Source organism: Durio zibethinus, chromosome 3 (genome assembly GCF_047325235.1).
Source record: "Durio zibethinus cultivar Kanyao isolate XHJ-2024 chromosome 3, ASM4732523v1, whole genome shotgun sequence".
Classification (NCBI taxonomy): Eukaryota; Viridiplantae; Streptophyta; class Magnoliopsida; order Malvales; family Malvaceae; genus Durio; species Durio zibethinus.
The window spans coordinates 7,449,994-7,513,525 of NC_143164.1; the positions used below are offsets into that span (position 1 = coordinate 7,449,994).

General features: G+C 32.5%; 3 protein-coding genes and 3 pseudogenes across 5 annotated transcripts; 3 read left to right on the top strand and 3 right to left on the bottom strand.

Moving 5' to 3' along the window:
• Positions 1-15,681: 15,681 nt before the first annotated feature.
• Positions 15,682-25,190, bottom strand: LOC111298287 (L-ascorbate peroxidase S, chloroplastic/mitochondrial-like; annotated as a pseudogene). The gene is made up of 11 exons (XR_016340908.1): positions 24,955-25,190; positions 24,723-24,869; positions 24,211-24,331; positions 24,025-24,125; positions 23,851-23,938; positions 23,100-23,165; positions 22,928-23,015; positions 21,621-21,847; positions 21,452-21,544; positions 16,220-16,307; positions 15,682-16,073 (listed from the first exon to the last, which is right to left on the bottom strand). The product of XR_016340908.1 is annotated as an L-ascorbate peroxidase S, chloroplastic/mitochondrial-like (transcript).
• A 6,596-nt stretch (positions 25,191-31,786) lies between these two features.
• On the top strand, positions 31,787-38,143 carry LOC111298298 (aldehyde dehydrogenase family 3 member H1-like). The gene is made up of 10 exons (XM_022893075.2): positions 31,787-32,049; positions 33,944-34,012; positions 34,116-34,212; positions 34,304-34,510; positions 35,680-35,795; positions 35,875-35,979; positions 36,056-36,228; positions 36,320-36,410; positions 36,873-37,025; positions 37,762-38,143. The coding sequence occupies exons 1-10, from the start codon at positions 31,825-31,827 to the stop codon at positions 37,993-37,995; spliced, it is 1,470 nt and encodes a 489-aa protein (XP_022748810.1). The 5' UTR covers positions 31,787-31,824; the 3' UTR covers positions 37,996-38,143.
• Positions 38,144-38,190: 47 nt separating this feature from the next.
• Positions 38,191-39,863, bottom strand: LOC111298309 (uncharacterized; annotated as a pseudogene).
• Positions 39,864-42,515: 2,652 nt separating this feature from the next.
• Positions 42,516-45,378, top strand: LOC111301749 (aspartic proteinase Asp1-like). The gene is made up of 8 exons (XM_022897676.2): positions 42,516-43,164; positions 43,508-43,625; positions 43,733-43,962; positions 44,168-44,401; positions 44,495-44,633; positions 44,718-44,909; positions 44,997-45,069; positions 45,165-45,378. The coding sequence occupies exons 1-8, from the start codon at positions 42,956-42,958 to the stop codon at positions 45,260-45,262; spliced, it is 1,293 nt and encodes a 430-aa protein (XP_022753411.1). The 5' UTR covers positions 42,516-42,955; the 3' UTR covers positions 45,263-45,378.
• A 1,873-nt stretch (positions 45,379-47,251) lies between these two features.
• LOC111298331 (aspartic proteinase Asp1-like) lies at positions 47,252-50,108 on the top strand (annotated as a pseudogene). The gene is made up of 9 exons (XR_016340909.1): positions 47,252-47,687; positions 48,076-48,193; positions 48,267-48,498; positions 48,655-48,882; positions 48,976-49,114; positions 49,173-49,389; positions 49,476-49,549; positions 49,665-49,752; positions 49,812-50,108. The product of XR_016340909.1 is annotated as an aspartic proteinase Asp1-like (transcript).
• Positions 50,109-50,648: 540 nt separating this feature from the next.
• Positions 50,649-60,606, bottom strand: LOC111298320 (protein CELLULOSE SYNTHASE INTERACTIVE 3-like). The gene is given in 10 exon segments (XM_022893085.2): positions 50,649-51,369; positions 51,555-51,671; positions 52,240-52,277; positions 52,280-52,693; positions 52,866-55,329; positions 56,081-56,946; positions 56,949-58,244; positions 58,247-59,130; positions 59,353-59,451; positions 59,897-60,606. Coding segments are annotated over 9 exon segments (6,306 nt in total). The 5' UTR covers positions 59,415-59,451; positions 59,897-60,606; the 3' UTR covers positions 50,649-51,204.
• Positions 60,607-63,532: the final 2,926 nt, after the last annotated feature.

Consider the following 63,532-nt stretch of genomic DNA (forward strand, 5'->3'; position numbering starts at 1 on the left):
TATAATTGGTTAAATTATTATAATATTTCTTATATCATAATTACATAAATATCTTTGTAAATGTTTTATAAGAAGTTGATCTATGATATTTTATTTCAAAATTACTATAATACATTTATTAAATTACATATTAAATTTTAACATATTATATAATTAATAATGAATTAAATTACTAAAATATCCTTGTCATTGCTTTAAAGAATTTGACAAGTAGCATTTTATTAAAAATAATCAAAACTAAATAATCAAGTAAGCAAATAATTATAATTTCTATTAAAATAAAAAAATTAAATAATTTATCTTTAAAATAACGATTAATAGCACTAATAATTTATATGCTTTGACCCAAATTTTACTTCGATCTCTAAATTTTAAAAAATTTTAATTGAATCTGTAATTGTTTAAAATTATTTTATTTTAGTCATTCCGTCTATAAAATTGTCTAAATTTATGGCAAATGTCAACAGACACCGTATGATAACATTAGTTAATATCTTATATGGTAAATAAGATGTCAAAATAGAATTCTCTCAAAGTTTAAAAACTAAAGACAAAATTATCTCAAAATTTTATATATTTTGCACATATCTTATAATACTTCATACCATAATTATAAAAATACACCTTCTCTTAAATTAATTATTATACTCTTATATCTAATTATAAAAATACATTATGTCTTATAATTATTTATTATAATACATGTATATCATATTTATGAAAACATTTATTCTCTTAGACTCCTTTGTTTTGCAAAAAATGATTTTCAAAAAATGATTTTTGAAAAATGTTTATATTTTTTAAATTAAAAAATATTTATATTGTTTAGATGACTTAATAAAAAATATTTTTCATTTGTTTGTTTTCTAAAAAAATTTTTCAAATAATATTAATATAACTATTAAAATATTAAATTTTATATATGATTAAAATATATTAAAATTATTAATATTAAAAAATAATTATATTTTAATAATATATAATATTAAAATATTATGTTAATATAAAAAATACTTAAAATAAAATTGTTTATTTTCTTTATAATATTAATTAATATATTATAATATTATTTATTAATAACATTTATTAATATATTATATTAATAGTATATTATTTATAATATATTATTATAATATTATTAATTAAGTTAATAATATTTATTATTATATTATCTATTAATATAATATTATTTATTAATATATTATATTAATAGTATATGATTTATTAATATATTATAAAATTATATATTAATATATGATTTATTAATAAAATATTATTTATTTATATAATATTAATATATTAGTATAATATTTATTAATAATATTATTTATTATTATATTATATTAATAGTATATTATTTGTTTATATAATATTATTTATTAATATATTATAACATAATATTATTTATTAATATAATATTATTTATAAGTAAAATTATACTCAAAAGTATTGATAAATAATTTTACACATGGATAGTACTTTTTCAAAAAATATCTTTCTCTTTTCTAATTCGTAAGAGAATGTCAATAAAAAGTGCATTATTTTTTATTAACCAGTAAGTCATTTTTCATTAACCAACTAATTTTTTGTTAAATAAATACATGAAAATGCAAAAATCATTTTTCAAAAGTCATTTTCTGTGAACCAAATGAAGCGTTATTATTAATTAAAATTACTATAATAAATTATGAAAATACCTTTCTCACATACTTAATAAAATTACTATAATACTCATTCTACCATAATTACAAAAATATTTTTATAAATGTTTAATAAGAAGTTGACACACATTTTAAAATCAATAACATATATTAAGACAATCTCGTTGATAATTACTATAATAACCTCTTATTTAATTGATATGATGTTGAAATGTATCCAAATTTATTATAATATCTTTCTATTATACTTTTATGAGTACTTTATAACATGTGATATTAAATAAATAATACCGCTATTAAATTACTTATTAAATATTAAGTAACATATATTAAAATAATTCCCATAAAAATTATTATAATGCCCTTTATTTATTTGATATGATTTTAACATATATCCAAATTTAGTTTAATGGCTTTCTACCATAAACACGAAATTACTATTTTTTATAATTAATCAAAATTATTATAATAACATCTCACTATAATTACAAAAATATCTTTTCTATTATATTTGGTCAAAATTATTATAATATCCTTATGCTATACAAGAGAATGCACTTCATACTATAATTGGTTAAATTATTATAATATTTCTTATATCATAATTACATAAATATCTTTGTAAATGTTTTATAAGAAGTTGATCTATGATATTTTATTTCAAAATTACTATAATACATTTATTAAATTACATATTAAATTTTAACATATTATATAATTAATAATGAATTAAATTACTAAAATATCCTTGTCATTGCTTTAAAGAATTTGACAAGTAGCATTTTATTAAAAATAATCAAAACTAAATAATCAAGTAAGCAAATAATTATAATTTCTATTAAAATAAAAAAATTAAATAATTTATTTTTTAAAATAACGATTAATAGCACTAATAATTTCTATGCTTTGACCCAAATTTTACTTCGATCTCTAAACTTTAAAAAAATTTAATTGAATCGTAATTGTTTAAAATTATTTTATTTTAGTCATTCCGTCTATAAAATTGTCTAAATTTATGGCAAATGTCAACTGACACCGTATGATAACATTAGTTAATATCTTATATGGTAAATAAGATGTCAAAATAGAATTCTCTCAAAGTTTAAAAACTAAAGACAAAATTATCTCAAAATTTTATATATTTTGCACATATCTTATAGAAATATTAAATTTAAAATTATATTTGCTTTTTTTTGTTGTAATACAACTTAATAGATAGAATTTTTGTTTTAAATAAAAATAGATATTCAAAACTTAAAATTAAATTAAAATTTTTGAATTCCTTTTGAAAAAATTTAATACATTTAAAAAACAAAAAAAATTTATTAAAATTATTATTTTACTCATAAATCATAATAAAACATATTATTTTCTATCAAAAAATTTTATTTTAAAATATTAAATATCTTTTATTTTTCCTTTTTTAATATATTTTATAAAATACATTTTATAAAAAAGAAAAAAATATTTTAAATTATGTTTTTTATTTTATATGAATATAAAATTTTTATACTTTTGAATAAATTGATAAATTTATTTTTGAAAATGATCAAAAAATTTATATTTTAGCATGATATATAGTTTTTATTTAATTTATTAAATTGATGTAAAAATGTTTACTTAATTTTTAAAATGATATGTAATTTTAACAAAATTATTTTTTAATTTTCAACTAAATTTTGATTTTTTAAAAATCAATTTTCTATTAAAAATATTATATTATTGATAAATCATATGATAATAAAAATTAAAAAATATTTTAAATTATAATGTTTTATAAAATTTATTTGAAATATATAAAAATTAAATTTTTCTTGAATTATTTTTATCTTTTCCTTTATTTATTTTTTATAAAATATATTTAAAAAAGAAAAAGAAATGATATTTAATATTTTTAAAATATATTTTATGGATAGAAAATAATAGTTTTATTATGATTTATGAGTAAAATAATTTTTTTAATAGAAAATAATTTTTTCGTTTTTAAAATGATATTGAATTTGAACAAAAAAGAATTTGAATTTTTAACTTAATTTTAATTTTTAAAATACTATTTTTTATTTAAAATAAAAATATAACTAACAAATTATATTACAATAAAAAATATAAAAATATAATTTTAAGTTTAATATTTTATAAAATATATATGAAATTTATAAAATTTTCAGATAATTTTGTCTGTAGTTACTAAATTTTGTAAGAATTCTATTTTGATCTTTCATCTGTTATGTCAATGCTAAATGATGTTATCATGTGATATCAACTGATATTTATAGTTAATTTAGACAGTTTCGTAAAAAAAAATCAAAATAAAATAAGTTTTTGTAAATAAGAATGCAATTAAAATTTTTAAAATTTAGAGATTAAAATAAAATTTAAATCAAAATTTCAAAAATTACACATTATATTAACTCTTAAAATAAAAAATATTTAATTCGAAAGACATATCTTCATAAAAGTCAGGCTCCCAGTTCAACGTTAAGCCAAGAAGGCGCCAGAGTCTTGAACATATTCTTTTGGAGCTAGATATTTGGGTTTTAAAAGTGTTTTTAAAGATCTAGTAAGATAAGGGGAGGAGTTTGAGAAAGCTGTATAAGGCTTTACAAGAGGTAGAACTGTTTGTTGGGTTTTCTTTTCTTCTGGAATATAATCTACTTCATATAAGAACTTAAGCTTAGAAAAAGAGGACTTTTTAAGTACAGGAGATGGAGGAGAGGACAAACTAAAAGAAGATCTGGAGGAAGAAGGTTGAGAATTAGAGTTGCTAAGAGTGGATAGATCCATGAAAATAAGACTCTCTTTTGACTTTTCTTTTTTCAATTTCAATAATCAAAACTTTAGAAACATGACTTTCTTCTCACTATCTTGGCAAACTGCAAGCTCTGATACCATTTCTATACACAGCGGCAGGTAGTACGGCCAAGGCTCTGACAACTAACACGACTTCAGTTTCGGGCTCTCCGAGTGGTAGACTCTTGACAATACTATTGGTACTATGACAATAGCATGTAGATCGATCAAACTTGACAAGATAATACCAACCATAAGCTTTCCATAGATCAGACATATAACCAAGGTATTCTAGCCGGTGTTCAAGACTCTGACGCCTTCTTGGCTTAACGTCGAACTGAGAGCCTGACTTTTATGGAGATATGTCTTTCACTATAGTAACTTACTATTAGTATGATCTTGGGGTAGTATGACTTTTCTTTGGCTGAAGAAAAGGGATCAATGATCTGTTTAATAGATTAACAAGAGTTTCTGATGCAGAGGATCCATAATAATATGGCAACTGCAGAGCATACTCAATTTGTATCACTACAAACTTTGAATAGTTTGAAGAGAAGTATGAAGCTAAAAGATGTAACTATGGAAAAAGGAAGATGGAATCACCAAAAGAGAAGAGAGGTTTTTAGCTAAAACGTCATTTTGTATCTGTCTTGTGGATGTATACCTAGTTGTCAAAATCCTGCTTTGAGATCAAACTTTGAGAAGACTTTTGCATTTGCTAAATTTACGAACAAAGTTTTTCTGTCTGAAAAAGGGAACTTATCATCTGCAAGAAAAATATTAAGAGGCTTGTAATTGATTACCAATCTGAGTTTTTCACGAACTTGTTCTAAACGTTTGTTGACATAAAACGCTTCACACGCCTATGGAGAGGAGGTTGGTTCAATTAATCCTTGAGCCTGGAGAAGGGAGCATTCTTGGATTGCTTGCTTGAAATGATCTGGGTTTATGCCTGAATGACTAGCTTTTGTAGGATTGGCATTTTCATCTTTTTTGAAGGAAAAAAAAATGAAAAATTCAGGGTTTTGCCAAAGTGGGTGATCATATTTCTGGAGAAAATCTGAGTGAGTTTCTGCACATGAAAAGTGAATGAACTTGTGTTTGAAATCTTGAAAAACATCTGGTTGAAGGGTAAGGGTGAAGAGGTTAGGAAGGTTTTTCCAAGGTCTAAAATAACTTTCAAACTTGATACCGTTTTCACTAAGCTTTAAACCTGGTATACTGGTAATGATATTAAAACCAATAACAAGGTCTTTCTGGGGAAGTGGAGATCCTAAAATCTTTTGAGTTATGTGACATCCTGGAAAGATTTGAAGGCTAACAGGGTTGCTGACAAAGTCTATAGAAAATACATTTTCATCAGCGATTTTGAAGAAGGTTTTTTGTTTGGTCCAAAAATGTTTCGGTAAGACAAGAAGGTTTGCTATGGTTTGGGCTGCACCAGTATCAAAGAAAGCTGTGACTATTATAAGAAGGGAATGTTTGTGAGGGAAGATATGTACTAGAGCTAAGGGTAATTTTGGAGGTTGAAGGGTTTGGATTTTTTAGAGTTCTTGAACTGACATATACTTATAACATTGATCATCTATGAAATCATCGAAATATTCTTAGTAGTCTGAATCTGCATACTCATCATCATCAAACTGCTTAATCATAAACAGGGATCTTTCATTCTGCTCATCATCAAGGGAAAAAATTGATTCAAGATCATCATCTGAGAGATTGATACCTAAAATAGGAGTAATATCTTGGATCATCTTGACTGACTTTTTGTCTGACTTTAGGTAATTCTTTGAGAAATGTCTTAGCTTTTCACAGAGAAAACATTTTGAGCTTTTGATCTTTGGGTCTTTCTTCTTTCTTGCAAATTTGAATATTTGAAATCTTCTGAGTTTATTAGCATATCTGAAGAACTTATTGTGTCTAGGTCTGGAGATTATGGGAGGTCTAGAAGGTCTGAATCTTCTGAAATGCTTCTTTTTCTTGTTGTTGCAAAAACATGTGGGATCTTTGGAAGAACATTTGATTTGAAGTCCTGAGGAGGAATAAGAACAGGGCTTTTCTAGCTTTTTAGAGTTGTGCACCAAAGTTTTAATGTATTTATGCTCTTTACAAATCTTATCAAGGACTTTCAGCATCATCTTGTAGATGTCTCCAAGGGTCATAGATTTAACATCAAGGGATCTAAAGTTCAATTGGGTCCTTGTTTACTGGGCAAGTTTTTCTAGAACAGAATTAAAAAATGCTTGTTTTAAGTTGACATCATCGAATCCACCAAGTATATAGAAATACTGGAAAAATTGTTGATAGTGTCTATCAAGGTCTTTTGGATGAAGAGAACAACATTTGAGTCTGAAGAATTGCTCTCTAATCTTTTCTAATTTGTGAGTTTCTTATCCATAAAAGATTGCTACAAATTGAGAGACAGCGTCTGTGATTGTTGGGCATTGAAGAAACTGGAGTTGTCTGTATTCACCAATGTTGTCCCAAAAATTTTTTAGAGTTTCAACTAGTTTGGAAACAAATCTGATTCAAATTGTGTTCATCGTAACATTAGGATGAGAATTTAATTCAACGAGTCCCCATTCAAGAGCACTTTGTTACTCTTCAGATCTCAAAAAAATTTCCTCACCAGTGGTCAGAACAAGGATACACTCACATTCACTTTGGTGCTATCAGAATCGCCTTAACCTTCCATGGTAGAAATGGAATTCCTGTCTGTACCAAAATAGCCTTATTGGACACCAGATTTAAAGATTACAAGCATACAGTCCTTAGCATCATCGAGACGACACTCAATGCAGGAACTATCTTCTTCACAGTCTTCCCAAATTATAATATGTCTCTTCATGATCCAACCCTGTTAGATGCTTTAAAAGTTCAAGTCCAGATCGTAGGCACAGAAATGAAAGGCCTCCAGGCAACCCTTCACTACCAGATGGCTTATAGAGTTCAAGATCATGCCATTAACTTACCTATTTCCCACTCCAGTGATGCAGTTTTTGTAAAAATGGAAACAGTAGACAGAACTCCTAAACCTGTTCATATTCCAAAGCAGATTTTCAATGAAGAACTTACCACCCTTCTCCCAAAGATGTAGACGACAAGTTATCAAAAGATTTGAAAGCAAGATAAACCAATTGAACACTTTGATCCAACCTACAAGATAAATCATGATGGTACTGTCATAATTGAATTTGATCACAGCAAAGGAAAGGATGTTCCTCCTCCAACAATCTTTCCAACCCAATTTATGATGCAAAGATGTCATGCTGATCTCCTTGATGTTCCAGTTACACACTTTCAGTCCAATGGAAATACCGTGTATGCATATAGATCTCCAGAAGGACATTGTTATTGGGACATAAATTGTCAATGCCAAGAATGCCAGATAGATGCAGATAAAGCTTCTTGGATGATGATGATGATGATATTCCAAAGAAGCAAAAGAAAAAAAATCTTTCCAGCAAAAGCTCAAAGAAAGATATGAAAATAGAGATTCTGAAGTTGATCTCCTTGGTGAACCCTCAGGAAAGTTTGACTATTATGTCATCTATCCTAAGAAAGACAAACCACCTTCTCAAACCTACTCAAATCAACCCACACAAAAATCAGATTCCACCCAAAATTCCATCAAACCATTACCCACACCTTTACCACAAATCTCCATGATGCAACCAACCTACCCAAGCTTAAATTTCCCTCATTTTGAAGAATTTCATAAAGACCAATACCAACACATTCCAAAAATTCCCACTCCCACTGACAAAGATGAATATGGAAACCAAAAAAGTGTTTCTCGTGCTGAAGCAGTTTTAAACTGACAGACTGAAAATTCTCTCCAGCAGAGTTCATACTTGCACAGAATCGAACATAAGTTGGACCAAGTCAGTCAACACTTTGATCAGAGCCTTGTCAATCTCCAAAATATTATTCTTGAAATTCAGTCAAGGATCATCACACTTAATCAAGAACTTAGATATATGGCTGAAACCAACACTGAAATCACTTATGCTTTCACTGAACGAGAGAAAGAAATGAAGAGCCTAAAGATTCAACTTGCAGACCTTCAAAATCAGTTTCGTCATAAACAACAACAACAACAACCAGCTTCCAGTTACAACATCTTCACACCATATCACACTGGTATGCATGATACTTCTTACCAAGCCTATACTCCTCCTCCATTTCAACCATACAATCGTCCAACCTCACCTCCAAAACTTTTTTTCATACTTTTTCAATACAAACCTCCCCCCACATCTATCCTAACATCCTTACAACCAATACAATATTTCACTCTTCTCTCAGACCAACCAGACCAACCCCTTTTCGGTACAACTGAAAAATAGATTCACAGATTTCGAAAAAAAATAATCAGTTGATCCAAAACCCAAAAGAGTAGCAGAACAACCACTTTTTCAACCTTCAAAACCAAAACCAAGCTCAAGTTCCACACTTCAAAACCCTACACCACAACCAACCCAAAAACCTGTAAAACTTATGATTTCTCCTACACAAACCCTTCAAGAAATACTTCACCGGATGGCACAAGACAATCTTTCTCAATCTCTATTAAAGATATTTTTTCCTCTACCTCTGAGACTAAATCTCACATGGACACTGTCAAATCAGATGAATCAATTGAAACAGATGATATTGATGACTCAGATGAAATGATGCTCCCTCAGATTTTTATGACAAAACCAATAGTTGAAGTTTTCGATGATACTCCAGAAGTTCATAACCCTGATGTAATGGATGCTGAACAACACCCTCCTCCACAACAATCACATGCTCCTTCTTTAACATCAAAATTCTCAATTTTTACCATTGATGATGTTTCTCCTTCAAAATGGCCCTCAAGATTTCAAGAATTCTTAGCATGGGGACTCGTTGAATTAAATTATCATCCCAATGTTACGATGAACACAGTTTTAATTAGATTTATTTTCAGACTAGTTGGAACTCTAAAAAATTTTTGAGACAACATTGGTGAATACAGATAACTCTAGTTTCTTCAATGCCCAACAATCACAGACGCTGTCTCCCAATTTACAGTAATCTTTTGTGAATAAAAAACTCACAGATTAGAAAAGATCAGAGAGCAATTCTTCAAACTCAAATGTTATTCTCTCTATCCAAAAGACCTTGATAGATACTATCAATAAATCTTCCAATATTTCTACATGCTTGGTGGATTCGATGATGTCAACTTAAAGCAAGCATTTCTTAATTCTGTTCCAAAAGAACTTACCCAGCAAACAAGGACCCAGTTGAACCTCAGATCCTTTGATGTTAAATCTATGACCCTTGAAAACATCTATAAGATGATGCTGAAAGCCCTTGATAAGATTTGTAAAGAGCACAAATACATCAAAACCTTGGTGCACAACTTCAAAAAGCTAGAAAAGCCATGTTCTTATTCCTCCTCAGGACTTCAAATCAAATGTTCTTCCAAAGATCCCATATGTTTTTGCAACAACAAGAAAAAGAAACATTTCAGAAGATTCAGACCTTTCAAACCTCTCATAATCTTCAGACCCAGACACAAGAAGTTCTTTAGATCTGTTGATAAACCCAGAAGATTTCAAAGATTCAAATTTACAAGAAAAAAGAAAGACCCAAAGATCAAAAGCTCAAAATATTTTCTCTGTGGAAAACCAAGATATTTCTTAAAGAATTGCCCAAAGTCAAACAAAAAGTCAGTCAAGATGATCCAAAATATTGCTACTATTTCAAGTATCAATCTCTCAAATGATGATCTTGAATCAATTTTTTCCCTTGATGATGAACAAAATGAAAGATCCCTGTTTATGATTAAGCAGTTTAATGATGATGAGTATGCAGATTCAGACTACTTAGAATACTCAGATGATTTCACAGATGATTAATGTTATGAGTATATATGAGTTCAAGAACTTCAAAAAATCTAAACCCTTTAACCTTCAAAATTACCCTTAGCTCCAGTACAGATCTTCCCTCACAAACATTCTCTTCCTATAACAGTCACAGCTTTCTTTGATACTGATACAACCCAAACCATAATAAATCCTCTTGTCTTACCCAAACATTTTTAGACCAAACAGAAAACTTTCTTCAAACATTTTTAGACCAAACAGAAAACCTTCTTCAAAACCGCTGATGAAAATGTATTTTCTATAGACTTTGTTAGCAACCCTATTACCCTTCAAATCTTTCTAGGATGTCACATAACTCAAAAGATTTTAGGATCTTCACTTCTCCAGAAAGACCTTGTTATTGGTTTTGATATCATTACTAGTATACCAAGTTTAAAGCTTAGTGGAAACGGTATCAAGTTTGAAAGTTATTTTAGACCTTGGAAAAACCTTCCCAACCTCTTCACCCTAACCCTTTCCTCAGATGTTTTTCAAGATTTCAAACACAAGTTCATTCATTTTTCATGTGCAGAAACTCACTCAGATTTCCTCCAGAAATGTGATCATCGACTTTGGTAAAACCCTGAATTTTTCATTTCCCTTCCTTTCAAAAAAAATGAAAATGCCAATCCTACAAAAGCTAGTCATTCAGGCATGAACCCATATCATTTCAAGCAAGCAATCCAAGAATGCTCCCTTCTCCAGGCTCAAGGATTAATTGAACCAACCTCCTTTCCATGGGTGTGTGAAACGTTTTATGTCAACAAACGTTCACAACAAGTTCGTGGAAAATTAATATTGGTAATCAATTACAAGCCTCTTAACATTTTCCTTGCAGATGATAAGTTTCCTCTTCCAGACAGAAAAACTTTGTTTGCAAATTTAGCAAATGCAAAAGTCTTCTCAAAGTTTGATCTCAAAATAAGATTTTGGCAACTAGGTATATATCCACAGGACAGATACAAAATGACGTTTTGTATTCTTCAACACCATTTCCAGTGGACCGTAATACCTTTTGAATTAAAAGTTGCTCCTTCACTGTTCTAAAAAGCTATGACCAAGATATTTGCTCCAATTCTTGATAATGCCTTGATTTACATTGATGACATCTTACTATTCTCTCTTGATGACACCTCTCATGCACAGTTATTGGATAAGTTCCAGCGTATTGTTCAACAGTATGGGATAATGCTTTCAGAGAAAAAAATGATCATTGGTGCTACAAAAATTGATTTCTTAGGCATGCATCTTAAAGATGGTCAGTACATTACTCAACCTCATATTGCTCAGTCACTTGCAGATTTTTCTGATGCAAATCTCTCAAAAAAGTAGACCAGTAATTTCTTGACATAGTCAATTACATGAATAAATTTCTCCCAGATATTGCCCAGCTTACATATCCACTCAGACAGATGCTCAAAAAAGAACCACCCATGTGGTCTCAAGTCCAGACAAATGCAGTACAAGCCTTGAAGATAAAAGTAAAGTCACTTTCCACTTTAAAGATTCCATCAGATGGTAAAAGAATATTACAGACTGATGCTAGTGAATAGTTCTGGTCAACAATCCTTTTAGAAGAAAAAGATGGAACCAGACAAATCTGTGGTTACAAAAATAAAAAATTTAAAGATTCGAAACTCCATTATCACTCTACACTAAAAGAGATTTTAGCTGCAAAGTATGGTATCCAAAGATTTGAATTTTACCTCATTGGATTTCATTTTCTCGTGGAATTAGATATGTCAGCCTTTGATCAGATGCTCAATTTCAAAAAGAAAAAATGCCAAATGCACAGTTACTCAGGCTATCACAGTGGTTCTCACAGTATTCCTTCACCACCGCACATATAAAAAGCAAAGACAACCTCATCCTAGACATGTTCACAAGACCTCCTTCGAAACCTCCTTCAAACACCTTGCAGGTTATTCTAGTCTTTTGCATGATGTCTTCTTTACTTTTACCCTCTTTTGACCCTGTTCCTCAAAAGGTCACCGATCTTTTTCTCTTCTCTTATCTTTACACCCCAAAATACAAACCTTTTATTTAGATCCAGATTTTCAACCAGTTTTTCCAGTTCATAACCTACCTTCTGAAATCCAGCAGATCATTACCAAAAAGACACTTGAAAGACATGCTCATAATCTCATCTACAAAATGCAGGTTATCCTCATCAAAAAATGAGGTGATCATAGTCTCAAACCCATTGGTTTTCATCCTTAGTTCTTTTTTCTACACCTGTTCCAGATCTCTCATACCTTAAGTTTATTCAAAGAAGCCTTAGTTCTTTTATGGTATTTATGCCAACTCTACACTATTGCCATTGAGTTTAACTCTTTTGAACTCAACTTTGCCACAATCACTTTTGCTAATAATGACTTCTTTTATGAAGCTGATATTCATTTAGGAACCTTTTTACAGTGGTTTAAACCCCTCCATACTTGGTATTCTCTCACCAAACACTTTCCCTCACACTACCATGTTATCTTCTTCTTTCACCGACCTTGTGACCTTTCTAAAAATTATGCTTTCTTTCAACCCCGTTCAGACATTTATGTGTGTAATCCATACTCTTTGTACAAATCTATCTTTCTCTATGCTCATGAGTACAAGCTCCTGTTAAAAAGACTCTGTAAAATCAACAACCTCTCAATCCCTGCAGAACTTTCTCCTTTCAAGAAAGAACCATGGTGGTGGTACCCTCCAAAATACATCTAAGAATTACACATTCACCTGGCATATTGGATTCCTGAACCACCTTATGACACTTGGTGGAGTGATTTATCACAACGACTTGTTAATTTTGATATTCACTGTCCTTCAGAATTAGCAGAACTTTCAACAAATCCTTACTGGCAGAATGATGAAGATCTTTCTAGACTTCGAGCAAGATTTGAACATAGAGTTTACAATCACTTATTTTAATGTTGTCATTCTACTCCTAATGATTTTGAACAAGAACTATTCATGTGGGTAGATGATTTTCTCGTTCTCTAGTACCTTGAAGATTTTCCAGAATGATGACACTCATGGTGCTACAAGACAGAAGATTCTTAGTTCCAGTCCAATATTGTATAATTACGTGTGCTAATTTCAGTTTTCTCCAGAAGACTCCACAGAAGTTGATAATGATGCTTTCACATCAAGACAACCTTATGTCAAGTCTTCATCAACTTTATGTCTTATTCAAGTCATAATGAGTCACTGTACTTTAGTATGAGTCACAGTGCTTAGTCACCGTACCTTAAGTGATGAGTCACTATACCATAATAATGAACCTTTGTACCATAGTAATGAGTCATTGTACCTTAGTTATGACTCATCGTCCTTTAGCCTTATCCTAAGCCACTTGTAAAGTTGCTTTGTCCTAATCTTGTCCTATTAGGCTACTAGTCCTTTACTTTTTCCTTATATAAATAGCATGATACTTTTCTAGGAAGTAATCATACACAACTTCTCAACAACATCCCTTGTAACAAAACCTTCCTTTATAAAATATGTTTGGCTAAAAACCTCTATTCTCTTTTGGTGATTCCATCTTCCTTTTTCCATAGTTACATCTTTTAGCTTCATACTTCTCTTCAAACTATTCAAAGTTTGCAGTGATACAAGTTGAGTATGCTCTGCAGTTGCCATATTATTATGGATCCTCTGCATCAGAAACTCTTGTAATCTGTTAAACAGATCATTGATCCCTTTCCCTCAGCCAAAGAAAAGTCATACCGCCCCAAGATCATACTAATAGTAAGTTACTATAGTGAAAGACATATCTCCATAAAAGTCAGGCCCTCAGTTCGACGTTAAGCCAAGAAGGCGCTAGAGTCTTGAACATCGGCTAGAATACCTTGGTTATATGTCTGATCTATGGAAAGCTTATGGTTGGTATTATCTTATCAAGTTTGATCGATCTACACGTTGTTGTCATAGTACCAGATAATATTGTTAGGACTCTACCACCCGGAGAGCCCGGAACTGAAGCCGTGTCAGTTGCCAGAGCCTTGACCGTACTACCTGTCGTTGTGTATAAAAATGGTATCATAGCGGCATATGAGTTTTCTTTTAATGCTTGGGCAAATTTATTTCGGTTGGAAATCATCCACAATCTCAATTGTCTTTGTTCGCTGAACAAAAAAGATTGTCCAAATTTTTTTGGGCTAAAAATGTGAGGCAATAGGCCCATTCAATGAAAATATTGATGTCCATTTCCGGATTTTGTGTTTAAGGTTAAAACCATTCATTATTGCAGTTTTATCACAAGGAATGTTAAAAAAATCATAGTTTTTTAGTCATAACACATCATCCTTTACTTGAAATCTTGACAACAATCACTGTTAATTTAATTTTGAGAAATGAAAGTAATCATTTAATCATATTCCAAGCAAAAAAAAAAAAAAAATGGCAACAGATTAAATTGATAAATGGAGCTGCAATCAAGAGAGACGGTTTTATATTCTTTCAGATCCAACGTCTGGTCTATCTACTACTTCACTTTGACATACAGGGCGTGAATTATCTGGTGTAGTTTGTAGCTAATTTTCTGAGTCTTTAATCCTCCATTACAACCAAAAAAATTTTAATTTTGAGAAAGATTAGAAATCTAATATGAGCCTTAGTTGGTCATATGCTATCGGTATCGTTTCATGTCAAAATGTTGGGTTGTTTTAGAAAATCTTTGAATGGGAATCCGCAAGGTTTCTATTTCTTTTGTGGATAAATTAAAGCAATTGGTCAAACATATGACATCTCATTTAGTTTTGTCAGGATTCTTAATCCTACTTCATTAAGATGGACGACCAGGATCCATTGTGTTACAGATTTCTCTATTTCTTTGCATGAAAGCTTATTGAGCTTGACTTAAATTCTATAAAACCTACTCTCATACTCGGAAGATTCAATCCGAGAATTTTAAAAGAACTTGAAAGCGGCCCAATAGACATATTTTTCCTTTTGGATTTTACGCATATCATCTTTGCCAATTGCCATTAACGCATATGTTCAGTATTGAAATATTCAATAGCCAAGTACTCATAAAATTCAGTTGAAATTTCTTTCCAGAGGAAAAGACCACAGGTGGCCCATGTTTCAAGGACCAATTTCAATATGTAACAAGTAATAAGTAAATGAAATCAATCTTAGTTCCCAGCCGTGGTATAATACCAGAGTGTTAAACTCTTAGTTTTTATAATCAAAGTTCAAATTTCCAACCTTTCAAATACCAAAAACAAGTAATAACTAAAGGAAGCCTAAGTATATATCCTACGGCTTGAAAAAATTCTTAGCTGATATAAACACTGATTAAGCGCTGATGCAACATGAGACACCATATATTCTCATAGTCTGATTCAAATTCACTACTATTAACCATAAGATCAATGACGAAAACAAAAAGTTGTGTTCTACTTCTATAATGAGAGCTCAAACACTGAGTTAATCAATAATTACCAAGAAAAGATGTCAAAATGGCCAAGGCACCAATAATAATCATGATATTTAGAAAATAGTTGGTTCGTAGAGGCTTATCAGGGATTCCACCAAGTGCTTCGTATTCTGCTCGAATCTTCTGCTTCATAGACTCTGAGAGCTCTCTATGCAATCCAAAATGCTCATTGAATTTTTATTCTTTCCTCTTCATTTAGACTTCCAAGTTTATGATGTGAGCTTGTATTATTGTAAGACACGGCAAAATAAAAAAAATAAAAAAAAAAGAACTTGCTTTTTTTTACTCCTGCAATAAATCATGGAAAACAGACAAGATGAACAATTTGTGCATTTCCTTCAGATGATTCTTTCATGCAAAAAAAAAAAAAATGCAATGACTTTTAGAAATCAGTATTTATAAAGAAAATGAAATGAGTTATTCATGGTTGCTACCTTTCCAGTCAAGTGATTGGCAGCCACAAAATTCTCTGGTGCAGCTTATGTAGAACCATCATCTAACACAATTCCCTGATCATCAAATCTGGCAAATCATATTCAGGTCCTTAAAGCAACTCTCTCACATCATTCTTATAATCTAACTTAATAAAAGAAAATCTTTCTTTTCAAGGTTATAAAAGAAACATAAAAGTTGCATGTCTGTCTATACACCTATGTAAGTCTAAACCTACATCAGAAACCGAAAGACAAAAGCAACTTGATGGAACTAAAACTTAAAATTGATACTAGCCGAACCACAAATTTAAAGTCTTGTAAGTAACATAAACATGAGCAATTTAGAATATTTCAACAACATTGGAATTTGCACAGAAAAGACCCCATCATTTTTCTTTTGCTTATGCTAAGGTCTCATTTATCCATCTAGAGATGAGACAAATTCTTCTTCGTGGAACATAACATTCATGAAAAACTTAGGTGAGGTACATTTAACAAGCAAACCTATGAGAATCTTCTCCAAATGTCAAAAGAAAACAACACCATCTTAATAAAAAGAAAAATGGGGTTAAAGCTTAAAAGTAACAGAAGTGTAGCAATTTTTACTAATTAAATTTTGTGGAAAAACTAAGAAATAAAACTATGTGAAAAACTAAAAGTAAAACTGAATGTATATTGAAAAACTGCTCATAAGAATTATACAAGCACCTTAAGTTTATATACAACTAACTAGTGGCTAAACTAAGAAACTAAATCTTTCTAAAAGTGATCCTATAATTAAGGGATTCTCTATTCTAATTTTCTGTCTTTACTTCTAAGGATAAAAATACTTAATTCTAAAGATACAAATATAAATATATAGATTACAACCAACTGCAAATAAAAGTTTTCCCACACTCCCCTCAAGTTGATGAATAGGTGTTTTCCATTCCCAGCTTGGAAATAATTTCTTGAAATGTTACACTGCTGAGACCTTTAGTCAACACATCTACAAGTAGACCATTGGTTGATACATATGGTGTACAAATCAACCCACTATCTAGTGTCTCCTTTATGAAATGCCGGTCTACTTTAATGTGCTTTGTTCTGTCATGTTGCACAGGATTGTGTGCAATGCTTATTGCAAACTTGTTATCACAGTAGAGACTCATTGGTCCATCCCACTTGATTTTCAAGTCTTCTAGAATAATCTTTGACCATAATAGTTCACAAATTCCTTGAGCCATTGCTCTGAATTCTACTTTAGCACTTGATCTTACCCTCACATTCTATTTTTTACTCCTTCAAGTCACAAGATTACCGCCTAAGAAAGTGTAGTAGCCTGAGGTGGATCTTCTATCCGTTACTAAACCTGCATAATCTGCATCTGTATATGCATCTAGAACCAGCCCTAAATTTCTTTTGAATAAGATACCTCTCCCAGGATTGGCCTTCAAATAGTGCAATACACAGTAGACAACTTGTAGGTACACTTCTTTAGGACTATGCATAAATTGACTTATCACACTCACAACATATGTTGTATCAAGTCTAGTATGTCAGAGATAAATGAGTTTTCCAACTAATCTCTGGTACATCTCTCCATCTACAGCAACATCTTTATTAGCTTCTCCAAGTTTATGATTAAGATCTATAAGGGTATTTACAAGTTTACATGTGAGTTTTCTAGTTTCCTTCAAAAGATCCATCATATATTTCTATTGTGAGATTCAAATACCATGCCGTGAGCGAGTTACTTCAATTCTTAGGAAGTACTTCAATCTCTCTAGCTCTTTTATCTCAAATTCTCTAGCCAAACACTGTTTTAGAAATTCTCTCTCTTTTTCATCATTTTCTATTACAATTATATCATCAACATACACTAATAGAACTGTGACTCTCCTTGAATCAAAGTGCTTGATAAACAATATAGAATCTCCTTAGCTCTGTTTATATCCCATTGCTAGCATCACTTTGGCAAATCTCCCGAACCAAGCCCTAGGAGACTGTTTAAGGCCATATAAAGCCTTTTTTCGCTTGCATACCTTGTTTACTTCTAGGTGACCTCTAAATCCTGACAAAACCTTCATATATATTTCTCTTTCCAAATCACCATGTAGAAAAGCATTCTTTACATCAAATTGTTGAAGCTTCCAATTGTAATTTGCAGCCAATGATAACAAAATCCTAATTGTATTCATATTGGCAATTGGAGCAAAAGTTTCTTGATAATCCACTCCATAAGTTTGAGTATAACCCTTAGCCACTAATCTGGCTTTATACCTTTCAACAGTACCATCCGCCTTATATTTTACAGTGAAAACCCATTTACATCCAACTAGATTTTTTCTTTTAGGCAACTCTACCAATTCCCATGTCTTATTTTTCTCTAAGGCCCCCATTTCAATTTTCATGACTTGCCTCAATTTCTCGTTGGATAATGTGTCGCATACTGTAGTTGGAATAAAAATAGTGTTTAGGTTCACAAGGAAAGTTTTGTGGGATAGTGAAAAATTTTCAAATGAAACAAAATTAAAGATTGGGTATAGTGGATGCCTAAAACATTCTCAGGTTCCTTTCCTAATGGCAATAGGCAAATCATAATCACTAGTTATAGTTTTAGGAGATTGATGCTCATTTTGAGAAACAGAGTCAAAGACTATAGTTACCTCATTTCTAGAGTTAAGATCAAGTTCTTGGACTTACACTACTTCAGGATTTGAAACTTTCCTTCTTGAGTACACTTATAATTCCTTCATAGAATCAAGAACAATATTATCCTTTGTCACATCATCTATGTTTGGAATGGGTTAAAACTCAAATTCAGTAATTGACTTTGACTCACAAAAAACAGGTTCAGACTCAAAGGAATTAATGGGTGAAATTGTTTAAAAGGAGGACAAATCAAGCAAAAAGAAGTCTTTATCCTTATCTTCCACAAATGAAGTCTCCCCCTGAAGATAAGGTTGAGTAAAAAATGGTTTACTTTCTTCAAAAGTGACATCTGCAGACACAATTTTTTTATAGGAGAATAATAGCACTTATACCCTTTATGAGTTGATGAATACCTTACAAAAATGCACCTAATTGCTTTAAGATCCAACTTCCCCCTATTATGACTGTGAACATAAACAAATGATGTACAACCAAATATCCTATTTGTGAGGTTGTTTGTGATATTAAAGTTGGTATAGAATTGTGAGAGTAGTTTCATAGGAGTTTAAATCTTAAAACCTTTGAAAGTAACCTATTTATAATGTATGTGACAGTGAGAACAACTTCCATCCAATAGGATTTGGGTATATTTGGTTGAAAAAGTAAAGCACAAGTTGTGGCTAGTAAATAGTTGGTTTTCCTCTCTGCCACTCCATATCCTAGGTGTGAGGTTGTTTGTGGTATTAAAGTTGGGATAGAATTGTAAGAGTAATTCCATAGGAGTTTTAAATCTCAAAACACTTGAAGGTAACCTATTTATAATTTATGTGGCAATGAAAACAACTTCCATCCAGTAGGATCTGGGTAAAGTAAAGCTTGGGTTGTGGCTAGTAAATGGTTGTTTTTCCTCTCTGCCACTACATTCTGCTGTGGAGTATTAACACAAGATGACTCATGGATAATCCCTTCCTTTTGAAAATAGGTAGATAAACTCTAATTGAAATAGTCTCTTGCATTATTAAACCTAAATCTCTTGATTTTCACTCCAAATTGATTTTGGATCATGTTTTGGAAGTTTAAAAACACACTGTTCACGTCTAATTTAGATTTAAATAAAAATATCCAAGAGACCCAAGTACAATCATCTATGAAAGTAACAAACCACCTTGCACAAAAAATATTATGAATTGTAAAAGACCCCATATGTCACTATGAATCAAGTAAAAAGGAGTAGAACTTCTTTTATTGCTAACTGGAAAAGACACACGTCTATGCTTTGCAAGTTCACAAACATCACAATGAAAATTTTTGGCATTTAATCCTTTGAAAAAAGAAGGAAACATGTTTTTCAAAATTCCAAAAGAAGGATGTCTAAGACGAAAATGATAAAGCCAAATTTTGTCTTTATTGGAAGATTTTTCAAAAAGAAATGACAAAGGTAAACTATTCTTGATATTACTTACGTTGTTTGATGTCTCAAGATAGAATAGTCCATCTTTCTCCTTATCTAGTCCAATCTTTTTCTCCAAACTCTGGTCCAGAAATTCACAATAGGAAGGATAAAAAGTTATTTTGCAGCTCATATCTCTAGTAAGTTTTTGCATAGATATCAGATTAGTAGATAATCTAAGAACATGAAGAACATTTTTAAGAACAAACGATGGATTAATTTGAACATCTCCTAATCTTGCCAATGTAGTAAGTGAACCATCTGCAACAACAATTTTCTTATTACTAGGACACAGGGTATAAGCACTAAACTTTTGTAAGGAATGTGTCATAAAGTCTGTGGTTCCTAAGTCAATGACCCAAGAACTCATAATAAGCTTAACAAAGGCATCTAATCCATGAGAACCAGAAACTTCACCTAAACTAGAGACCTTACCCAAAGTACATACCCTAGTAGGCTTTTCAAAAGTTTTCAATAAACTTCTTAGTTTCTCAATCTCTTCTCTATCCAACTCTCTCTGTTCCGAGACTTCAGTAATACTCCGGTGGTTTTACCAGTTGTCACTTTCTCAAATCGGATAATAGTGGCAAATTCTGCTAACTCTAGTATGGTTATCTTTCTCAAGACTGAAACGAGTCTTGATAATAAAGGTTTAACCAAAAATGATTCTAAGCAATAAAGGCCAAAGAAGGAAAAAATAAGACTGAAAGATTTAACAAGATTTGGCTATGAAAGACTGAAATAGAATTCAACAATGAAGGCTAAAAAAATTTTCTTCCCGAGAAGAGCCTAAAGATCTAATACCATGCGAAAAAACTAAGAAATAAAATTGTGTGAAAAACTAAGAGTAAAACTGAATGTATATTGAAAAACTGCTTATAAAGAATTATACAAGCACCTTAGGTGTTTATACGACTAACTAGTGGGTAAACTAGGAAACTAAATCTTCCTAAAATTGATCCCATGATCGAGGGATTGACTATCCTAATTTTTTGTCCTTAATTCTAGGGATACAAATACTTAATTTTAGAGATATAAATATAAATATACAGATTACAATATTACAACCAGCTGTAAATAAGTGTTTTCCCACAAACTTTTCTTATTCAAGAAAGCAATAAAAATGCAACCATCCATCATAAACAAACCTCTGGAGGGTCAAATTTGGGCCCAAGATTGCTAGGTTTGGCATGGGCTTCAGCAAAATCCTTGAAGAATGTCTCTTGATCTTCAGCATATACCTGCAAATAGAGTAACCCTTAGCCAAAACTGATATTATATTTGCTAACTGGCTTAAATTGAACTCAATTTATTTACCTTGAAAGAGGGATCTTCAAAAAGAACAGCATCAGTTGGCAACACAAGCAGATCTTCCTCCCTTTCCGCTTTGATGTCTTGTATGGATAAGAGAATTAGACACTTTTACATCTCCTCTTACTCGAGAAGAGAAACTGATTTCAATTTCAAACCTTGAAGTATGAATTGTCAAACTTCAACCATTGCACTGTCCAGGACTGCCCTCCTGGTGCTCCTGGCCCATCTTTCTGTCATTCAAGAAGGAAAATCCAATTTAAATCCTTAGATGCGGTTATTGGTAAAACTATAGCTACTAGAACCACCAACATTCATGTTCCACTTAAGGAAAAAGATCTTTCTAGTGATTATGAAGGCATTAACATATGATACCACTGGCAAAGTCAGCAACCACAGTTGCTCATTAAAAATTCAACAAAACATTAAGAAAGACACTTGACAACAAATTGTATTCAGGAAGACAATCAATTTGCTTCATGACTATAGAAATTATTTGTAATTCTCTGATAGTGTGACTCAAGCTAGCATGTCGCATCTTGAGGTGATACCGTAGAAGTAAAATGGGATAAATATATGAGGATATGCCCAAATTCATTTTGTTTGGTGCACCTTCAGCCACTGAATTTTTCATTCTTCTGAGGATTCAGTGTAACGATCAGCTTTGAAAGTAAGTTCAAATTTCTTTCTCCTGGCTCACCTTTAGAAAGTCCATTAATGGATAGTAAGCTAAAACTTCCAGCTAAATTTTTTAGAGGAAAGAACTGTCATGCTAGAACCATATAGTTCAGCGTGAGAAACAACCAAGATAGCATTAATAGAAGTTGTTGATATTGGACACACTAACCTAATACTGGTCCACTGGAAACAGGACAGCTTAAACCCAAAAGGGACAAGTTGATTTTTACTTCTTGATTTTGCTTTTCTCATGAAATATTGCCCTCACGTATTTGTTACTGATCACATGTATTGACAGGTTTCCAATCAAGAACTTCAAGAGGTTGACAGGCTGGGTAAGCAGTTCTCAGCCAAGGTTCAGTTTCGACAAAGTATTTGGAGGTCATCCCCAGGTATTTATCCCATTGAGACCAAGTGCATTCAGGATATGGGGACTGCTTCTCTGAGGAACAGTAATTTGCTAAACAGATGGCACTTTGTATCTTCTGTAGTAAGTATAACAGACTACAATGCTAAGCATTTGCTTGCTCCATTATCTATGGCATCAATTAAGAATTGAATATGACAGATAATGAACTTAAGTTATCAGATAAACAGAATTTTCCTATTCATATCAAAACTAGCTGCTTAAATACCATATACTTCGTTTCCCATTTACCCCAACTGCTATGTTCTGGTCTGGACCTCCCAAGTGTGTGTGCACCAGATAATGCAACTATTTCCCTGCATAAAAAAAAGGCAGATGATTACTATCCTCGTGTGCCATGCTAAATACAATTACCAAGGATATTTTACAATTAATTTTACCTTATCATTTAATCCCATTCGGTAGAAAACCTCTCGTAGATGATCACAAGCGAAGGGGTCCAGCAGCTAAGCAACAGAGAAATGCTATAAAAGTTAGTGGTCTCTAATCATAAATAGAAGCCAATGTATCAATACCTATGAGGTAAAAGGAGGCAAAACAACCTAAAACTATGAAGTTTGCCAATGTAAGGTATCTAATAATCAACAACTGACACTTAGCTACATACTTCAGAACTTCAAAATGTTGACAAAGATAGAAATTAAAGCTCATCACTTACAAAAGTTTGCAACATAAAATTGTATTAATACTATTCTAGGTTCATAAGTGATCAATTGCTGGCGGCTAAAACATGGTCAACCGTTTAAGTTTAAGAACCTAGTATTACTCTTATGAAAATCCTAAAGATCTAAATATTCTTATTTAATCTATAGTGATGCCACATTGCCACTTGAGGTATTTGCTATATGTTGTTGATTATAGAACACCTATTGGTACCAATTTTTTGGTCAGATAAAGACAAATTATCTGTTATCCGTGACACACTTCACAACAATGCAATGACCCACCTAGAAATCCAGAATTAGATGGACTAACACGACATGTTCGATTCATGGTACAACCATTCAAAAAGTAGGAGCCCACAGACATCCATGAAATAGGTGCCTCAAGTTTCTAGTTACATTTCTTAATTTAGGAAACCATATGCACCATGATCTCCCCCCACAATTTACATTGACATGGTTCACTTACCAGGTAGCCTGCCCTCTTCAGGACACTCATTAGGACCAGAGACATCCACCCTTCCATATTTCATGGGAATTTTGGGTCCCCCAGCCTCCTGAAATTTCAACTTGATTCTCATTACAAAAATTAAACAGTCAATTAATGCAAAAATACTCATTGAAGTGCAACAGCAAGGATGACCTCAATAGCAGTGGCACTAGCCAACTGGAACAAATCAGCATAAGTTACACCAGAGTACTTGTCCTTGATAGGCTTTATAAGATTCAATGCGTTCACAAGACCTGAAACGCAAGATTATGAGACAACAGTGCTACCAAGTACCAACTGAGCTAATTACATGTTATAAGAATAAAATAAAAATTTTACCAGCGTTGGCTGCATGTTTCAACTCGACTTCAAACCTAAGACTTCCATCCGCTCCACCCCTTCGCAGCCATTCCTCGATGTTCTTGTTCTAGGTACCAGCATCGTGCAATCCTAGAGGAACCTGTTGTGCATATAGCAAATATTTTTTCAATTCATGAAAGACTGCTTTCGCTGGTTTGGTCGGAATAAAATAGGAAGAGAAAAGGAAAATAGTTGAATTGAGCCCTTTATTCCCCTCAAAATCCAATACTTCTTTTTTAACAAACTAAAGGGAAACACTCATTTAACACAAATTAAGCATTTTATTTGCAATTATACAGTAAACTAAAACAAAGTTCAATTTACACTCTTAATACTGCCTAAACTGATACTTCATTTCTGCAAATACGAAATGAATTATCACTATCATCAAATATTTCTTCAGAATAAACCAGGATATTATTCGTTTATGCTAAAAATTCAAAGAACATAACCACACTTATTGAACAAGAAACAAAGTGAAGGATTAATACCAGAATTGGATGGCAGAACTTAGATTTGAGAAGCTCCTTGATATCTTCTCTAGCACTCTTCAACTGATCAGGATCCGAGGATGCGCATTTCGGACTTGCTACAGTACTGAATCCTCCGCTACTCGACACATTAACTGCCGATTTCGTCTATTTATCATTAAAACAAAATTAATTCAAAAAAATAGAAAATATTTATTATACGAAAAAGAGAACATAAAAGAAAAGGAAGAACCTGATAGCTAGAGAAAGGAGAAGAGAGAGGACAAAAAGCGAGGGATTTGAGAGAAGAATAGAAAGAAAGGAGAGACGGAGAAGAGAAGGAAGAGGAAGAGGAGCGGAGAGAAAGTCGAGCTCTGACTGAGTAGGAGGAGGAAGCAAAGATTCGAGAATAGGCGGTGGTGCCTAGAGACGAAGCCATTGGCTTTGGCTGCGATAGAGATTGCTAAGCCAAAGGAAAGGAGATAGTTAAGGGTGTAAATGACATAATAACGTTAATAAATTATTTAAATTTTGATTTAATTATTATTAAATTAAATTTAAATTTAAATAATTTAATTTATTGATATAATCGAATTTATATATTTTTATATTTAATTTGAATAATTTATAAATATAATTAAATTTTTATATTTTAATATATTTTAATAATTTTTTATAAAATATTTTAAATTTTAATTTTAATTTGAGTATAAATAATAAAAATTTTATCGAATATAAAAATTAAATTTATTTTTATATGTGAATTAAATTTAATTAAATAAATTTTAATAATTTAATTTTTATTTAAATCGAATTTAAATTTAAAAAATAAATTTGATTAAATTTATATCAAAATTTAAATCTTAAATTAAAAATTAAACTCAAATTTAAATTTAAATTCGATCTATTATACTTTTTAACATAAGATGTCTGCCATTTGACTCGCTCGCTGTCTCCAATTGTTTTGGATCAAGAAGTGGCCTTTCGGGCCAATGGCAAACGCACGCCTTTGTTTGATTTTGATTTCGATTTTGCTTTTGGCATCATTTAATTGATAGTAGCAAAACTGCATTCGACAAAACATTTTTCTTTTATCTTTTGCCCATTATATGGTTAGTGGTGTTTGGAGGGATTTATTCATTATTGTATATATACACTTAAATATGAATTTATATCACTGGATTAGTAAATTAAAATTGGATTATTAATTTTTCTATATATCATTGGATTTATTAGGTTACCAAATGTGCATTAATTAATTATATTAATTATTTAATTATAGTGTAATGATAATTTTATAAAATTATTTCTAAAATTTAAAAAAAATTTTATCAATGTATAAGATTGTTAGTGCCAGACGAGAAAATAAATTAAAAATTTTATGATTTATTAATAAAATATTAACCTTTTAGATTCGTGATCAAATTCAAATGTTACGGTTTTAGATGTAAGGCCGTAAGCGTTACGTTCGACTCTGTATAGGAAAAGAATGGGTTTCCGTTGATTTCGAACGCCAAAATTTACTATGTAAAGGCCAGGCCCATTTCTAAGCAACTGAATTAATAGACATAAAGCCCATGGTTTAAGGGAATAACAGGGAATCGAGGTGCCAGTGGCAAGGGGGAGAAGATGAGCATCTTAGCAGTATGTTTTTCCGTAAAAATAATAATAATAATAATAAAGTTTAGCAAAAATTTAGCTTTAAAAAGATTTGAATCTTGACCAATTCAAGAGTTAAATATCATCTGCACGATAAATATATATTTCTATACTTATAAGAGTTTGACAAAGATACATTCAAATACTTTTCTCTAAAGTTTTTTCTGAAAGCTCAAGATTATTTTTTACCGTATTGGAATACTGTTTTTCAAATAAAACCTTAATCCGATACCATTTTTCTTACCTTTTGTTTCCTTCATTTCCAACTTTCATGCAAAATCTGAATAAGGTGTCAACAGTACTTTTTCGTTTTAACAATTAGCAATGGTAAATTGAGGCGACAATTTGATTTAGGATCGTGCTCGTGAGTGGTGACACAACATCAGCATTTCTGCTAAGTTGGGCCTGAAAATATGAAATGAATGGACTGAGCTTAGTATGGTGGCATGCAAAATAATAATAATAATAATAACAAAATCAGAAAACAAAACAAACATTTTCATGTGTGGATGCTTTACTATAAATATGAAGTTAGTTGGGATTCCTTAGCACAATTGGAGAAAATCATTTTCATGCTGATAAATCAAATGGGGATAAAAGTCAAAAGTTACATCAAATTGGAAGGTCAAATGAATTATTGGACTAGAAGGATAAAAAAACGAGTAAATGACTAAAAATTGACACGTTGAACTAATAGCTAATTGGTTATAAGCCTACTGTTACTATTATTATCTAGTAGTTTATGTATATCAAATAGTGATAATTTATGTATTCATATCATATTTTATATAAAAATTATGTATCATTATTTATGTTGATTTAAAAAATAAAAAATAAATTTTTATTTTTATTAAACATATATATGATTATTGTTAAAAATTTTAAATTATATTATTTTTTTATTATTTTCATATCATATGATCGTATCATATTTTAAATTATTAAACATTCAATTTTTTTTTAGTTTTACTCCATTCAATGATGGTGGCCAATGCTGTGGAGATTTATATGCAAATGTGCTAATAATATTGTTTTGGCCCCAATGGAGGCTTTAGTGTGGAAAGAAAGCATATTCACAGCTGTGTAAAAAAAGAATGAATCTTCGCTACACCGGCCACAATCATCCAACAGCTTTGTATTATTTATTTTTTAAGATGGATTTTTTTAAATTAAAATTTTTTAAAATTTGTATGTAACTTACCATTGAATAAATTTTTATATAGCACTTCATATCTTAGTTTTTTTCCTATTTATATATATATATATATTTCATTTTGTTGATTAGGTTTTTTTTTTTTAGTATTATAATAAGATGTTTATTCATATAGCAGATATAAAGTCTTTATCAGCCACACCTGCCATAATTCTATTTCAAGTTAATACACTATCTTCCATTTTTCGTTGCCAAAAATGCAAATGGAAATTCAGAGTACATCCTCAATGTTGTAAATATTATAAAATGATTGTTTTAAAGATGTTTCAATATTTTTTTTTGCCAAAATATTTTTTTAAATTCATATAGATGCATAAAATGCTAAAAAATGATGTCTGAAAGTTGATTAATAAACCTTTGAAATAAAAAAAAAAAAAAGTAAAGGGATATGAATGAATTTGGAAAACAATACAATGCTAAGCTTTAAAGGTAATGCGTGGATGATTTTGTGTTGAGCTTATCAAGATGTGAAATTAGAGCATGTGAACGCATCGCATGATTTTTGTTTTACGAATAAATTTATTTAAGACATTTGAATTTCATAAGTCGGACATTCGGGGATATTGCGACTTGAAGTGATATATAATATAAAATGTTAAATGAGTGAGCTTTTTAATCCTAAAATTTGTTCAATTCAAAGAGGAAAAAAAATTATTGAAATAAAACTTAAATAAACTTCATTTTCACTTGCATTATATTTCATTTTAAAATATTTCGTCCGCATGTAATCTTACCATCTCAATTAATAATATTTTTTCTACTGCCATATATCCTATCCATATATGTTTGAACTATCATAATTTTTTAATGACTTTTTAAAAATAAAATTTAATATGCAATTTTAACCTTAATTTGTGATTAATACTAAAGTTTTAGCATTGAACATTTGGTTCAATAATATATTCAAATTTTATCATGTGTGAGTTTAATTGTTTAATTATGTTTTAATTTATTAAGTGATTGTTCAGTAATTGTAACTTCAAAAATAGCATATACATCTATTATCTCATTCAAGAAGCAAATTCAAATATATATGTCAGAATAAAAAATAATAGTTTTTTTTTCTTACTTGAGATTATCTAAAATCAAACACTTATTACTAAAATAAGAAATGCAATACCCTACTTAAGAGCGACCAACCAATTGGTTTAATCTTAAAAAATAAAAAACCAACTTAATTAACCTCTTTTAAAAAATAATCAAAACTAATCCATATATTTTTAAAAGTAAATTGCATAAAATCATTTTATGATTTAAAAGGAATTTAAAATAATTTTTAAGATAAAAAATGCGATACATAATTATTTATGATTTTTTTTTTTGTCAAAAATCGTGTTCAATTTTTTTCTTTTATTTTTCTTCTTCTTCTTCTCCAACAAGTCACTTTTTCCTTTTACAGAGTTCTGGTTCGTCGGATAGTTCGCTCTTGCATTGCGAAGGCATGTCATCGTATCTCAGCCGAACAATCAAGTCGACAGCTATTGCTGCTAGTTTGAGCTTATTTGCTCGAGAAAGTGGAGCTTTGGCAACTGATGGCAGAAATGAAGCACGCCGGAGCCTGCATTGCAAAGAATCTTTGGCTCTTGCTTCTTTATTTCTTCTTCCATTACCCGAGCGTTGTTTCTTCATTCACTGACCTAAAATTTGAGAGAATAAAAAAAAAAAAAAAAGGAAAAAGGTTTTGAAGTTTGAACCTGGAGCTAACTTTGACTGGCACTGTTTGTATTTGCTCTTTTTTACTCAAAAAGAGACGAACAACAGTGGTTTTTTTTTTTAATTTTTATTGAAAAACCAAAGTACAATAAAAAGATTGAACTTTGAAGTGGCGCAGAAAAGATGAAAGCAGCAAGTTCTATCTTAACAACTGCTTAACCTGGATAGTTTATACTTGTAGGTTGGAGTTTGTTTCGCGTCATGGCAAAGTAAGATTAGATGCTACCTTGAGATGATACTTAACGATCGCCGAGCAAGACTAGTATATATACCACACATCCACCAAGCAAACAACACCCTCACAAATGAGAAATGATGTCCTCGGGTCAATACCATGGAAGACAGCTGTTGCTGCTGCCAATGCAATGCCGCCTTTAACACAAATAGCATGAGAAATGCATGGTGTAGTCCAAGGGGTATCATCTCTCAAGTTCTCAATATTATGCCCAAAATGAACACATGGACAAAATAGTATTGTCCAGCCTACAAGGCAAGTTAATATGCCGTTTGGATTTAAAATAGAGAAAAAAGAGTGAATTGCTGGAGAAGAAGAAAAAAGATATTTGAAACTAACGAAAAAAGTTATAGTTTTGAATAAAAAAATAAAAAAATAATTCATAAAACAATTAAGTATTACATTTTTAATCTCAAGAATAATTTTAAATTCGTCTGGAATAATAATAAGGTGGTGTTATATAATTTATCTTATTTTTAATAATAAAAAATAATTGAACTGACATAAAATTAAATGGTTCAGTTGGAAAATAAAAAAAAATTTACCATTAATTTGCCACCAACTTTGAATAATAGTTTCATAAAATTTTCATCTAATAAAACTCAACTTATAATTTTCCCATCAATGTTGTATTTTTTAATATAAATTAAAAATATTATATTTATATTATATCATATATTTAAAACTTATTAAAAATATTAGTTAATTCAATTGATTCAATTATTAATTTTTAATTGAATTAATCAACTAAATTATTTTGTTTAATTGATCGTTATCAAAATAAAAATTATTTAAATCAATTTAATCAAATTAAATCCAAGCAATCAAATCAATTAAAACTAACTTATATTCACTTTTAACTCTACCCATAAATTACATAATTATATGCGCAAAGTGACGTTTTTATATATAAATTTTTATAACCCTGGAGAGTTGTAGCTGTAACTTTAATAGTATAGTTTTTTTATTATTTTATAATTCCATAACTCAAAATGGTAACCAAATTGTGTTTTACTCAAGAGAACATTTTTTTTATTTGTATATTATTTTTGGATAAATATTTCGGGACTAAATTCGTCCCTATATCTAGCATATCATGTGGCTTTGGGTTTCAACACGCTTTACTAACTTCGAATCTTTGATGACGCACCCAAGGGCATTGGCAACGGTGGTTGCAACTTCCACGGCTGGTTTTCTCACCAACAATTCGATTTTCTTGCCAACAATTCATCCAACATACCTAAAAGGCACATGGGTCGCGAGACCTGAACATTTCACCGCCGGGACGTCAACATCACGCAAGTGCTTGCTACCACTTAATAAATTATTAAATATAAAAATATAACAATTCAAATATTAAAAAAATGACAAATAATTTGATTCAAATATTTACCTAATTTATATTAATAATTATGTCAAAATAATAATAATAATAATAATAATAACATAAAAAATATATATTACAGGTAGATATTCATTTCGCATTAACTATTTTATTCTAAAATAAAGTAGGCAAACCATATTGATTTAGATTCTGTAAAAAATTTGAAAAAAAAAAATTATACCATCACCAACAACTTCCGTTATACTTGTAGAACATTGAAATAAAAAATTTAAATAATCAACTACAAAAGGAAAATCGCATACAATATATATATATATATATATATCTTCCATTTTAATTATGAAATCTAAAATTTTCATCATCAATGAATATAATAAATTTTTTATATATTATTCCTTGCATTGTTAATTTATTTTCATCCTAAAGATTTTATAAGTACTAAAATTTTTTTCATTTAAAATTTAGATCAAGAAAATATTATTCTCCTAATCATGATATAATCTTTTTTTTTTTTAATTTATTATAAAATCTTAAATATAAAAGTCGTCGGGTAAGTGTCCAAAACTTTATCATTTCAAATTTGTTTCAAGCCATAGACTCAATGGACGGAAACCGAATTATTGGCGAAACGCTCTGCCAAAAATGCGGAACAGATTAAAAAAATACCCATCCCACACGCGCTCATTCTACGCGTGTGCGACACCCACTATTGTAAGTTGCAACTCTCGAAAACACGTGAAGAGAAACGACGGCAGCAAGTCAGGACTCTTCCGGTGTATACATACGCACGCAAGTTCGTGACTTTAAATATTCACACGGGAAAGTGACATTATCAAAATTAAAAACAAAATTACAAAAACGGAAGGCCAATAAATTCAATGGTTACTTTATATAATAATTTCGAAGTTATAATATAATTTGATTGATTATTCTTTTTTGAGACTTGTTTTGGATAATAATGGCGAGCGAAGTGGAAAAGAAGGCGGTTTTCAATGCGGAGTCGGCGAAAGATGTGGTGAAGCAGTTGAGAGATAGCTTCGTAGCCGGAAAGACTAAAAGCTACGAATGGAGAAGGACTCAGTTGAAAGCCATGCTGAAGATGATGGAAGAGAACGAGCCGCAAATCGTCGCTGCTCTTCGTGACGATCTTTCCAAGCCGGAACTCGAATCCTCAATCTACGAGGTCAAAGCTTTTATTCATTGATTTTTATTTTTCGATGAATTTGTTTATAATTTGATATCGGATTAGCTTTTTTATTTAATTAATTTTAAAATGGATGAGGAGTAGAACTTTGTGAAGTTATTTCTTTAACTGAATCATAGTATAAGTACAGATTACCGAGTCAATAGGTATTAATGATTCTTGATTCGCAGTCAATTATAATAATAACAAAAATTTCAACGTTATAATTATTGAAATTGGATTTTAATTTTAATTTTTTAAAGTTTTATTATTAATAGTCGAGTACTCCAAATTATGAATATTCATGAAAGATTTGATCGTTTATAAATGGTTACTGATAAAGAACTTCAACTACTTCTTTGTCTCTAAAGCTATTTTTTTTTTTTCTACGAGTTTTTTGTTTGAAAAAGATTGTTGTTTAAAGCTAGTTGGTGCTGTCTATTTCCATTAATTTTTCCTTTTTTGGAGGTTATTTCATTTTTCACATATATATTTATATAAATATAAATTTTGCTCGAACCTTGTTTTGTGTCAAGCTCAAGCGAGAATCATGAAATTCATGAAGAAAGCAGTTAGGAAGTTTGGAATTGAGTGGTTCATTTTTTTAAAAAATTTTTTCCTGGCGTACAAAGATTTTAAAAGTGTTTAAATACGTTGAAATCTTGGTGGACACAAGTAGCATTTATGACATGCTATCAGTTGGCTTTTTCATTAAAAAGGTTGGTCATTTTTAAGACTTTACTAAAGAATAGCTAGTATATGATACTCGAAAGTTCAAAACTGCTAGAACTCAAGTACTTCAATATTTATTGCCAATCCAACCAGCACATTTTGTTAAAATCTGTATCCATAGGATAATTGTTTTTGTTCAGCCTTTTTAGTGACTGTTGATAAATCCTTTTATCAGTGAAGATTCTTCATAATTATTAATTATTTGGAATGTGGGATGTGTTTGGACTGTGGGGTGGATGGTTCCTGAGTTTACCATTAATTAGTTGAGATCAGGATTAAGAATAAGTAGTGATTGAAATTGAATGTAGGAATGTAGTAGATGGACGGAAACTGGAAAAAAAAGAGAGAACATGTGTTGCTATATAATTTGACAATTGGAGTTTTGGCTATTACAGATAGTCAGCTGTGAGGATAATTGTAATTGTGATTGATTAATGTGAGAATCCCTGAATAATAGGGAATTTAAAAGCTAGATAAACATTGATTATCTCAATTCTCAAGAGTACTTAAGGAGTTGTTTCAACAATAGGTTTATGGTAATAATTTTTTGCTACATGTTTGCAAGCAACAATATCCGAGCCAAATTCTTAAATCATATATTTCATTCTCTAGGTTTAGTTATAGAGGCCGATGGTTGGTTTACTTTAAGCTAGATGGACAGGTCATTCAAGTCAACATTCTGTGCTTAAGTTGATTAGATTTAATGGCTAATGAGTAATGAAGTTCAACATCAAGGAAATTCTCTTTTGAGGTTTCCTAAATGATTGTTCCTGGTGCTAGTGTCATTTTTTTTCCAGGAACTTTCAGTTAGTTATTTTTAGGCTTTTTAACTCGGTGGAAACAATGTATTGAGATGACTATTGTTCAGAAGCAATTAATTATTTGTCACATGGACAATTTATGTGGAGATGTCTTTCTTTTGTTAAATATTTGTAATTCTTGATAGTTGATATCTTTGTTTTAATTTTGATTGTCATGCTATACCTGATAGTTAAGCTCTAAATGTCACACAGTTTAGAAAACTGGAACCATGGAGAAGGCAACAATACTTGATTAATCTATATTTAGCCTCCTGAATTTACTGTGCATTATTGTTTTCTATTGAATTCTGACATATGTTATTTTTTGTCTTCCCCTGATGTTGACTTGGTTTACTTTGTAGGTAGCGATGTTAAAGAACTCATGTAGATTGGCACTCAAGGAACTGAAGCATTGGATGATGCCAGAAAAGGTAAATTTTTATGATAACTCTCAAATGGGTGGAAGCTTTTTATTAAGGTTTCTTATTGATATTAAAAGAGTTGAATATGATTAACTTGCCCTTTTTCTCGCAGGCAAAAACTTCATTGACTACATTTCCTTCGTCTGCTGAAATTGTATCTGAGCCATTGGGTGTTGTGTTAGTAATCTCAGCATGGAATTATCCTTTATGTAGGTTAAACATCCTAATGGACATGTTCACTGTTATGTTTTTCTGTCTTTTTCTTTTCCTTACTTTTAATTATTGTATCTCTTCTTTCAGTGTTGTCTCTTGATCCAGTTGTTGGAGCTATTGCAGCTGGTAATGCTATAGTCTTAAAGCCATCAGAAATTGCTCCAGCCACTGCATCATTGCTTGTGAAGCTGGTAGCCAATTATTTGGATAGCTCTTGCATAAAGGTTGTTGAAGGGGCTGTTCCTGAAACATCAGCACTACTGGAGCAAAAGTGGGACAAAATATTTTATACAGGTCCTTGCTCATTTATCATCTGATACGTTCTCTTCTAGCTTGATCTTTTATGTCTTAATTAATAAACACTTGGACAACTGCATTTTAGGTTCATATGTGTATCATGCTTCAAGAAGTTTGTTATAAAACTGGGTGTTGGATAATGTAGCTTTCTTTTACTTGTTACCAAACAGTTGGGTGAAGGATTGGATTTGAAGTCTTATATGTCTGCTGTGTCTGCTGAGTGTTGTTTTGAGACTTTATCCGTTGTGGGGAAGAACTAGATGGTGACAATTGATGACTTAATAGAATTTCCCTTTTAGCATATAGTTTAGATGTTTCTTTGTAGCTTCTATCTGGTTTAGATCACTCTGTGAATGAATGCAGTGTTAGATGCAAAATCAAGTATACGCCATTTCTGGGGGGTATTTCAGTATTTTTTTCAATAGCTTATTGTGTAAACACTTTTTGTAGATTCTCTTGGCAATCGTTTTTCTTTTAGAATTTATGTTGATAGTTTGTGACTATAGTTCTACACTGGCTGCCAGGCCAACTTACTGTAACTCTCATCCTTTATCCCGTTTGGGACTGCGAATTATAAAGTACAAAACCTTAGGACTTAGTGAGTTGGGCTTTTTACTCTCAATTCAACATAAACTTTTTCCCATCCTTGGTGATTTAATTAGATGGAAGTACAAAAAATCCTCAATGGGACAATTGAAGGCTGTTGTATGGTCCCTTTGGTTGGCAGAAGCTAATGTATTCCCATGAGTGTGGTTATGGATAATTGCAACACTTCAACTGGTCAAGACTTTATTGGAACAATGAAGTACAGCTGGCCTAATGGTGCTCAAAAGTTTCTCACTTTGGGATCTGGAAAGAATTGAAGAGGGCTTTGGAGATTGCTTTCCGGGGTTTGCTTTGGCATATTAGATTTATTTGATGCTTTGCAAAGATACTGGTGTGTTGATATGCTGTTTTGGATCCTCTTTTCAGACATGGAATATCACTATGTATTAAATTGATTTTTCAAAATGATGAAAACTTGTGGCAAAATTTTGGTGCTCTCCCAGAAGTTCTAGTTTTTGGTGTATGGTTGATGCTTTAGACATTGTCATGCTATAGTATTTCTAATGTCATTTTAGTTCTGATAAAACTTATTATGAATCAAAACATCCTTGCATTTTTAGGCAATGGAAGAGTTGCACGCATTGTGATGGCAGCTGCTGCCAAGCATTTAACACCAGTTGTTTTGGAGCTTGGAGGAAAGTCTCCAGTCATTGTTGATTCAAGCATCAATTTACAGGTAAGCATAGCGTTTATTTTGCCACTATGTCTTCTTTCTTTGTGACTTAAATATTGACATTTTTTTTTTGTATTTTCAGGTTGCAACTAGGCGGATAATTGCTGGCAAGTGGGGATGTAATAATGGACAAGCATGTATTTCTCCTGATTACATTATTACAACAAAAGATTATGCTCTGAAGTTGGTAAAGTTGCCTGTATATGTTTAAATTTGTAACCCATTCGTTTCAATCATCTTCTCAAACACTTTTTATCCTGCAGGTAGATTCTTTCAAATGTGAATTGGAGAGATTTTATGGAAAGAATCCATTGGAGTCAAAAGACTTGTCTCGCATAGTGAATTCTAACCACTTTGCTCGCTTGTCAAAGCTCTTGGATGAGGACAATGTTTCTAGTAAGATCATCCATGGAGGTGAAAGAGATAAAACAAACTTGTGAGTTCTAACCTGGGTTTTGTTTCCTCTCTTTTTAATTGCACTGGGCATATTTACACTGTTCATATGCTTTTCTTTCTTCCAATGGCAGGATGATTACTCCTACTATCTTGCTTGATGTTCCACAAGATTCTCTGATCATGAATGAAGAGATATTTGGTCCGTTGCTTCCAATTATCACGGTAGGAACTTTAAGGGGCAATTACACTCAATTTTTTTGCTATTTATTTTTTATTTTCTTTTAAGTTTCTGCTGTCTCTATCCTGTAGCATTCTCCTTGAAAAATCTAAAGAGTCCAAACCTTTTTTATTGCTCAAGCAAAATAGTGCATATCCTTTTCTTCAAATGGAACACGAATGATAAGACCTGTTTCACATGTACTAGCAATGCAATTTATGAAGTAACAACTATAGCAATACTTTTCTGAAAAGCTTGCAAGGGAAAAGTTACAGTTCTTTCTACATGTGAATAGAGAGATCTAATTGCGGCTGTAGCAGCTTGTTCTATGATTTTTCTGCATGAAAACTGCCCTGGCAGAAACAAACATGAATCATGTATGCTATAGCTCAGTAGTCTTCTACGTCAGTTATAGAGCTTGAATATAGGACATTTACCGTGGTTTTCTTGTGATTGGTTTATAACAGGTTGACAAAGTGGAAGACAGCTTTGATGTGATAAATTCTTCAGGAACAAAGCCACTAGCTGCATATCTGTTTACCAATAACAAGAAGCTAAAAGAGAAGTTTGTTGCAACAGTCTCTGCAGGGGGTTTGGTTGTCAATGACACAACCGTACATGTAATTATACTTTTAACTCTTGGAATCTATGTGGACATGCATGCATTATTACAATTTACATCAAGACATATTTACCTTCAAAAGTGGTGGTATTTTCCATGGCTAGGTTATAAATGATCCCTCAATTTGGCTAATGAGAGCATACTCTGTATGTGTTCTGATGGTTAAATTGGTAAATCCAACACAAGATGCATAAATGTAAGGTGGTTATAATAGATTTTAAATACCTTTGGGGAAATTATTCAGTCAAAAAGAATTTCTAGAATGAATTTAGTGCGGGAAAACATAATCTTCTAAGGATATTAGTAGACCATTTTTAGTTTAATGATAGGTAAAGGATCAGATTTTGTGTACTGCTCTTATAATCTTGTGTCAAGGGCCATCATCGCTAGTAGGGTGAAAGCATTGATTCATGGAAGGTTGTTTCTTTTGATACTGCTATCCTTCATCATCATACATGGATTTGGTGCTCTAAATTATACATGCTGATGTTAGATATGGTTGACTATATATTTTTTAGAGATTTCATTTACTTTTGCTTTTCTGCACAATTTTTTCGGAAGTTTTATTAGCAGATGCTACTATTTGCATCTTTTTGTTTACTAAATAATGTTGAAATTGGTTAAAACATATGATACATTCCTATTTGTCAAGCATGCACTTTTATAAATAGATTTTCACATTCTTATTGAATAATAGAAGTTGTATAAGTGATTTGCACCTGAGATTATTTCAGCTAGCTGAACACACCTTACCATTTGGAGGAGTCGGGGATAGTGGAATGGGTGCATACCATGGGATATTCACCTTTGATGCTTTTAGCCATAAGAAGCCTGTTCTTTACAGAAGTTTTGCTGGTGATGCATTTTTGAGATACCCACCATACACGAAGGACAAGCTAAGATTGTTGCAGGCTCTTCTTGCTGGTAGTATCTTAGGCATTATTCGTGCTTTGCTGGGATGGTCTTAGCCTTAGAAGACGAGGTATGCCTGTCTATGTTGTAAGTTTTCATTTTTCACTTATGTAATAATGTGACTCAAGGCACTCATTTCATTCAGTTTGACAAAGGTTGATTGTATGCAAGACTAAAGGTAAAATACGTAATTGGTTTTCAGTATTTTCCCTTTAAATCAATGTGATGTACAGCTTCTAACTTTACATTTCACAATGATGAAAGGGTGAAATTCTGTTGCAAAACACAAAATATCCACAGGAAAACGAAGTCTGGACTCCTAATGAAACTAAACATATTCATCAACCAGAATCCCCTAACATACTAACCGCAGCAGCTCGTTGTTCATGTGTGAGCTGTGTTGGAAAGTTAATCAGGAACAAAACTTTCGAGTTTCCTCTGCTTCCCTGTTCTTTTGTGTTTGGCATACCCTGACCCATGATTATCCTTTGGGATCCAGGGTGAATGATTTCATCTATTTTTAGTTTCATCTTCTCCCCACCCAGTAAGGGGATGGGTAGGCTGCAACCAGTCGGAGCTTTTACTAGAGGAATTTCTATTGTCAGTTCCAAATCGTCACCTTTTCTTCTAAACATGTTATGTCGTTTCTCAGCAATCACAAAAGTTACATCAGCTGCATAAGATCCTGGTCTCTCATTTCCCATTCCTTCAATTGTAATCTTTGTTCCTTTCTTCCATCCTGGCTTCACTTTTATCGATAGGATCTCCTCTTGAACTACTTGCCTGCCAATGTAACAATATCATTTCAGGTTTTAGCGTACAATGCGATTTCGAAATCGCAGACAAAATCAAGAGAATGTTTTACGATTACAAACCTAGATTCTGTAAGAACGCCTCTTGTTATCTTAATCTTCTTCATACATCCATAGCACAAGTCTTCAAGCGTGCATTCGAGTTGCCTCTCAATAGGTGGAGGCTTCACCATCCCTGTTGAGTTTGAAAACATGATTGGATTGCCGTTCCTGCGGCTCGAGTTCTTGACAGGGTCTCGGGGAATCCATTTCTATCTGTGCTTCTCAGGCTTCCATTCCTGTATACAAAGGAAGGTCTTGGGCTGGGGCTCCTCTTGCTTGCATTTCTTGAGATAGAAGAAGGGATGGAAGAAAAGAAAGTGTCCATGCTTCGATGCTTGTAACAAGCTTTAGAACTCGTAGGACAATCCCCTTGAAATCCATCTAACTCGATACATGTTTCCTTCATCCTGATCCTCGTTTCCAGGGCTCTAGAAATGAAAATTCTCTCAAGTTTAAAAGCCGAAATGAGGATTCAAAGAATCAAAATCAAGTCCTCTACGACCAATTTTCATGTTAAAGAGATGACAAATGATATTCATAAATTCTAATTTGATTGTTTTGTTACCTTTCCTTGACAATGTTTAATTTTAATGTTGGAATTCCATCTTTTTTTTGGGTTTGAGAAATCCAGAAGTAGATAATGTGCTGTGTTTCACTGACTGCATTCAATATTAACACTAACGAGAAATCATTAGTAATTCTCCAACCCACACGTTTAATAATGAGGAGAGTAATTAACAACATATTTTGAAGATAATTCCGGAATATTTGAGGTTATTGTAGAATGCATGGAAATTAATTTGGAAATACCTGGAAAGGTTCCTGGATGGTTTGGTGTCCGGAATGAGCTTCGTCAGAGGCAGATTTCTTATGACGACGCCATATTCGTAATGCAAACAAAGATCTATAAAGTTTGGTAGGGTCCCGAAGGCTGAAACCTTTCTTCTTTTGGTTAGAATGGTGGCACATTCTTGGTTTAGATGATCTACCATGAGAAACAAAAGGTGGAAGCAAGAAGAGGAGGAGGGAGGGCATAAACTGACCAGATACACAAGCAATTGTACGGTGAATTAACCAAACGTTTAATTGTGGTTGTTTTCTCATGCTGGTGCCCTTTATTAGCACAAGCCGTTACCAAGAGATAGGGAGCCTATCTTTTAATTTTTCTGTTTTTTCTTTTCTTAAGTTCCATACTTCAGTCAAATATTCATCAAGAACTAACAATAACATATCCGAAATTTTGTTCGTCAAAGACCAACAAATTTTGGAGCCGAAAATATTGAGCATTTCATTCAATGAAAATCGTATATAATGTTTTTTTTTTCTCAATTAAAAAAATTATTTAACTTTCAAATCAAATACCCAAAGATAGTTTTTCCGGCTAGGATTCACTTTTAGCTTTGGAAAGCAAGTTCGATTTCGTTAATATTGCATTAACAGTAATTGTGGTTATTAGTTTTTTTTTTTTTTAATATGTAGTGTTAATAGTGACATAATTTGTTGGTAAAGTGTCAAATTTTTAATTTTAAAAATTTGACAATATCAAATGAAAAAATGTATGATAAAATTAAATGTTCCAAAAAAAAAAAAAAAGACACAGTGCTAAAACATATTTGTTTGAAGAAAACACAAATCTCTAGTTTCTCAATTTGTTTCTCACTAGATAGGTGAACTATGTTCAATATTTCTAAAAATAATTCAAGAAACAACCCGCTACTACAGAATCGTTCCAAGAAAGCAAAACACCAAGGAAATGAAAAGGATGAGGAAAAAAAAAAGTAGCAAGTTAGTAATCAAAATGCCCAATAATTAGTGCCTAAAGGTGGTTTTGCGGTGTGTATTGGTAAACAAATATATAATGACCAAAGATGAAGCGAGGGGAAGGATTCTTACCACGATAAACAAACAAAATGACATTAAAATCTTTAATGGCAAAACCACGTTTCAATATTATTTTTATTCATTGGATAAGGGATAGAAGATGATGGGATTTAAACTTTTACCTTACGATTAGATAAAATATTAAAGACAATGACATTTCAATATTATTAAAAACCCTTTTCATCTAAATAAAATAAAATATTATAATTACTCTAGCTAATAATAATAAACAAAAATAAAAAATTTTGATAAATTTTAACACAAGTATTTCATACACTCTGAATTTAAATCAAATATATCATAAGACCAATGAATATTGTTGGTGTGGTATTATTTCATATTTAATGAATATTTAATTTTATGTACTCTTATATTTAAATTGAGTTTATTTATTTATTATCAATTAATTTTAAATTAAATATTTAATTTTGTTATTTTTTAAAAATTTATCACGTAATAAATTTTTTTTATTTTTATCTATATATGATAAAAGTCTATTAATATGATATTATTTTACATCTAATAAATATTTATTTTTTTATAATTTTATATTTAAATTAAATCCCTTCCCTTATTATCATTTAATTTTAAGTTGAAATTCTTAATAAAATTTTAATTTCATTAGTGTTTTGTTTTTCAATCTGGGGAAGGGTGATTTGAGCAGGCAAATACATGTACCACTTACTCTTGTCCGTTCGGCCTTTTGTCGATGGGATGGGCCTACCATTTGCTCACTCTCGGATATGAACTTTTCAATTCAATTATTTTCTAATAACACCCTCCATTCTTAGAAATCCCACTTTCATCCATTCTATCACACCCGTAAAGCTAACTTTCATTTAAGTTGTTTTATAACAATGTGAACTTAACTTGAGGTTTGAACCAAATAGGTAATACTATAGCAAGGGAAAGGTTTGGTGCAGTGGTTATGGCTCATAAAAGAAGTTGGAAAATCTGTGCATGCATGAATTATTGGTGTCATTTTGTCAAGGGTTTACCTTTTATTTATGACATGGAGATTAGATTTTTTTTTAGGTTATTAGGATTTAAATTTAATTATTAAAATCAATAATTTAATAATTTATTAGTAAATCAGATGAATAAGATTGAATTTTTTTTTAATAGCATTTGTTTGTATTTAGTCTCCATCATACAACTTTGCCCTTTCTTGAGGGTTTTTCCTTTTTTCTTTTTTGGGTTCTTTTGTCTTTGCAATATTTACTTGAATATATATTTTTTTGGCTTAAATAAATTATCATTTTCATTGATGAAACAGGCACTCTTATCATGAAAAAAATACTGTAATTAATTTTCATTTTCATTAAAATACTGTAATTAATTTTTTGGCCCAAAAAAACTTAAATAGATAATCATTTTCCTTACCATTTTAATTAAAATCAATTATTGATTTTTAAAAATTAATTATTAATTACTGTAATTAAAATTTTAACATTTTATCCATTCTGTCTGTAAAAATTATTAAAAATTTAATAGATTACATGATTGTCTGTAAAATCTTAGAGTTTAATTATGAAACAAGTAAAACTCATTGATTCTACATTTAATTACAGTAATTAATAATTGATCCCAAAGCAACATAACAAAATCACAAAACAGTATGTCAAGTCAACTCCCAAAGTCCTCCCCAAGCTACTTAATCCCCAAGTTAAAGACCAAAGACTAATGAACAGAATTAACAAAAAAAAAAAAAACAAAAAAAAAAAACAAAACTAAAATCTGCCCCACAAAACATCGGATCTAGATAAGCCTGCCATCCCACATATTTCATATTCATCTTCAATTTTTTTATAATTAAACAATATACATCTGAAACCTAATTTTACCAATTCCCGAGTCCATGTTCATATGCTTTTTAAATGACAAATTTGACCATTTTTTTTTTTCATATGATAAATTAAAATTTTAGTTCCACTGACGTGATGAAATTTTTATCATCATTCAAACAAAACTTGAAACTATCAAATCCCAAATTTTAAACCTGTCTAAATCCTCTCTCATTTTTTTTTTCTGTCAACTTTTCTACTTAAAAATTAAAGTTTAAAAAAGATGTTATTTAAAAAGATTGAAAATAGGGCGCCTATAAAAATAGTAGTCACAGCCAAGAAGTCACCTTAATACCTTCCAAACGAAGTTCTTAGAGGCTTCTTTGAATCTTTTCATAAAAAAAGAAATGGACTTTTAAGCATCCTTTTGGCCTCTGATTCCTGAAAATCCATTCTTTTGATTTCCTTTTATTCTTTTTGGGTTTTTTGATCCAAATATGGCTGATCAGAAAATGAAAGGTAGAACAGTATCATTGATGACCATGGTGTTCATCTTTCAGGTTCTATTTGCACTTTTACATGGCTGTTTTGCAGCATCCAGAAAAGGTCAACCACCTAGGAATGGAACTACAGTCCATCCAACGGCTGTTAATGGTTTTGGCTCCTCAGTTTTTCTTTCTGTTTCTGGCAATGTCTATCCTCTCGGGTATTTTTTTTTTCTTTTCACTTTTTTGTTGTTTTGAAACGTTGGTTTTGTTTAGTTTCTTGTTTTATCTTAGTTTCTTGGCTTTAGCTAATAAGTTAGTTCGTTTTGTTTGATTGTGTGTTGTTTTCACTGGGGATGAATACCTTGTCTTTTTTTCCCAAAAATTTCCCCTATGATCTCCTCTAATCACTATAATTAAGTTCTTGGGTTTGTACTTCTTTTGCAATTTGATTGTTCATCATAATTTGACTTTGCATTCACTATTGTTTGGGTTCCCTTTATATCTCTATATTAGATTATAATTACTGAAATTTAAGGAATTCCTATTTCTGTAAATCATCAGGTACTATTCTGTGACAGTTGGGATAGGCAACCCACCTAAGGCTTTTCAGCTTGATATTGATACTGGAAGTGACCTCACTTGGGTCCAGTGTGATGCTCCTTGTACTGGTTGCTCTCTGGTAAAATTTCTTACTCCAAGATAGCAATATAATGATTTGTATGAAAAAAAAAAAAACTGTTATAGGTTCTTAACTTCTTATGGTGCCTTTTATCTTCATTTTTGCAGCCTCGTGACCGTCTATACAAGCCTGTTAATAGCAAATTCCTGCCTTGCAAGGATCCCGTATGTGCTGCACTTCACTCTCCGAAACCACACCAATGCAAGAAGCTAAATGAAAAATGTGGCTTTCAAGTTGATTACGCTGATCATGGTTCAGTTCTTGGTGTCATTGTCTCAGACAACTTTCCCCTAAGCCTTGTCAATGGCTCCCTTTCTTCTTCCTTTTTGGCCTTTGGGTGGATATTTCCAACTCTCCATCTCAATTTACAACCTTTGAATTTTGGAAGTGATTTAAACCATTTCAATAACTGAGAATTTTGTCAATTTTGATCCAATTGAAAATGGCATGTTTTTGAAGTAAAATGTTGAAATTTGTAAAGTTTGTGCATCATGTTTATATGAGATAGCTAATGGTATTATGTTTTTCCTCATCTGGCGCAGATGTGGATATCGCCTACAAAATCGAGGTCCACACACTCCCCCTACGACTGCCGGAGTCCTTGGGCTTGGCAAAAGTAAAGCAAGCATCTCATCACAATTGAGTGGCATGGGAATAACAAAAAACGTGGTAGGTCATTGTCTCAGTGGACAAGGAGGAGGGTTTTTGTTCCTTGGAGCTGATTTTGTCCCTAAATCAGGAATGACTTGGTCACCAATGTTGCAAAATTCCTTCGAGTAAAAACTATCCATATCTTCTCTTTACTTCTTTAGTAATTTCATGTTACCTCTAACATTGGTTTAATTTCTTTCTTGTTGATTCATTTTCAGTAAACATTATTCTTCTGGTCCAGCAGAACTTCTTTTTGGTGGGAAGCCTACTGGTGTAAAAGGCTTTAATGTTATCTTTGACAGTGGATCCACCTACACTTACTTGAGTTCTAAAATTTACCAAACTGTACTTAATCTGGTGAGACAGAAACGAACATCAACGCACAATACCTTTTGAATGCAAACACATAACTGTAACTCATTGCTCGCTTGGTTTTTTCAGGTGAAGAAAGATCTAAGTGGAAAGCAACTACAAGATGTGAAAGATAACGCTCTCCCAATCTGCTGGAAAGGTGCGAGGCCTTTCAAATCTGTGCAAGATGTTAGGAACTATTTCAACAGCTTTGCGCTGAGTTTTACAGGCGCACGTAACATTCAGCTACATTTGCCACCTGAAGCTTATCTCATTGTCACTGTAAGTACCTCTGAAACCTTCTACAAGGAATCAAAACAAAGTGCAGCTCTAGGAAGTAAGATAATGTAACAAGCTCATCCTTGTCAGGAAAAAGGAAATGTTTGCCTTGGAATTTTGAGTGGCACTGAAGCAGGACTGGGAACTAGCAATGTGATTGGAGGTAAGAGCTTTTTAATAGAGCAAATAGCTTGATGATCTGTTAATTTTCTTCTCCTTTACTTGGAATGTAACTTTGCCTTGTTGTTTTCTGTTCAGACATTTCATTGCAAAACCAACTGGTAATATATGATAATGATAACCAGAGGATAGGATGGGCTTCTGCAGACTGTACTCGCAAGCTTCGCGGATTGTGAATCTTTTCTCTTGTAATATGCAATACGAAACTTGCATGCAAAACTAAATAAAATGACTGAATAAATTAAAAGGTGGAAAATAGCTCCAGTCTTTGACGAAGGGCTCATTCCCATGATTCTTCTGTTTGATGATTGATCGGAAATACCTGATGGATGGAGGCAATACTAAGGGCTTTTACACAAGACATTGCAATGTCCTTTGGTATGTCTTGTGCAGTAAGGTTAGCTTTAGAGATTTCCATATCCAAGAAAGATAGATGCATCTTTCACTGTTCAAAGTAAAAATATATCCATATATATTTGAAGAATGAAAAGTCTAGTATGATCCTGACACAAGGATCTCTCTCAGTTACGAAAACCCTTGAGATCAAAAGGGGGATACATGAATGATCTTTGATAGATTTCTTCACCCATTTCAAACTTTACAAAACTCCTTCACTTTGGGTCACCTCAAAGCCAATCAAAATATCAAGCTACAGTTTTGTTTGGAGCTGATCATGGCTTTGGCCTTCTCTATCTCTCTCTTCTTTTTAGCTAGAAACAATGTAATATAAGTGAGTATCATCATGTTTGAAAGGAAACTTCTCAATCATTTTAAATACAATTAGTCAATGACCCATCATCATCATCCTTTTTCTTTTTTTTTGGAGGAAACATCACTGCCACATTTGAAAAATATTCATGACAAGAGTTTTCTTTCAACTTTCTTTAGTCTATTATATTCATTTGAATTATTATTATTATTTTCATTGATTACTCTCCAAGGTTTTTAAAGTATTCAGAAGTAGTTTCCTATCATGTGAAAACATGTGAAAATCGGTGAATGACCCTTAATCAAAGATTGAGACTTGTTATTAAAATGGAATAGATTTTCCAAAAGTTGAACAGACCCGAAGAATCAGGGATGACAACGGATCGGATTGAAACGAATTTTTCTTCGTTTCAAACTCAATCTGACTTCAAACATGTAAAATTCGATCTTCGACTCGATTCGATAATTTTTTAGTATTTTTATATCTGAATTCGATTCGATTTGATATTATATAAAATTATATCTGATTCGACTCGATTCGAAATTAATAAAATATTATTTTTAATATAAATATAAAATTAAATATATAAATAATTATAAAATTAAATAAATAATTAAAAAAAATTATTTTTATATATATATCGGGTCGAATTTGTCTAAAACAAGACCCCGACCTTTTCTCATAATATCCGATTCGATCTGATATTCGATTTAAAAAAAAAAAATCGACTCTGATAAATCGGGTCGGATCGAAACTCGTCAGATACGAATTTTTTTGCTTTCTCTACGAAGAACCCATCTTTAAAAGACAACTTTACCCTTGCCAATCCCACATTAGTATTAAATATGAAGGTCAATTTCGACTATATATTTCCAGCGTAAAGAAAAATCAAAGCTATTGTATCGCTTTCAAATGCTATCTAATAATATAACCATTTGGATTCAAATTGATAAAACTCGGCTTAAATTTCGTTAATGAAAGTTGAATTAATCTATCTATATTAAACAAGAAATGATTTTACGTTAACATGAGTCACCATTAATTAACATGAGAAAAAAATACATATTAAAATCTAATATTTTGATTCACATAATTATTTTAAAAAATATTATTTAATAAATTTTATATTAAAATATTAATACTTTCTATTCTTTCATTTGATGCAACATGTGAAAAAGGTTAAAAATAGACTTCTAATTGAAATTAAAATAAAATCTAAAATGAATTTTTTTAATTTTAAATAAAATAAGAAAAATGAAGATTAAACTTCAATAGTAATAAACACGATTAAAAACAGTTTAAGTCAAAATTATAAGTGAATTTATTGCTTTCAATTACTCCTTTAATTAAAAATTTTTGCTTTTTCAAAAACTTTGTTTCCTCTTTGTTCCTCAAAGTTCCAAAAATCTTTTTGCCTGTCTAAAACAAGAAATATTTTATTAGTAAAAAACACGTGGACGTAGTACGAAGTTGCAAACTCACATCTATAAATGCACTAAACCCCAGAGCTGAGACTCAGGGAAAGTAGAATAAAATTTTCCTCCTTGCTGTATCTTTTCTATCTCAAAACTCTCCCTTTTTAATCCAAACAAAACAAGTCTTTTCCTTTTTTCTTGACTTTTTTAGCTTCTAAGATTCCCAAGAATCCAACTTTCTCTCGATTGTTGGAAAAGATTTGATCAGCAGAAGAAGATGGATGTTAAGAAAAGGAAAGCAACAGTGCCACGGATGATGATGATGATGTTCTTTCTAGTATTGTCTGCAAATTGTCCAGGGTGTTTCTCAGCTTCCAGTCAGCAATCCAACAAGAAAAAGTCAACTCATCCTAAGTCTGTTAAAGGGTTTGGTTCATCTGTTCTTTTTCCTCTTACTGGGAATGTTTATCCTCTCGGGTAAGCTCTTCCTCTCATTTTCCTGGAATTAGGTTTGTTGAATTATGTTAATGTGGTTGTTAGTTCGCTTTTTGCATGTTTAGCTTTGTTTGTATAGTGAGGTTTTTGTTCATTTTCTTCTGAGTCTTGTTGATTAATTTGGTCAGTCATTGTTCTTGTTTTTGAGATTGTCTAAATTTTGGAAGTATCTTGAAATGTTTCTCCTTTGGGTTCTCTATTTTGATTTCTTGTATCTATTTGGTAAAACCACACAGGGTCTGTGGGAGTATGATTTCGTTGAAATACAGTTGTCCTGTTTCTCTCTAATATCTTTAGTACTATTCCTTTACCTTTCTCTCCAATAATTGAAAATCATGGAATTTATGCTTTCCCTTGAAACAATCTGCAGGTACTACTCTATATCCCTTATCATAGGCCATCCGCCCAAGGTTTTTGAGTTTGATATTGATACAGGCAGTGACCTTACTTGGGTTCAATGTGATGCACCTTGCACCGGTTGCGCCGAGGTAAATTTGTCACTAGATTTTGATTCCTATCATGTCCTTGATTATATCTTGTTATGTCTTTGTCTTTTTGTAGCCCATCGATCATCTTTACAAGCTCGAAAAACACATTCTTGTGCCTTGCGAGCATCCTTCCTGTTACGCGGTTCACTTCCCTGAAAGTCCTCGATGTGAGACTCCGGATGACCAATGGACTTCGAGGTCGACTATGTTGATCATGGTTCAGTTCTTGGTGTGGTGGTCACTGACCTCTTTTCCCTTAGACTTATCAATGCTCTCTTATTCGTCCCCATTTGACTTTCCGGTGGGTATTTTGCTCATTATCTCTATTAGCAACCTTAAAGTTTCAGTTTTGGTGATGGTTTTGATTCTAGCTTCCTGCTATGTTGAAATGGCTTCAGCTTTGGAAAAAGTATTCACTTCCTGAAAACCAAAATCATCTTGTCTTATTCTTTTGTCTACAGATGTGCTTATGATCTGAAAAATCCGGGTCCATACCCTCCTCCTTGAACAGCTGGAATCCTTGGCCTTGGCAATGGCAAAGCAAGCGTCTTGTCACAGCTGCAAAGCTTTGATCTTACAAGAAATGTATTAGGCGATTGTATAAGTGGGAAAGGCAGAGGATTCTTGTTCCTAGGAGATGATCTTGTCCCATCTTCAGGAAATGGTTGGATGCCAATGTCAGCTGACTTGTAAGAACTATTAAGTTCTCTGTCTTTTCTTCTGTAGCAACTCCGTCTCACCATTAACATTTGTTCTCTGCTTCCTTGATTATTTTATTTCAGTAAACACTATTTGTCCATTCCAGCTGAACTCCTTTTTGGTAGAAAGCCTACTGGTATAAAGGGCCTTAAAATAGTTTTTGACAGTGGGAGTTCCTACACTTACTTCTGCTTCAAAGTTTATGAAGCAGTACTTGATCTGGTAAGAAAATGATTGGAGGTGCTCTTCTGTTGAGAGCAATCTTTAAACTTCGTTTAAGGAACTGATCCCTTATTTCATGTTTCCAGTAAGGGGAGGCTTAAAAGGGCAGCCACTGGATATAGTGCATGATCAAGCTCCCCAATCTGCTGGAAAGGCACGAATCCGTTAAAATCAGTTCATGATGTCAAGAACTATTTCAGCCGCTAGACACTGAACTTTACAAACACCAGGAATACCAGGCTACAATTACAGCCTGAAGCATATCTTATTGTCACGTTGAGCACTGAATCCACGATTTTCCAGCAATATGATACAGGCAAGCACGTGAGCAGCAACACATCTACCATGCTTTTCTGTTCCAGGAACATGGAAATGCATGCTTAGGAATTTTGGATGGCACAGAAGCGGGATTGGAAGACTTCAACATAATTGGAGGTGAGAAATAATAGAGAAGAAAACAAGGGTTTCATGGTTTTCCTCCTTTTTTGGGTCCTTTATTAGCCAACTCTTCCTCATTCATTTTTTTTTTTTTTTTTGGTTTGCTTCTCAGACATCTCATTGCAAGACAAAATGGTGATTTGTGACAATGAGAAGCAGCAGATTGGTTGGGTTTCTGCAAATTGTGATAGGCTTCCGAAGTCGCTGAACCATTTCATTCTGTTAGTTCTTTATAATATCATTGGCATTGTCTCACCAGTGTTTTTTTTCATCCTGTTATTAACAGTTTGGACAGCGATTATAATGAAGATTTTCTACAACCGTATGCAGACAATATTGGTTTCTTAGAAGAGAATTGTCCTGCAACACAAGCTTCGTGCAAGAGCAACTCAAGATTTTACGAAAGCGTGCTGTGACAAAGAAAAAACAAGAAAAAAAAAAAGTAGTAAAAGATGGGGCAAAACGGCTTCATACTATCATATGTAGCAAATTATGAAATGTAAATGGTTATTATCCCAAATACAACAGGTAATACTAATATTTGTTGCTGAAGAAATTCACATATATCCCAAGAAACCATGATATGTTTTCTGCTACACGAATTTCCGATATGGAAAAGATGCATCACCGTGCTTGTTCACCGAAGAAAGAATTATGATGGAAGAAGCCTAGGTCTCATAAATGAATCAATTTGGTTGGCTATTCGAATTTTTTTATTTATTTATTTTTTGGCCAAGCTATTGGATGTTTTAGTTGGGGCCTGAAAGTTGAAATAACTTTGCTCATCAACATAAATATATATGTATATATATATAATACATTTATTATAGGATAAAGGATTGAAGAATAATTGACTAGCAGGTGATATGCAACACTTGCAAAAGGATGATGTTGGCTTTGTTTTGAAATCATGAAAGAAATTACAGATACATGTTTGTGTTTATTCATATTTGCAAACAGATGTAATTCACTAATTCTAGTTCACTCCATCGTTGCTGATATTGCGGAAGGTGTCAGATAGTAGCTAATGGCCTGAACTGGTATGTTTACAATTTGCAGGTATCTTTTGAGTTTTGGGTGCAATGACACAAATATAAGCACAAATACAGCCATTTCCACCATTTAACAAGGCAGCACTTCGTGCCAAAAGAAGTACAATTTCATCACATTTCTGCAATGCCATTTTCCTCTAACATGACTCGCTAGTCTGTAAAGACTGATCTGTACAAAAAACTTCTAAACAGCTTTTATACTCCCTACACTTAGGCTTTGCTTGGTGGTAAGGATGAAACAGGATGAGAATGAAAATTTTCTTATCTAATGATTAAGCGATAAAGTAAGAAAGTGGTTATAAATTTTCACCACTAGATTAACAAATTTTTCATTCTCACCCTTTTCTATCCTTTCTACCAAGCAAAGTTTTAGGGAACCTCTCTAATTCTCTTTTTCATCTCCTCAAATTAATAAACAGCTTTTATACTTGACATCTTAAGCATTTACTACAAAACTGGACCTTCCATAGATATATAATACTTACACAAGCAAACCCAAACTCCTCCCTGTACCTGATAATATTAATATTATCCGTCCCCTATAAATTTCTGCACCTGATTTCATTGTGGTTACTTGCAGAGAAATGATCTTGTAACCCTTCATATGCTATCATCATTTGACATCCTGTTGGACCAGATAATCTCAATTTCAAGCGTTCTGGAAGACCCATCTTTGTTGCTATCATGATTCAGGCTGAATAAACCGCTATATACTCCCTCGGTTACGACTTTGTCAATTTGGATAGTCACTCTTCCTAGAGTTGTCTGCAAAAGCCAACATCTCCATCAGAAATCAGAAAGTAATACCTTTTGTAAGAGAGATGAAATATAACTATTAGCACTTTTGTCACTTTGAAAAGAAAACCGTTCATCTAATCACCAAGTTGCAAAGCATTGAGGTTGCAACAACTGAACTACAAATTCAGCACAACATTGGAAATATTATTTACCTTCCCAAAAGTATTTTTGCTTTTGCAGACTATATGGAGTTTTTGTCCCTTTGGAGGCACATCAAAAGCCCATGTAAAGCCTTCTTTCCACTCTGGAGAAGTACTATGGCTCGCGACCTAATCATAGTACAAAACCACTTGTAAAAGTGTGGGTATTGATAGTAATACAATAATATATAATCAGTAAGGGTATAATCATAAACCTTTTACTTCTCATCACATAAGAATAGTCTGATATAGAACCATGGTGCAGATCAGAAAATTTTGAAAAAACAATGAAATGAAATGCTTCAGAAAATATTTTGATGAATAAATGAAATGCTAAGCACTGAGCTTGCCGATAAGTTTATACCGGCAGGCTTCAATTTTTTTGAACAATAAGAGAGTAGAAAATCCCAACAAGGTGATGAAGTTATGCATGCCATAAATGCCTTATAAAGTGGTAAATTCAGAAGCCATCAAATAAAATAAGAAATGATAATATTCCAAACCTCTATTTTTCATACCCTGGCAAATGGCAATTAATGTAAAATGCATCACCATAAATAAATAAGTAAAGAAAAAGGCTATGATATGGAAATTTTCCAAGAATAAAGAACATGCTCCATTTCACATGGCCATAGACCAATCTATAGGTAGGATATAAATAGTTTATTTTCCAATGACTTTTAAATAGAACTGTTACCTCCGTTTGCCTGGGAGGACCATTGCCTATCGTCAATGGCAAAATGCATTAGTGGCTCCCATGGCTTGCTTTAGGTTGTTACCACGCTTTATGGTAACAGCCAAACACCCTGGTAAGCAGTGCAAAAGGCTGTCTGCTCTCTCTTGGAAACTTGTAGGACAGGTTTTCATCAGCCTTTGCAAAATAGGAATTGCTTCAGTAGCATTCATAGACTGAGATTTTGCAATTTCTATTGGCATGGTCGACCAAGAATGTTTTAACAAGCACAGGGTGTCCAACACAGCTTCCTGGGCACCCTCACTCCCAGACTTAAGTGCTTCTATGAGATGAGGAATACACAGAGTAGCTGCTTCAGAAATATGGAGCTTAGTAAAGTCGTCGAATATCACATTTAATGTTCTCAAGACTTCCTCATTAATAGTTGCAGCAGACCACAATTCTCTCTCTAGGGCAGCTGCACAACAAAGTGATTATGCATTTCAATATTAAAATGCATTGTTGAGAACCGAGACAGGAATTTGTACAAAGAGAAAAGTAAAAACTTAAGATTCAATGATTCATCTAGACACTTTTAGTTGAAACCAACAAATTATAAGAACAAAAAATTTGTTGCAATATTATATCACCTGTCAAATATCTGATGAGCTCGTTTGAAAGTAAAAGTTCCTGAATTACTAATATGCCACCTGCTTCAGCAACTGCTCGCCTATTAGTTCTACGCCGCATCACAAAGTTCTGTAATGCACAAATTGCAACCATTTTCATGTCTTCTGTAGGTTGATGCTCAAGCAAGCTTACAAGTGCACGGCATGCAGAAACAGAATCTCTGGCTCTAGCATAGCCTTCATGCAGGGGGAGGTCTCCAAGAGCTAAAGATGCTAGGAGCCTGCCAGACTCTGACCTTGTCTGTGGGTCTAACAGATACTGTGCTAAGGGTGCAATGGCATACCTAGAAACCTTCATTTCTCGTACCCTTACATTGTTAAATAAAGCTTCAAGAAGTCTTCCAGATGCTTCTTCACACTGGTGAGATCTTAGTAGCTCCAACAACGCATCTATAGCTCCAGCTTCAGTCATCTGTTCAACACTTGAAGGATCACTCCTTTCATGGACAATTAAGGCATTAAGAGCCACAGTAATGGTGCCCTCTAGTGTGGAGTGCAACATTTTGACCAGAACTATTAAAGTAACTTTAAAATAGTACTCGGCATTGAAATGCAGAACATTGGAGAGAACCAAAGCAGCTGATTCCCAAAGTGCATGAGGAGGCTGAGGATCATCTTGAATGATGACCTTTGCAAGCTCAAAAATACCTCCGGCATTAGCAACTGCTTTCGGCCAACTTGCAGAGATCTTTTCCAAAGCTTTAATGGCTGTTTGCTGCAGATTCAATATTCCAATTCCTGCAAGCTGCACCAGGGGCACAACTGCATTTTTTGTTGTGATGTGTTGCTGAAAATGTTCCTGTGCGAGAAGATGAGTCAATAATTCTGTTCCAAGCTGCTGGATAGATTGAGATAGCGATTCCAGAAATGAAATCAGAGGCTCAATGACTTGACTGGGAGTCAATTTTAGAGTTGCAAGGCTTTGTGGCTTCTCCAAGATATTTACAAGTGCTAGCAAGGCACCGTGCTGTCCCCACAAACTGAAATCTGAACGAAATAAAACCAAGAAAAGAGGCTCTACTATTTTTGCTGCATCTGAACTTCTAGCAATTGCATTACTATTTGTTAAAATACGGAACAACTCCGCAATTGAGGAGCACAATGAACTGGACGCAAAAGGGAGTACCTCAAGACAATTAGCAATAATGCCAGCTTTGACCATGTCTAATTTGCATGGTGTGCGGTCTTTCCCCAACTTTATGAGTGCACGTATGCTGGCCTCTATAAGCTGAAGGTTTCTCCCAGAAATCAAGCTAACAAGGAGATCCACAATGTCATATGATGCTGCAAGCTCCACCTGCTGCTGCTCATCTAACAATCTCTCGAAAGCACAGACTCCAGACTCCACAGCTATACTATTATCAGACATCATAAGAGAAATAAGGGGCTGTATGCATTCGGAGGCTATAGGATTTGCTCTAAATTTAATATTTCCGAAGAGAGCAGAACAAAGTTGTGCAGCATTTCTTTTCAATTCCAAAGATGAAGCAGAAGATAAGATTTTGTATAGACTCTCAAGTGGGTAACCTTTCATGTCAGTCATTATAGCTGCTTTTGAAGTATTTCCTGAAGTTAATTTGATCAAAGCCACAACAGCAGCCTCTTGCTCACTCTCTGATGCAGCACAAAGCATGTCAACCAGTGGTTGCCCAGCCTGCCTGGCTAATTCAGAAACTCTAACATTTTCAGCATCAAAAATTTGATGGAGGGCCCTTGCAGCACTGAATCTAGCATATTTTGAACCCAGGCGCAGAACAGCTATAAGTTGATTCAAGGAGCTAAATGACGCTTCATATCGAATAAGATCCTGATTGCCAAATAATATTCTGAGTAATTCACATATATCAGCCTCTGTTGAGTCTTGAGGGCTCAAAGACAAATACTTTGTTAAAGCATCAAGAGCTCCAGCTTCACCCATGATTAATTTATTTGTATCACTTCCATCTGCAATGTGGGTTAAGATTTGAACAGCAATTGGAGGGGCTCCAGGCCGATCTGGTATTGGTCTCAGGAGATCCACTAAAAGAGGAATAGATTTCCGTGCAGTAGAGCCAACTCTCACATCTTCAATTTCAAAAAGATGTTCTAGAACAACTTGACCAGGATTTTGTACCAGAGAAAATTCTTTAGACAAAGTAACTAAACTGGGCATATCTGATTCCATGTAGCCAATCAATGTTATCAACCCAGCAACAGAACCTGAATTTGCAATGACAAGATTTATTCCCTTGCTTCCATTACAAACTAGACTAGCCATTGCCTGAGCAGCAAAATATCTGTCAATAACTTCTTCAGATCTCAGCAGAAGAGCAAGTGAAGGTATGATGCACATGGTTGTAGTAGACAAAACAATATTTGCATCTTGGAACAAAACAGCCAGAAGCAGGGCACTAACCCATATACCTTCTGTATCCTCGAATTCTGCCTGCAAAAAAATGTACACTTTTCAGCTAGGCTACCAAAATCTTCAGAAGCAATCTTATGTACCAACATGCATGTTGGTATATCATATCAACAAAAACAAAATTAAGCACTGATTCCAAGAATATGGAAATTTACATTATATTTTATCTATTCAACACACATGTTTCCACTTTCACTCCACAATCATGTCAACATTATATTCTTCCTCACTTTTTCTCATTCTCTGCAATTAATGTCCACAAAATACCTTTGTCAGTTTAGTTATATGCATCTATAGCCACATATTTCACTACCACAAATATAACTCGTCCTTGTAAATAAGGCATATAAGGCAACACTTGGATAAGCTCCTCTAAAAGGTATCTTTACAGCATATAACGAGTAGAGTGTAACCAAAATTCTATTTAAAGTTAGTGCAAATATTTAAGTTTGAAGATAATTTGTTCACTCTAAGAATAATTATATCCCAGTGTAATATTAAGAAGCATGACCTGAAAATTGAAAAGGAAAACCAACCTAGAGTTAACATATCTCACAGTTTCCTTCTAACTATTGATATGTTAGAGAGCCTAAAGTTTATCCAGGAAGTCCTTTTCTGAAATCAATCATGGATGTCGCCACAGAAGGTGTATGGTGTTCATCCTATAGTAAATAATGTAAGAGAGCAAAAGAAAAAGCTTGTTCAGCATCTACTACAGAGATGTGGATTCTGCTTTTAACATGAATATATATGTATATAGCAAGACCCATACCTGACGATTGGAAGCATAACTTGCAAGCTTGTCAGTGAGAACCTCAAGTCCACCAGCTTCCATTATGGTAATTCTGTTTTTTGAAAGGCAGGAAGACAGTATTGACAATAACCACAAAGCAACAGTTCCACCCACTATAGTAGTAGGATCAGTAACATCAAACTCCTCACCTTCGTGGAATGCAGTCATTTCAATAAATTCTCTTGGGGATCTGACCTCAATTTCTAAAGAGGTACATCTTGAATTCCTGTTTGCCATATCCACTAAAGCTTGTATTAGAGGTTTTAAATACCCAGACTGATCAAGTAAATCCAATGACTGCCGTTTGTGTTCTTTTACAGTACATGTAAGAAGTGCAGCCCCTCCAACTCTTACCTCCAAACTGGCAGAATTCATTGTTTTATTGGCTAGTGAACTGATAGATCTTGATCTTGCAACCAACAGATCACTGAGAACAACTGGTTGTTCCCCACAAAGCCTAGACAAAATTTCTATGGACTTATCTTGCAGTGGAGGAGGCCCCTCGGCAAGGCATCGCACAAGAGGTTCTAAACTTGATGGAGCCTCAGCAAGCGCATACCATGGTGGATAAGTTAAAGTCACACCCCTTTTTGTTCTAGACAAGATTGCAACTACTTCTAAAGCATCTGCAGCATCACTGGTGTCCATTTCCATTTCATTTAAGGAATCAATAAGTGCAAGAACAGAAAAATGACACTGATAATTTCCTATGAACACGTCACTTACAGGAAAATGCTTGAGTAATTGATGAAGAGCCCTTGATGCATTCTTCTTACCTTCTGAAGTTCCATCTCCCAGCGTCAAAGCCAAAACAACATCTTCAGCAAGTGCTTCTGCAGCAATAGGGAATCAGAGAGAAGATTGGCCAAGGCTGCAACAGCAGTTTCAGCAGCACCAATGAGAGAAGTTTTAGCTAATTTAATTAGAGGCTTGACATCTGATGCTGCAATGTAAGCCATCTTATTAGCAGTTTTGGAATTGGTTGGGCGAGACAGCGCACCCAATGCTCGAGCTGGTTGTGTTGCAACAACTTGAGTCTTGCTAGTCAAAAGCTTCATGCAAGGATGCACAATTTCATCAGTTGCAAGACTATCGCATATATCTTGTCTTGTGCTAAATAGATTGGCTAGGACAGAAGCTGAATGCTCTTGAGTTTCTTCATTTGAGGAGTTGAGAACCTGGACAAGAGATTTCAGCCCTTTGTTAGCAGCAGATCCCTTATGCACAAGATCCTCATGTAGTGCCATTGCGAGCACTTGGCCCAAAACTCTAATTATATGAGCCTTTGAGCTTGGAGCATCTCCTAGGAGCAAAGCTAATAACTGATTAATAGTGGCAGAATCAGCTGTTCGGACAAGCTTTGTAAGAGCCTTAGCCGATTCTTCTTGCCCTTTTGGTCCACCACTTCTTAAAAGCCATAAGAATGCTGGTACTGCACCTGCACTTTCAACACAGGCACAAATGTCTTCACTGTGACAGCATAAATTCCATAAAATATGTGCTGCATCCTCCCTTGCCTTCTGAGATCCCATCTCCAGTAACTGCACCAATGGAGGAATCCCACCAGCGGCAGTAATGGCCCACTTACTGTCGTCAACCTGATCAGTCAAGATGGCCAGCAACTGTACTGCATACTCTTGGTGCTGTTCACTGGATAAGCCCAACAATGATATGAGCAACTGAATACCTTCTCGGTTGCCAATAACTTCCCAAACCCCGAGTTTGTCATAGCATGAGCTGGTTAAAGAAAGTATTAGATGCTCTTGGACATCAGCAGCAGCCATTGCTATGAGTCCAATAAGCACCCTTGTTGCTTCTGCATGATTGAGCCATCCTGAGAGGTAGGTATTACCATACAAGCTTGCCATTGCCTCAAGGACACGATCTTGAACTAGCTTATTATAACAAGGCTTGAGTAACATAACTAATGTGTCCTCTATCTGTGATACATTAAAGGATTCCTCATCAAGACCAGAAATCTGCTCAAACACCATTAGAGCATAAGCAAGTGCTCCTACTATGTCAGCAACTGGCGCAGCTAAGCGAGAAGATTGCAATAGTTCTCCAAAATACAGCATCAAATCAGACATCCCTCCACATATATTTGATAAAGTTTGCGTTGCATGGCCCTGCAGAGCCTGGGCATGCACTCTTTAGAAGGAGCAACAACAGCCCTAATGAGAATAGGAACACCATTTACATCTACAATTGCCTTCGTCGCAGCACTTGATTTTGAAGAAAGAGCTTCCAAAGCATCTGCAGCACTTGAACGGACATAAGTATCATTATTCTCACCTACAAGCTGAAGCAAGGCTTTGACAGCTCCAGAATCTATAACTTTTGGGATGCTATCACTGAATGCCAACATCAATCGGGCCAAGAGGGAAGCAGCATTGGATTGAGCAGCAGCATTATCAGAAGAGAGAAGACCCACAATGATATCTACTCCTCCAGCCTTAAGCGTTGCTCTCCAATAGCCATCCTTCTCACCACAAAGGTTCCTCAAAGCTCCAGTAACAAATCCTTCTACCACTTTGTCCTGCTTGTTTGTTGGACTGAGTTGTTCCCATAAAGTTGGCACTACGCCCTCCGTAACAAATATTTTCATACCAACATGATCATCTAAACGACAACCGGAGGAAACTTCAAATATTGCCTCTGCTGCTGCCTTCCTGGCCTCAGTTGATTCAGAATTTAAAAGCAAGAGTAATGGCGGAATGCATCCACCTAGAAGCACCTTCAGCCGTAAGTCCTCATCTTTGCATAACACAGTCAGGATTGCAGCAACATTAAGTTTTGCTAAAGGAGTGCCACTCCTGAGAATGGATACAAACAATGGCATTGCTTGGCCATGAGAACCGATAAGTGTTCTTGCCTCCTTTCTTGCTCGGGCAATACCCAACACACGAGCTGTGATAAGTTCTTTCTCACTTGGTGAAGACATGTGGGCATGCAGTTGCTCAATAAAACGAGCAACTGTAGCCACTGCATCATTGGGATCACCCACTCCAGTGGTTCGATTTGATTCCCTGGATGTTAAACAGTAAATTCAGTCCACAATTAGCATTAACAGAATCAGAACAAACAATAAATTCCAGACCACTTAGAATTGTCAGAATAAATTAAAAACTGACTATCTGATCTTTCTGTTAATTAAAACTACATAGATGATTTCTGCAATTTGATTGCTATATTCATTTCTTTGTTTTCATTCAAATATTTCAGAAAACTCCCCGGCCGCATTAACTTACCTAGGCTTAGAAGAAGATGAGGGTCCACAATCTAGTGGTTCAGGGGAGGGAGACTTTGACATTACCAACAAAAGCCACTGTAGCTTGCTCCTTGACCTCCTGCGGAATCAGGTAAACAAATATTCAACTAAATGAACGCTGGATCAGTAGATGAAAGCCAGAAGGATCTCAAATATAGAACACAAAATGTTCATTCCAGCTCATTTTTCACATATTTCTTTTTCCAGTAAGCACATTCTATTGTGAAATACCAAATGTTCAATTTCACTACTCCACTCCAAACCTATGATTACAATATCAATAAGGAGGAGAAAGAAAGGGAAAAATTTCTTTTAAATGTAAAAAGGGACAATTTTTGGCGATTACCAATTTCCCTAATATGAAAACTTAACAGCTGAGGCATAAGTACATAACCAAATATAATCCAATACCATATTACATAACCAAATATAATCCAATACCATATCTTCCCAAAGAAGTAGATTAAAGCTGAATTAGCTGTCAAAATAATAACTTTACACACAAAGAAAAAAAAAAGGTTCACCTTTGCTGAAAATGCAAATGCCAAAGAACTCTCTCTTCTTATTACCAACCCCAAACCCACTTCTTCTCAGCAGAAGAAGCAGCATCACCTCTTTAATTCTTCACCATTTAACCCAATTTTGGCCCAGTATAACTAAAACCCAGAAAATGTAGCAATGCTACAGCAAAGGCTAACTGTCACTTCAAAAGAAAGTAGTAAAAGCTTTTTATTTTTTGCTCACCAAGTACCAAAATCAAAAACCCAAATTCCAAAACTGAAAATTGAGTGAAAAAATCAGATCTTTAATATAAACAAATGTAGAATTAAAGAAAATGAATAAGAGTATTATTATTATTCAATGCAAATGTGAGGAAAAAAAAATGAAAATTGAGAAAGAGTACCGAGAGAAGATCCCAATAAGGATTTAACAGAATCCAGGGCAAAGAAAAACAAGTGTCCTTGTCTTAACTGTCATAAATTTTTTCTTCAAAAAAAAAAAGAGTTATTTTAATAAAATTAAAAAAAAAGGGAGTACTACTGCTACCTTAAATTTCAGTGTACAAGAAAGAAACCAAACGAAATGAAAGCTACCCAAAATGTAAACACAGTCACTCACAGAAACAGAGGCATCAGTAAGAGTTCATGGAAAGAGAAAGAAAGAGTGAGAAATAGACACAAAGCAAAGTGAGAGAAAGTCTGGGCCTTTTCGTTTGTCTGATTTTTTTATTTGATTTTTGCAAATATACTGGTCACTTTTTTGTTGGAATGTGGGAGAAATGAAATGAAAGCAACCCAATTGCTTCCTTTTTATTACATGTTTTATTTGTGTTTTCCTTAAAGTAGTTGGTAAAAAATTTTAGTACAAACCTTCCCTGTGTTTTGTTTTTTTCTTTTAGTAATCTCTTTGTTTGCTTTTAGTCTTTTAGCATTAAACGTTTGTTTCATTTTTTAAATAGTTACCATTGGAGAGGGGAGATTTGCAGGTTTACCCTTCTTAACTGTCGTTCTGTTCTGTCTTGTGGAGTAAGTCAGAAACACTAGGAAAAATACCTGTCATTTTTGTACTATCAGAAAAAGAAAAATAAATAAATTCTCTTGACAGAACAATACAATGCTCAACCTCAATAACAATATAATGCTGTAAAAGATTGAGTAAATTTTTGTTTAAAATTTACACCACAGTAGAAATATTTTTAAAATATAAAAATATTAATTAAAAAATATATCAAACTATTTAATAGTTGAAGATAATATTTTATGATGAATATGATTGATTCTACATTTAAAGAATTAATGAAAGAAAACTTACTATTAGAGTAGTTGATTGTCGTAGTAAAAGTAGTTAGTTGTCATGTACTTGAGGAGCAATCAACTACTAATGCTATAGCAATCAACTACCATGCATTATAGAAAGCTACTAAAGTCTCGATACAAAATTTAACAAAAAAGCAATCCATTGTCTTTCTTAGAAATCGGCTGCTATGAATGGAATCAAATACTCTAATGATTTCTATCAGTTTTAAATATTGTGAAATTTAAGGAAGTCGATTGCCTTAAGTAGCAGTTAACTATCCTGTTTTATAAAATATTATGAAAACAAGAAATATAAAGAGGTAAACGATTGCCGTATGAGAGCAACCAAGTATTCTAATTGCAATTTATAATTTTTGTTAAAATGAAAAAGGTATTCATTCAAGTGAATGAATTCGTATTTTATGATTCAGAAAAGTATTTTTTTATTAAAAAAAATAATCTTTAATTGAAACAATACGATTAAAAAATTATAATATTAAGATTAAATCTCTATAAATAAAAATTGTGAGTATTCATTTGTAGTTGTTCAAGAGATTCAAAAAGATTGAATAATTCAAAGTCTTCTTCTTTCTTTTCTCTCATTCTTTCTCAAACTGATGGCTTGTTTCTTGGTATTGTTTTGCTATAAAAACCTTATCAATGACAAGGTATTTCAATCTCTCATGAAGGGGCTTTGGTTTGATGTTTCTAGTGTAAAGTAAATCAAATATAAGCTTCATCTATTCTAAACGCATTTTGATATATCCTTTTTACATACTATTATTGTAAGCTGGAAATAAGTTTTAAAGAAAATAATATTTACAGCAGAAAATTTCATCTTATATTCAAACAAGACTTAAAAAAAAATTATAATCGAAATCACAAGTGAAATATCATTATCAACTACAAGATCATCAAGATGCCATGGCCTTTTAACTAACAAAATTAGTGAAATTTTTGGGACAAACACACAAGCTTAAGTTTTATAATCTAGTGGCCAGGAAAAAAAGGTTTGTAAAATTCTATGCATAATAATAAAATGGATTAAAATATTATCAAAAGAAAGTCACACTGTTAAGTGTTAGTTTAGGGGGGGGGGGGGGGAAAGCAATTTATTTAGAAGTGAAAAAAAGGCAAAATGAGTTTAAAAACATTTAAATTTAAACTCCACTCTTACTTTTAAGAAATAGTAAATAATTTAAATAATTTTAAAATTATATACCTTTTATTTTATCTTTTGATTTTTAAAAAATTTCACCAACTAAGTTGGTGTCACAGTCAATTTATATGTAACACTAAATTCAATCATGATTTTTAAATATAGTATAAATATAAAAAAAAATAATATTTCTTGTTTAATTAAACATTAATATTTTAAAAATATATTGAAATCCAAAATTTGAATTTTTCTTTTTTAATTCCTTCATACCAACAAATTAAACACAAAAGAAATACAATTATTTAATAAAATTATTATTTAAAAATTTTTTTCAAGTGATTATAATTTCTTATCGAAATATTACAATTACCATATCACTTACTAAATTGTTTCATATCACTTTTTCGTATTTTTTAATCTTTTTTTTTCTCCCTTTGCTAAATAGATTTATTATTCACAAGAGACCATAGCAATGCCTAGAAAATAATTTGTTCCATGTAAATAAATAAAATAGAGGAAATCTCCATCTACAATAATTTTGCATGTCTGTCATCTACATTTCCAATATTTGTTTTAAAAAATTAATATAAAAATCATCAAAACTGAGCATGTTACAATAAAAATCTTGATTTTTTTGAACAGTGTCTATGACATGTTTGATGACCATTGCTTCTGTACTATATTCAGTAGTATTTATTATCAGATATCAATGCCCAATATTAATATGGGGTGTCTTTGGATCTGAACTTGAACTACCCATTTGGTCAAATTTCAAATCAATTCTCACTATTATTTTGACTTCCACAATTAACACTATGTCTAACAATTTCATCAATAAGAACTAGGCTAGATCACCAAGATGTCAAATATATAATGCAAATGTAATAATTTTCAGTTCTCTCACAATTTGGGATATTTTTTAGTTCCGAAAAAATAAATTTAATGTTAAATTGTGTTATCTATTGATAAAATATTTAATTTTTAATTTTAATATTCGGGTTTAATTTTTAATAATTTAAAGTATAAAAAATAAATTTAACAAATAATTGAGACAACCAATTTAAGATACAAGAGATGTAAATTTTAAGTATCTATTATCTTCTCTATCATTTTTTTAATACAAAAATGAAAATATTAATAGTTGCTTAATAGTACTGATTAAGATGATTTTTGAGAAAAAAATTATAATGTATTATGGAGAAACA

What these genes read in the sequence shown, in the direction of transcription:
- LOC111298298 (XM_022893075.2), top strand. Translation starts at nt 31,825, where the DNA reads ATGGCGAGCGAAGTGGAAAAGAAGGCGGTTTTCAATGCGGAGTCGGCG. An exon ending in AGCATGGAATTATCCTTTAT is followed by an intron (nt 34,213 to 34,303) that starts GTAGGTTAAACA and finishes CTCTTCTTTCAG; the next exon opens with TGTTGTCTCTTGATCCAGTT. An exon ending in TCAATGACACAACCGTACAT is followed by an intron (nt 37,026 to 37,761) that starts GTAATTATACTT and finishes AGATTATTTCAG; the next exon opens with CTAGCTGAACACACCTTACC.
- LOC111301749 (XM_022897676.2), top strand. Translation starts at nt 42,956, where the DNA reads ATGGCTGATCAGAAAATGAAAGGTAGAACAGTATCATTGATGACCATG. An exon ending in ACCAAACTGTACTTAATCTG is followed by an intron (nt 44,634 to 44,717) that starts GTGAGACAGAAA and finishes TGGTTTTTTCAG; the next exon opens with GTGAAGAAAGATCTAAGTGG. An exon ending in AACTAGCAATGTGATTGGAG is followed by an intron (nt 45,070 to 45,164) that starts GTAAGAGCTTTT and finishes TTTTCTGTTCAG; the next exon opens with ACATTTCATTGCAAAACCAA.